Below are 72,089 nucleotides of genomic sequence, written 5' to 3' on the forward strand. Positions count from 1 at the left end.
TGCACAGTTACAACAGGTGCAACAGGTGAAAGACAAGAACGGGACAACCCCCACCCTCCCAAATACCCCTGCTCATTGCAAGAGTTATCACCTGCACCCCATTCCAGCTCACCTGGGGTGGCACATCCATACATGCTGTTGTAAGGTTGACTATGGGACTCAGAGCCTTTAGTTGTTCTGCAGCGAGACTTTGGAATACACTTCCACCAGATCTCCGGACGACAAACTCTCTCTCCACTTTTAAATCCCGTCTTAAAACCCATCTATTCAAAATTGCATATCCTTCATCATGATTCCATCTTAGTCTATTTTGTCCTTGTTTAGCTTTTATACTTGCTTTTATACTTTTATACGTGTTTTTTATTTTTCATTTACCTTATGTTTTTATTTTTTTGTACTAATGTAAGGTGACCTTGAGGGTCTTTAAACGCGTCTATAAATAAAGTTTATTATTATTATTATTACTAAGGTTAGCCACCCTCACAGAGTCCAGCTCTGACAGTTTGTTAGGACGTGCCACCCTGGAGGAGCTGGACTTCCTGTGAAACCTGAATGGACAGAATGTGTCATAATAGTTTAACTGTCTTTGTGTTACACTGTGTTGATCAAGTGTTCCCTTAAATTTTCTGAGTGGTGTAATAATACAAAATCAGCAGTACTTTATGTAACTCTTTGTATGTCCTTGATTGAACACAAACACACACTGTGATAATAACGCTACCAAAACTCTATCTGGAGTCAGGTGTTTCAATCAAGGAGGCTATAAGTGCAGTGAAAAATAGCCTGACTTTTCTCAAAAGAGGTTGGCTGGTGTGATCCATGCTTTGATCGCAAACATCTTCAGGAGACCACAAAGACAAGAATCGTTATAGAGATGCCTGAAGCAGAAAATCACTATTAAAGCATTTCAAACAACCTTGGTGTTCAGAAATGCACAATAAGACAATTTTTTTACAAACTAAAGAACTGCTGATATTCTCTGTGGGTGTCCTGAACATTTTATTCAATCTTAAAGGAGGTGAAAGAGAGAGAACAAAACACCTGTAACTTGTTAAGACCTTGTCCACTAAGAACACTGAACAAGAATGGGGTTAATAGAAGGACAATATGGAGGAAAACATTATTCTAAACAGAGACAATCTCCTCTAGATGTGTGAAACAAAATCTGACTCCCAACAATCATTGAGGAAATTATTAGTTTAAATTTGGATCATGTCTGGGTAGCAGAGCACATGACATGAAGCTTAAAGTGAATGATTAATGCACCAAGACCATGACCCAAAGCACAGAAAGTAAATCAGCAATAAATTCATGTTTTGCTAAAGTCCTGACCTTAACCCCGCTGAACTGCTGTGGCATAATCAGAACATGGACATGCCACAACATCCCAGAAATACTAATGAATGCACTTGTAGAGAATAATGGTCGAGAACTGACCTACCTATTCCAACCTGCAATGATTACTTCCCATTAGAATGAAAAGTCCAAACGTACGTGTTACTAGTTTAATTGGGCTGGTTGTTTGAAATTGTCCCTTGGAAGGTGAGTAGACCAAGAATTAATGAAGTAATGAATGTTTTCTGTGTACAGTAACTTACTGGTTCTTTTGATATGAGTGTGATTGCAATTTTTGAAATGTTGGATGGAAAGATTGTACAGCATCCATTTTTAAAAGTACACATTTAAAAACTGAATTGGGTGCACAACTTTGAATTTACCATCAATTGTAGGAAACCCCAAGAGGGTCAACAGTATAAATACAGTGCTGAAGCTTCACGATGTCTTTTAATTTGACAAGGTCAAGGCCCATTATTCTTCTTGTTACTGATCATGATTGACTACACATGGTAGGTTCTAGTTGGATCTCTTGGAGCCATTTCTACTGCAGATACTGCAGATTCCAGGAAAATCGTTCAAACAATTGTACATAAGTAATAGTTCTGTTACCACTTTGCCAAGGTCTAGAACAGGGGTGGGCAATCTCAGTCCACGAGGGCCGGTGTCCCTGCAGGTTTTAGATCTCACCTTGGGTCAACACACCTGAATCACATGATTAGTTTGTTACCAGGCCTCTGGAGAACTTCAGGACATGTTGAGGAGCTAATTTAGCCATTTAAATCAGCTGTGTTGGTTCGAGGACACATCTAAAACCTGCAGAGACACCGGCCCTCATGGACTGAGATTGCCCACCCCTGGTCTAGAAGAAGACTGAAAATGTCACCCTTAGATGAGAGCAAATTGGTTAGATGTTCAGGAACAAGGCAGGAACCGCCAAGGATTAAGTGTCACTGTCCACAGTGAAGTGCTGATCAAGAAAGAAGTCGCTGCAAAATTAGCATGTCATTCACCTGCATGATGAGTGTATGTAAACTTCTGACCACAATATGAAAGTGGTTCCAATCTTTTTCCTTTTCTCTAAATGTATAATTATTACTTTCAGCAATCTGAAGGCGATATATTGATATTCAATATTTCCTTGACACATATTACCACATTAGAATTTTTTTATTATTCTTAAACTTAATGATGATCTAAACCTTTAAATCACTGGTGGGTTGAGATGATTTCCTTCCTCCCGTGTAAAGCTGGATCCCCCCGTTGTTCCCTCTAGTATGAACAAGCCTTACTTTCAAACCTACGCGAGGTCAAAAGCACAAAGACAGCATCGTTGTGACAGGGCCAGTCATCCTTGTCACTTTGCTTTGCATACAGGATCTAATATTCTCTGCTGACTTGTCAAGTTCAGACTCCTCCGATGGAGAAGTAAGTCTGAACCTGAAGAATTCAAAAAATATTATGCATAATGGAGATTCAGAAGATTCTGAATCCTGTCATGCTTTAATTTGAAAAAACGACACTTAGTGATTCATTACTATTATTATAACCACAATGTGATGTGTATGGCACAAGCATTCCAAGTTTATTTACACTGCACACTTGACTGTGCATCATTTTTTATAACTCTTCCCAAGTAAATGTAAACATTCAAGGAATGAGCTGCATATGGACATCTCCTCTTCAGAGCTGCTGTACTGCCCAACAGCCAGCAAAGACTAGACCGCAGAAGTCGGTTCAACACACATAACCCAGGCACTCGTCAGTGATCGACACAAAACCGCCACAGTGCCCTAAATAATGAAAAATATCTACCTAATCATAGGCTCAGAATCGCACACGCCAAGAGGGAAGGCTGTGTTGATAAAAGAAGGCAACCGGTCTCTCATGAGCATGATAGTGCAGAGAAGGGCATTTGTGCTCCAAACCCATCATTGTGAATCAGCATCACTTGGTCTGAAGCCTAATCTGTTTGGCATTTATGGAAATAAAGTTTCCTGCTCTGTAAGCCTGTCTTTTTTTCTGTCTTCCTACACAGCAAAGGGGGGGAAGTGTAGTATTATGCTTATTTTGGATACTCTAAAGTATGTTTTAAAGCAAATTTTCCAGCACTATTTACATTCAGCACTCAAACACACCCTCACAGTCCAGTTCTGGTATAGTACCTTTGTTAGCCTGTGATGCTGCTGTTAGAAAAATACATCACCTCAATTTCTTCCAAAGCTTTAGCACAAAACTTGACTATTTGGAGCTGCAGGAGCGCACAAGGCTCAGAGTTACACCAGCCCACTCACCTAAGCACACAGGATATTTAAAAAATAAGAGCTGTAGTGATATGACTTGAATTCACCTGTACAGGTGACCTGCGCAAAAATGACTCTCTCCGCAAACGCTTTGTTTGTTAAGCAATGTGCAACTTAGCTTCTCATTTAAATGTATTTTTTGGAACAGTTACAAACTGCTTCAAAGCTGATTATGGTCACATCGTGTCCTTATATCTCTTTTTCCAATCCTTTCATCACTTTCCATCTTCTGCACCACACACATGACCCAAGAGTACTTATGGTAAAGCTTATATATGCTGCGATGTTCTGCCTAATGTTTGGCATGAGAGCATTTTGTACAGCATTTTGTGTGTCTGTGTCACTGTGACTCAGATGCTAGACAAGTCATCGTGACAGGATAATGAAGCCCGGCGAGTTTTCGGGCTGCACCGTGTCAACATGGTGATCTGGGTGTTGAAGTTGTTGCTGCTGCCAATAGACGGGTGCTGGTATTTGGTGTCTGAGCCCATGTATCTCTGCAGGTGCCACCTCCTCCACTTCCTCTTGATCTCTCCTTGGACCTGAAACCGATTAGAGCAAAAGGGACAATTACATGTTTATTCAGTAAGTAGAGCTACATGTTCTTTACCAACATAAAACATTACTGGGAATTCACTGATAATGTTTTTGACACCTCTGACCAAAAACAGAGTTTATATGTTAACAAAAGGACAAAATGCTGCCAAATGCTTTCCAAAATACCCGTGTACATGTGGACAGGCCCTGCTGTTACTCCCTACACACCTCTGTCATTCTCCAAGTGTTTTACTTGAATTTATTTCATACAACAAATTTGGACAATTTAGAAGATTTTGAATAATCGACTATAAAAACTGCAGCTCTCTTAAAAGCGGGTGACCTGCATTTTAATTAAACAGAAAAACAAATTGGTTGGCGTGATTTTCAGCAGCAGACGAAGCTCAAGCTTTTTAAAGACAGTCCTGCCTCGCAATCGAGTCCAGCAGTTTTTTCTTTTGCATGAATTTTACGAGAGTATGACACTTTAAAAACTGTTTTGCATTATTTAGGCAAAAAGAAAATCAATATAGCTTTTTCTTCAGTCATTTTCTTCCACTTCTACCTTGTCAATATTTGTTTTCTTGCTATCGACATGTCTGCCATTCCTTAAGCACCGAGAATTCAACAACTAAACCTAACATATCTTACCAGCAGTGCACAAATCTTCCACACTTAGTAAAGGACACCTGGAAGTTGCATGAGATTAAAATTCAGGCAGCATAGTGTGAAGCCTCGCCATCTAGCCCAGATTCAATCTGGCCCAGCACTGAGAACATAAATAATCTGCCCACAGAGAGCCTGTGCAGACATCACTGAATAGCTCCCTGCCAAAAAGACTGTGTGCTTTTTACAGCCCTCCCACCCTGCAGGCAAAGTGCAGAAAATATGCTGTGGGGAGGTCCAAGAGAGGAGCTGGAACGACAAGCGCCGGTGACTCATACCCGCCGCTCCATCTACCTGTCAGGACTGTGTGTGAATGTAAATGGTGCGCACAGGGAGCGACGGAGAAACTACAGATAAACTACATTTTCTGAGAATGAGAGCACGACTGCAGGCTATCTCTGTGTGGAAGTACTGTGGTGTGTTTATATCAGCAGTGTTTACATCACCTACCTCTCCGTTCAGGAAGCAGTAAAGGACTGCGACCACAAAGCCCTAAAAGGAAAGAAAAACACTGATAAGAAAGCAGGAGCAGAGGATGTAATGGTTAAATTTCTTCTTTGATCATCTCGTCTTATCAATTATTTGTTATTTTTACAGTTTTTCTCAGTTCCAGAGGCATCCTTTTTAACCTTCCTGCCTTCTTGGGACCTTTTTGTGCCACTGCTATGTGTTAAATGGCTGCCATTTCCACTGTGTTCAGTGGAATATAACCAAACTTGCCACAGGATAGTTTTTACCTGTCAATGTTAATATTCCAGTGTGAATTCCTTAAATCAGCCTAAAATGGCTGAGCAGCAGAAATCCCCACACCCATCACCCTGGGGACCATTTTCTGCCCATTGACTTCCATTATAAACGCTATTTTTCATCCCCAAATTATCATTATATGATTTTATTTTTTCTTCTTTTCTTGGATGTCAATGAAGACTCAGGGCCTTGAAGTTTTAATTTTTAAATTGCAAAAAAAATGCAAAAAAATAATGGCAGGTCAAAATGTATGTTGGTGCCAATCTTTGGTCCATCTAAAGGCCTACTTATAATGACAATCACATATTACTTCAACTGGTTTTTTGTGGAAATATTTAGTTTCGTTTTTTGTTTTTTGGGGCTTATAACACAGGGCGCTCATATAATAACACTGGGATTTGAAGGGTTAAAACAACGAAAATATAATTAAAACTTTACATGAATATTTCAGGGAGAAGTAGTTTTACAAGGTTGGCTAATTTAAAGTGGAATAAAATATGGATATATGGTCTTTTTATAGCGTTTTTGGGCGTGGCTGAGAATGGTCCCTAGGGTAATGGGTGTGAGTTTTTTAAAGGATGGCAGGAGGGTTAAGATCTTAGCACTAAGGATGGTTTCCCCGTGTTTTTAGCAAATCTGAATACCTACTCTGTGGAACTGTTATTATTATCTGAGAGATTCAACAAGACATGATTTTAACTTGTATGATTCACTGGACTTCCCTCGCTCTCCCTATTCTCATGCACCTCACGGTTAATGCTCTCCCTTGCAGTGTAAGAAGCGAGAAACCCCTGTATAATCCACAAACTTTCACTACACTTTTTTTTTTACGTCATCTTTCCCTCCCACCTCCTTACTCCTTTCTCTCTTCAATGTCCAGTCCGATTCCTCGGTGTATCTGAGTGGGCTCTTCCTTGTTTTCAAACTGGTGACACGTTGGTGCGCTAAAGCTCAGTAAATGTGTTTTACAACACTCCTACTAATGGCCCTCAGCTGTTAGCTAACTGGACAGTATGTGACATTAGCTGATCCAAGTCCCGAGAAATTCCACACTCCTTTGTGATGTGCATGCAGTCTGACAATGTCACATTTTAGCACATGCTCGGATCGCTTGGAAACCCGGGCAAGCAGGTACTAAGAAAGTACCTGTACCAGGTACTATGACCTAATGGGAAATGGGTTTGATGATCTGACTACTAGTAGTAGGTACTAATGGAAAAGGGGCTTAAAGGTACAACACACTGAACCTTGTAACAGCTGGGCTTCAACAGCACAAGACCACATTATGTGCCACTCGTGTCAGCTAAGACAAGGAGGCAACAATTCTCACGGGCTCAGGGAAATTGGACAACAGAAGATTGGAAAAACGTGGTAGGCTGGTGTTACCAAAATGAAAGCATGAATCTGGATTACCTTGTATCGAGAGACCAGACTGCTGGTGATGGTGGTGTAATGGTGTTTGGGGATATTTTATTAGCCAAATTCACTGTACCCAAATGGCCGCCACAGTCACCCCATCTCAATTTGGGTTGTAGTGGAACTGGAGATTCACATCATGGATGTGCAGCCAACAAATCTGCAGCAACTGTTTGATGCTGTCATGTCAATATTGCCCAAAATCTCTGAGGAACTCTGTGCCACGGAGAATCAAGTCAGTTCCGAATGCAAAAGGGGGATCAGTCCAGTATTAGCAACGAGTACCTAACAAAGTAGTTGGTGAGCACAACTATTTAACTCATGAAGAAGACTTAATCTCTCTTGGTTATAAAGATTGTAGACACTTGTGTTTGTTTTCCAAATACCTTCTTACAGCTTTAACTGTCTTAATTAAGCCAAAGCAACAGAGGAAAAGCTGTAAAAAATAACATGTGGCAGTCATGACAGTCATAAATGTATTACACAGACAAAACAAATGGGAGTCGAGTTGTAATAAGAAGGGGGAATAAAAGGAGTAAGGAGAGGATTGTGTTGGAAAGGTTTCCATATCTTCCAAGCTGTTGTAATGCAGCTGTGCTGTCTGGCTGCATTCTCCATCATTCCTCATTAAATGATGAACTGAAATAACATCAGAGCTTTAAACAGTGACAGTGCCACTGAGCCAGCCAGCAAAGTGCTTGGAGACCTGATGCAGTTTTCTTTAATAGTAGCATTCGCTAGTTCAGGGCTGAAAGCATACCAAATCACTATTTTTGGACTTTTTAAAAGTTTAAGTGACCACACTTCTAGAAGACTACATTTATTTTAAGGCACTGGATTTTAGGAATCTACAGGTATTTTTTTAACAATCACTTTTTCCTCAAAAACATTTGATCTCATACCTGAAATGATCCCAGAATCAAGTCAAAAACCAGCCGCAGCTCAGTCTTCACTTGCTCGGGGATAAATGCAAACACTATATAATTGATCCCAAACAGCGGAATCAAAAGCAGCGTTGACTTTGCCAGTCGCCTGAAATGATAAGGCAAAAACAAATTCAAATCCCTCCCTCCAGTCAAACCAGCATCCAATCTGTCTCTGTATACCCCAATAATGAAATGCAGCTCAGGAGTACTTTTCATTTTAAATTTCAGCTCAGCAGACCAGAGACGGAGGGGGGGGGGGGGGGGGGGGGGGGAAACACCATGAAAAGTGTCAGTTGGAAAATAGCTCATGCATTATGACTGGCTTATGAGATGCTCTCCATCATATGAAAAACCACTTAAATACATATAGCACTACATCTCTGTGTAAAGCAGCTGCTGGATGGTGGAAAACCACAGTGTGCTGTGCATGCTAAGATTTTCTTTTCTGAAATCCAAAAGGACTAGTTATCCCTGCATCGCTCTGAGCGTAAAAAAAGTTACATTTGCAGCAATAGTTACAGGAAGAATACTCAGGAGTGCGTGCTACTCTGCTGCTCTGCAAGTTTATTCAAACGAATCTTTGTTTATCCTTACAAAAGCAGCTAATGTTCACAGAATGTCCACCGAGACAGAAGTGGCGGAGCTCTTTCCAAACACCCTCGTTCGTATCAGTGACATTTCATCCTTTATTAGCTGATACACAAAACAAACTTCCAGCATGAAAAAGAAATTTAATTACACTCACGAGTACTGGTTGGAGTCGTTTCTTCCAATATCGGGGCAGTTTATCTTCTGGCGAAGTATCCGAATGATGCAGATGAAAAGAATAAAGTTCATCTGTGGAGAATACATTACAAAAGTCATGTGAGAAAAGCACTGAGGCATTTCACACTGCATCTAATGCATATGGGGAGATGTTTGTGAGATTCAACTCATAAACAGAAGCGTTGGATTGTGGCGCTGGCCTGTGGGAAAATGAGCATTTCTAAACTGATGATTTGGGCTGTGAGTGTGAACTTGCAACACATCAGTCATCATGATGCACTCCCAGCTATCAGTCACTGGCTAAGTACAGAAAAACAGAGTGTACTAACAGTAAGGCCGCTGACACTCATGTTAAATAATGAAGCTGACCCTCCTCTGGGAACAACTGCTAGCAAATAACTAAACAGACCCATTTGGACACTAGTAGGCGTCTGCTATGACACTTTGTCCAGAGCAAGCTTTTAATAGCTGGAAATTATATTAAAAGCTTCTTTTTTTTTCCGCCTTCCATGAGAAGATCAGTACCACTCATGATTTAGCTAACCACAAATATTTAAACACAGAAAACAGCTGGTTCTTTGCAAAAGGTTCAAAAAGCATCCGCTAGATTTTCTATAAATGTGACGCAGAACACAAAAAGACGTAGGCTGTGGACCCCAGCTGCACAAAAATGGCCAAGAAATGACGTAATCAGGAGCAACCGGACAATATTTCCAGTGTTTGTTACTATAGCGATTACTTCCATTAAGAAAGCTGATAAGATGCTAAGTTCACTTCAGGTCACTTCACGAGTGACCAAATAGGTAATGTGACAACACACATATGTTATGCCAGTTACTAGAAATCTCATAACCATGGCGACAACATCATTACTAAACAACAACAACTTAAAGATTAGACGACCTTCAAGTTAAAAAATCATAGAAAATAAATCTGTTTTCTTAATTTAAAAGTGAAAAATGTACATTTTTGGACTTTGGCCTGGTTTTTGCATGCTGTTAGCCAGAGTCTGTTCTTCTTTTCAACTTTTATAATGCTTCTGGTATCGTTAAATTAGCTTAATGCTCGAGTAAAGCTATAGGCAGGCTTCTAAAAAGTGGGCCACTTTTGAGTATTAGCATACTATAGACCAAAACAAGTGTTCAAGTAGTAAAGTTAAACCATTTAAATGAAATTCAAGCACAAAGTTTGTATTAGCAAAAAGAAAAACCTGAGTACTAGCATGTGTTGGGTTGTGTAAATGCTAACTAACACTGTGTGAAGCTACCAGTGTTCACTAACATGCAGCTTTAATTTTATTGTGTTCAAATGGACACATGAGCTTGGCAACGTTTCTCTATTGCATATGTCTCTAAGCATTTATTTTTACTGCAACTGCAACTGCTCATCGCCACAGATCATCGGTCTCTATTTCACTCAACACTCTTTATGGTCTTACTATTTCCCTCCTGCCTGGCAGCTCCATAGTCAACATCCTTTGTCCAGTATATCCACTATCCCTCCTCTGCACATGTCCAGACCTAAGCTGTCTCTCTGATGTACTCATTTCCAATCCTGTCCCTCCTGGTCACTCCTAATAAAAATCTCAAGATCTGCCACCTCCAGCTCAGCCTCCTGTCTTTTTGTCATTGCCACATCTCCAAACCATACATCATAGCAGGTCTCACTACCATCTTGTTCCCCACTCTCTGCTTCCCTTTCACTGTTGCTGCTATCCTTCTGTCACAAATCACCCTTGACACAAGTCTTTTCACCCTGCCTGCACTCTCTTCTTCACCTCTCTTGTGCACTGTTGTAAACTTTTATTTGAACAAAAAAATGGTTAGGAAATTACAGACCTGCAAAATAAAACATCAATGAGGGTGCACATTAGTACATTTAAGAGAAGGAAGGAAGAAGTATTTCAATGGGATCCGCTGAACGCTTTGCACTCCTCTGAAATAGTCTCACTCACGCAGAGATTAGAGTCTGTTTTTCTTACTAGAGATGCGGTTCAATCTGCATCTGAGCTGTCACACTTTAGCATTTTTATCTTTTGGGGTTTTGATCCGTGCACTGGAGAAAAACTCATTTTTTAAATTACCTTTCTGCTTTCAAATTTGCATGCTAAATATTAAACTTTTTTCCAGCAGCCTGTTATCTTGACTTTGAAACTGTGACTTAAAAATGAGGCAAGCAGCTGCTTTTAACAGCTTATTTCTGTCTGAATTTCATCAAAGACTTGAATACGAGCACAGAACCACAGTGTAAAAGTCCATATCTGTGGTTTTACTGAGTATGATGGATTAAATTATTGGTTTGACTGGACACTATTTCCTTCTGGAGTCCTTTTGTCGCATAATACTATAACTTGTTTCTACACTATACTGCCAAATATATTCGCTTGTCTGCCTTCACAAGGACATGAACTTAAGTGACATCCCATTCTTAATTCATTGGGTTTAATATGATGTCATCCCACCCTTTTCAGCTATTACAGCTTCCACTCTTCTTGGAAGGCTTTATGTGTTGATGGGAATTTTTGACCATTCTTCCACAAGTGCATCTGTGAGGTCAGACACTGATGTTGGACGAGAAGGCCTGGCTTGTAGTCTCCAGTCTAATTCATCACAAAAGTGTTCTGCTAGGTTGTTATCAGGACTCTATGCAGGCCAGTCAAGATCTTCCACACCAAACTCTCTCATCCGTGTCTTTATGGAGCTTACTTTGGGCACTGGTGCACAGTCATGTTGGAACAGGAAGTGGCATACTGCTATACTGTTCCCACAAAGTTGGGAGCTGTAAATTGTCCAAAATGTCTTGGTATGCTGAAACATTAAGAGTTCCTTTCATTGGAACTAAGGGGCAGATCCAGCTCCTGATTAAACATCCCACACCATAATCCCCCCTCCATCAAATTTTACACTTGGCACAGTGTATAGGACAAGTACCGTTATCCTGTCAACTGCCAAACCCATATTCATCTATCAGATTGCCCAAACAGAGAAGCCTGATTTGTCACTCCAGAGAACACATCTCCACTGCTCTAGAGTTTAGTGGCAGCGTGCTTTACACTACTGCATACAACACTGTTTTGCACTGTGTGATGTAAGGCTTGGATGCAGCAGCTCTGTCATGGAAACCCATTCCATCAAGCTCTTTATGCACTGTTCCTGAGATAATCGGAAGGTCACATGAAGTTTGGATATCTGTAGTTGGCGAGTTCTGTGAACTGAGGTGCACAGTTCACCGCTCTGTGATTTGTACGTGGCCTACCACTTCATGGCTTTGTTATAGTACCACTAACAGTTGACTGTGGAATATTTAGTAATGAGGGGATTTCACAACTGGACTTGTTGCACAGGTGGCATCCTATTACAGTACCACGCTGGAATTCACAAAGCTCCTGAGAGCATCCCATTCTTTCCTAAATGTTTGTACAAGCAGTCTGCATGACTAGATCTTTTATACACTTGTGGCCATGGAAGTGATTGGAACATCTGAATTCAATGATTTGGATAGCAAGAGAATACTTTTACCAGTACATCTGTATATATCTTGGATTGCGTGCAGCTTAACTAGAGATAGGTTTTTGTTGTTTTCTAGTGCTTTTTTCAGTCTTTGTGTCACTCAGAATAGACGAATGAAGACAACTTTTCCACTCTTAGTGCCATTTACTTTGAAAGAGCTAGCTCAAGCTGGCTAGTGCTGATATAAACCATGAAAATGTTTTTAAAGCTCATGAACTTACCAGAATTGATGCCAAAATAGGAGTTTTAATGATCCACCAGAACACATCGGTGTTTTCTATTATATCCCAGCACCTGGTAAGACGTGAAAGAGTTTTAATGTATAAGATGTAGCAAAACAAAGCAACCCCCCCCCCCCAAAAAAAACAAACAAAACAAAACAACACAAAAGAGTATTTTCTGCTCGATTCTGGTCTAGCAGTTCCCTAGTCTCTCACCCCACATCATTATAGTTGGCTTTAGCGATGCTCCAAGCTGTGATGAAAATTGCTGGACCGCCTGGGGGCAAAAAAAAGTATACAACCAAATGTTACTGTGGATTCCAGCTGTAAGGTTCTCGACATGTAGTTCATGTACTGCTGACACTCTATAAGGTCTCGCTAATAGAACAAGAAACAAGACTTTCTCACCCCAGCCGATCAGAATATAAGCCCAGAAGTACTTCCTCTCGGAGAAGAAGGAAACGGCCAACAATGCATGCAGATAAAGGCCTTCCACCAGCAGCCAGAAGAAACTGGCCATTATACAGTACTGGAAAAACACAATCACTGCTTTGCAGCCAACCTGGCAATGGACACAAAAGCATGAATCATACAATGATCTAGTTAACAGGGACAACCTTATGTTGAAGATGATACGGTGAAATTTATTCCCAGTTGTGGCCAAAAACTGCATTTAGAAAATGAAAGAATAAATTGGAGTTGTTTGTTTCCTGTTGGTGAAAGCAGGTATATATCTGTGTTCTTTTATATCAATATGAATCCTATGACTGCAGTAGAATGACAATTAGTTTTTCTTGTGCCCTTATTAATAACTTGGAAGCAGAGATTCACTCAAATGCTTCTTTTATTATCAATAAATTCCTTGGACATATTGCACTAAAAAAGCGAGTTACTACTTATGAAACTTTTGTAAATAATGGCTTTAAAGGTAGTGCAAATCTGTGTCCTATTCAGCCTGCACTTTATAAGCTCTCTGCCTCATTCAGTGAAAGAAAAGCTGCCAAAGTGCAGAAATGTTCCGAAATATAATGCAGGAAGTGAGCAGGATTAACACTGAAGCACTCATGAAGCATTTACGAAAGATTGGATTTAAAGAATGTTTTCCCAAAGAACAAAATGACCCATAGCTTCTGAGATTAGCCGAAGCTGAGTGTGACTGAAGTGGCAAGTGTGCTGAATTAGTAGATTTATGAGTAGTAGTAGTAGATGCCCTGATAGGGAATAAGCTTCTTCGCTGGGAAACAATACACCTTCACAGCCTGTTTGGGCGTGCTCATTCTGCTTGATATTATGATAGCTGAATAAAATGTTTCTGCGTAAGACATCTGAGTCTGCATTCACAAGATTTCCATAGCACAGGAAAACACAATAAGCTCTCTTCTGGTTGGCTGAACAACGTTTGCGTGAGGGTGGATGAGTTCATTCAAAATTGAGCTTGCCGATGCTGAATGCTGGGGAGGCAGGCTGCTATTGACATTGTTACACAATGACATGTATAAAAAGGCTGATTTTGTCTGCAGTGTTTCTAAATTCACTCTGCTGGTCAGATCTACAAGCCTGTACAAGCAGCTTTAGAGTGAGCAACGCGGAGATCCTACGCAGAAGACATCCCACGGATAAGAAAAATCAATAAACTGTGCTCCTTTAAAAAGACTCCGTAAGAGTGAATACATTGAGCACTTTAGCAGCTGGAGTACAGCAACACAATAGGAAGGGCTGGGCTGAAGGGCATTATGGGTAGAGAAAAGTGGACAGTAAAGAAGACAATAAAGTCACAATAAAGAAAAGAAAATCAGAAAAAGCTGTCAGGTCTTTGTCACGACAATAGAGTTGAAAGAAGAACAAACAAATAATGATGTGTAGTTGGACAGAACCTACCTCTTAAAAATCTAAAATGCAAAATGCAATCACGACATGCTTTCTGTTATAGCCACTTTCTACTGTAGTACATTTTAGATGGAGATATTGTTTAGATGTTGAATTTAAAAAAAAATTTTTTCGATGGGAAATAGGTTTTGAAAGCTAAATAAACATGATAATCTATGGCTATCTGATAATATCTGAATCTGGCTTGAACGTGAGGATTTTTAATGACTAGGAGACTTAAAGAAACTAGCATTCGAGGCTGACATTGTGCTGGTGGCTCTCTGCTAGTCATCAACTCAGTTAATTTAAATCCAAGAACTGGGTCTCTTGACTTTGTTTGCAGCACTTTTAATACCAAAATGTTGCAGCCTGTCTAAAAAGTCTCCAGTATGGGTGAGTGATTTCTTTTTTTCTGTTTTCAGTGGCCTTGGCAATCTTTTGTATGCAGTCTATGTTCTACACAGGCAGAATATAGACAAAACGAGCAACCCGTCTGAGTAGACAGAAGTCTTTATGTATGAAATGTCTTGCTTCTAGCTTCTCCAAAAACATGCGCTGTATTGAAAATATTCACATAATCCAGAAATGTCTTGTTCTGTTTTAGTCCTTGTGCATGGAGTTAAAGTTTGGGACAGCTCATTGAAGCAGCTGTTACTGGGCTGACAGGAATTTTGTAACCCATATAAATTGATTCCCACTTGGCATGTTGAGGGGGAAGAAAACGGACCCAGATGGGCTGCCTAAGCCTTGCTGCTTAGTTTAATATGTGCAAATCAGTACAAATTGATTGCTGGAGCTGAGTTTTAAAAAGCCTGCCGTTAGTCGCTAAAGGAGGATAAATTGTGAGATATTATGCCACTGGAAAAACAGGGAATAACAGGAAGCTCAGACACGGATCTATGCTCGTACCTTAAAAAAATGCATTTTTTAAATATGCTTTGAATTAATCGGGTGTTTAACTATGGCAAACATCCAGCTGTATGAGAAGAGATAATGAATGGAGCATGCAGAACACCTGCACACATACAGATAAACACAGCAGAAGCAATGCTAACAGCTGTAATGGAACTAATGTTGGGGTCACGATGAGCACCGCAGCACCAGACCCGTCTCTATAATGTCTCTTTCAAATGTGCCATGATAGCAGCTGGCTCCCGTCAACCCAGCGAGTCCATTAACGTAGTGCAGCCGACCACAAAGCTCACTAACAAATAGAGTGAGCCTCTGCTCATTGTGTGGCTAAATTCTGTAACATGAACCTCATGTTTATTGGCCACACACCTGACGGGGCTTTGGACTGTGGCTCATTGTGAAGGGGTGATGGTTGAAAGCCAAAGGACAACAATCAAAGACTGTGGGCTGTAAGTCCATGTTTTTATTACTATTTTAATATTAACATACTTGGCTAATATGTGGCTTTTGTTGTGAGATTGAAACTGAAAATTGACACAAGCCGTTTTCAAAACTTTTAAGTTATTTATCAGCTATGATATGAGAACTTAAAATGTCAGTAATTATCAATAATGATCAGTGATGCTACAATACTGTACTAATACTGTACTGAATGTACTGTAATACTGACTGTATTGAAGTCTTGCTGAGTTATCTGAAGTTCTAGAAGAGCAGTCATTAACAAGCAGCATTAACTCACAGAGCCCGAGGAGCAGTTGTCCACCTCCCCGACCTCGTAGAGAACCACATCTTTGATGAAGACAGCGATGGCCTTCAGGATAAATGAAACAAATAGATGCATGTGGATGTAGTTCCTTGTGCAGTGGAGTTTCCTAGGACACACAGAATGAGAGATACAAGAAAACAGATCAAGACAAAGCGACAAGACACGCGGAGAATTCAATAAAGAGGCCCTGCATGCTAATTACACAATGTCCTCAGAGTTAATAGCTTAAAATGACAGCAATTCACAGACAGTTAAATCATAATTAAGTTTCTTAGTTCCCTTTCACTGTGTGGGTGGATCAGTTTTAGAGCACAATAAATGGTTTTTATGGTTCTTCACACACCTTTGAAAATAGGCAGGAGAGGTGGATTTCCAAGAAGTTACAGTAGTAGAAACAAGTAGTCCTAAAACATCAGTTCTTTTAACACTTCTTCTGCTGACTACATTATCAATACTTTAGAGGTAATTGGGGAAAACAGGTTCCTAATAGCTTCGATCACTTTTTTAAGTCAGAAATGGTTGTTGTCTGGGCAGGTAAATATTCGCCTGGAGTACAGCACGTGCCCAGTCAGTTAATGTTCCCTTGGACATCATAACAGTTTCATTTAACCGTACCTCATTCCCAGGAGAGTAAATTGCCATGATACCAATGTTATCCAGATTTTATACTCACATCAAACAGCAACTGCTATTTCATTTAAATCCCTATTTTTCTTCTACTTCTACTTTCTTCTAGTTCTTCTTTATTCAGTTTCGGTCAGCCTTTAGTGTCAGACAGATGGTCTCACATCTGACTCTAGAAACTGTAAACCTGACTTTTAATGTCTGTATGAGCTCAACAACTGTTCATCCAATCTACTTTTAATGTGTTGGGGTTCCTCCATATGTTGCCTTTTAGAAATGCGTGTAGTGAACCATATAGCACTAATACTGCTCATAATACCCGACGGTCATAACGCTCTTTCTGGCTCAAATCTGTGGGTTGTTTTGATTTCACACCTTTTATCTCCCTGACCATGGCCGGCCTTGTGACTTTGGGTGCGTGACGGTGAGCAAAACTCTCAGGTGGACACACTTTGACACCTATTGCTTGTCTTTGCAGAAAGCATGAAAAGTGCCTCTTATCAGCAACTAATTCAATAAGGCACTTTCCGGTGACATGATCGGCAAAAGACTCAAAAAGAAAAATGTGACCAAAAATAAAATTCAGAATAAATGTTACTCCACCACTGCGGCCATGAAGAGAAATGGATGGCAGTACACTGAGAGAAAGCAGCTTCCATGTAAGAAATGAAAATCAGCACACATCATTTCACAGCTCATGCACTTAGGTGTGAATTTTTGCAGCTGCACAGTATATAGAGTATAGAGTTTTTACAGTGTTTGGAGGGGGTGTAGCACACAGGAAGAAGAAGTGCTCGAATGTGGCCCACCCATTTACACATACAGTCTTTGTACACAAAAGTTATTTCTTTGCAGCATTCAGCGAGAAAAGTTCACTTTGCGTCTTACTCAGGCAGACAAATTGCATACAGCAGTTTTTCCAAAAAAAGTAATGTGCGGTATTATGCGAGTCACTCTTGAAATGTCCATTCATTATCTTTTAGGGTGAAGATGTTGCAATTTAAAGCTGGCTTCTTATTCTTCCTCAGAACTGTAATTGCACTTGAGGAGGTTACAATCGTTCCCTGGCTTATCAAGCAAAAATGCCGGTCCTTTTTTTATCCCGCAATACTTCAAACGTCTAACCTTCAAAGTGCTGCATGCGCCATCAAAAGATAGCAGAGTTTGAGTGACAGTTTATTTCATTTGGAAGCTATTTGTATCTTTCATCTTGGTTTAAGCCTGCTATTATACTCGGGTGTGATGCTGCAGTGATCAGAGACGATCAAATTCCAGTGAAAAGTGTTTGACGCGTGACACAGAAATGTGCAATTTGTCACAATGTTCATGTCACATCAGCCGGCAGGGATAATGCCACTGTCAGCGTGCTTTGTAGATAATAGCACGTACTGATGTTCTTCACAAAAGTCTCACTTTTTGTTCCGGTCATCGTTTTTCTAAACAGCTGACCACATAAAAATAAGTTAATCCAGATGGAATGAAATTCACAGTGAGTGCAATTAAATAGCACATAAGTACTTAATATAAAACAGCTGAGCTATTGTGCATCTACATACCTGAAGATGCAGAGGATCACAATAGCGGTAGAAAGCGAGACGAGCGAGACGCTGTGGCCGATGGTGTAGCCGATCTTCACTTGCCAAAAAAACTTTCCCTGCACAAAGAAACATAAAAACAGAGAACAAATCAAAGAAAAGGAAAGAGCCGGTGCGTGTTTACACACTCAAACAGTGACATCACTTGTGTTAGTTGATTTAACCATTCAAAACATTGATTTGTTTCAATTTTTGGCTTAGAGATGTCTTTTATTATTGTTGTTAAGCATTTAGGCTCCACTCCTGTCATTTTTAAGTGTTGTAACTGAAGAGCTCTTGAACCACGGATTTGTGTCTCTCTCTTACCAAATACTGGATCAGTCCAGTCATGCGATATACTGTAACAGCATCCTGAATTTCTGGATCCTTTCAGAGAAGCTTCGCTATGTTACTGCCATGCCACTGTATGTTGTGCGCTTGATGGAAATTAAATTAAGATCTCCTGCATCCTCTGGCACACTCACACATATCATGTTTGCAGTAAGATGGACATCAAATTCCTTTTAGAGTACTTCACCGGGCCAGGTCCCTCCTGACTTCCTATGTGGCATACTAATGAGGCCGCCTCTTTGACTCAGAGAGCAAAGTGCCCACCAAGAAAGCTTTTACCACCCTGCAGTGCACATCCACTCTTCACTCTGCTCCACCTTCGTCAACACGGACAAGATTAGCTCTGGCTGCAGTAAAACTGAACTAAATAAGAGCAGCATTTGATTTATTTATTCTGGTCCTACTCCTGGAAGGATTCTGAATAACTTCTAATGACTCATAATGCCTGATAACGGAGGCGGGAGTTATTACTGACTTGTCTGTGTCAATTATGTCAAGTGTGTTTCAAAGACATTCGTATTTTAATTACAATACGAATGTTTTTGTTACAGCATCAAACCAAATTACCTTATAACCATAGATTTACTTTCTAATCCCATCTTTCTCCCAATGTATGACTAGCACAGGGTACAGCTACTCTGGTTATCTTTACAGTTAAAATATACATTTATCAGAACACATTGTTACTCTTTGTTGAATCTGTACACAAACATGTATTCCTCTTAAATAGCACAGGTCTGCAACCAAAAAACTGCTTAGGATTTTTACTGAAACCGGGAAAAACGTTTTAAAAATTCCATCACATCAGGTTTTCTTGCAAAACTCATGTTTTTAGTTTCATTTCCCCTTTTAAACTGAAATCTGGTATCCTATACTTGAGTCAAAAAATCGTATCCACTAATGATTTCTCACATGAATTGAATGTTTCTAAGAGCGAGACTCAAGAGAAATACAAATAGAAAATGCGAGGGATTGAGGGGGTCAGTAGGAGGGGGAGTGTACGGTGGGTTTGGCAGTGTGAGGAGCTCAGATGATCATGTCCCAACAGGTTTATTTTGTTCATAGCAAAAGGTAAGGAATCTCCGAAAAATTATGCATAGTTAATTGTAATAAAATATTTATTTTTTCATTGCTGTTGTGCTTTTTTTTTTAAAATGTAAACTCCTCCTGTTTTGTAAAAAAGAAAAACTGTGAGGGAAATGGAGATCATTTTTAGATTCAGTACCTAAAAAACATCAAATTTACCCAAAATTATCCCATGCAGCTGGAAAACTTTTTTTGCAGAACTGCGTAACCTGCATGCATCAGATTACAATTTTAAGTTAGCGACTATGTAAATACAGTATGTAGAAATAAGTACGCTTTAGCAATGCAGTAATGCTAAGTAATGCTATCTTTAGCGTTGTAAAGACTAGCAGGTTATCTACTTCCACACTTTATATTGAACTAGTCAAAGTATCTCGGGTTCTAACTCAGCACTTCACAGTTATGAATCAGGGAATTTAATGCACCTTCCTCTGTATATTGACAAGCTACTGGTATACTAAGGAACATACTGCATTAAGCTGTTAAGTTAGTTGGGCATGTTGCTGTGTTCCTGCTAACTTTTGCTTTATAAGAAAATTTCTTAAAATGCAGTCTAACAAACAGCTGTTCATTAATTTCCTCATCTTGCTGTTTCCTGACATTTCTGTACATTTCTATATTATATTAACATTTAGTCCAACAATAATAAAAAGCCTGTACATGAAAATATAAACAGTATTCTTTGACAGCTTCATTCTATATATTCTGTAGACTCAGTCACTTGAGACAACTCAATACATAGGAGTGAACAAAAGCGTATATGAGGTACACAGTGGCAACCAATCAATACAGTAATTTCCCCAATACAGCCAATAACACCCACCCACAGAGCAAAGAAAAGAGCTTCTCATTCAATTCTTCCTGACCGCTGGCTCTGGACACCATTTCCCGCTGTGCAGCTCTGGTCATTCACTATGAGACTGTGTCAGTCTACTCACATCATCGCTAGTGCTGTTGAGATTGTATCCACAGCTCACAGCAATGTCAATAGGATGCATCTCGGTCCAGCCATCTTCTGTGCAGGTTTTCGAAAGGTTACCTGGAGACGGAGAAGAACCAAAGAGGTCACAGCCACCCAAGCGTTACATTTCCTCTGCCTGCCACCCATTAGGTTCAAATTGGACACGTTGTGACATTGTCAGTGACCCAACAGGTCACTGCAAACAGCAAACAACGGCAAAAAAACCAAACTCTGCAAAGTGCCACAAAAAGTCTTTCCTGCTAATGTGAGCCGCTATTGACTTGTACTTTACCTGAGCCTGCAGAAAGGCACTCTGCTGTTACAGATATTGACTGATCCGTATCTTGCCATTCATCTAACCCCACATAATGATCCAGGCAAGAATGCATGCACCAGATAATACTACCATGCCCACAACATACTGCTTAAAATTTACTCTAACAGCCTATTGTTTAACATCTGATGATAATATGAATAAAAATAATTAGAGCGTTGACTGGATGGTGTGAGACTTTCTTTCAAAACTGGTATAAATCACTCCTAGAAAAAACACAATTTCTTGAGAAATCCCAGCTACCATAGAGCGAAAAGCAGGGTACACACTGGCCAGGTCGCAGTCTGTCACAGGGTGATATTTTGAGTTTTCTGTTCTTTTCTATTTCTTCTTTTTTCATTATAGCTTTTCTTTTGTTTTTTAAACCTCCTGACTTTGAAATGAAGTATGCAATAAAAGAGAATCACACAAATCTGTGACCGATATTATCTGCTTTCCATAACCTGATTTCTATTGATTTGTATGGAACTGAACTTTCACTTCTAATATTTCTGATTGAGTTTATTTTTTCTTCTTTTTTGTGGATTTCCTATAGAGACTTCTTTAGATGGTCACAAAAAATATTGAGCCACGTTATTTTAAGGATGTTTAGTTACTATTTCTCTCACTCTGCAGCAGAAACTCTGTCATTTGGTTTATTTGTGAAATTTGTTCATGGTTTATTCATTCATGGGGCATCAACAGCTTAACCACTAAAAGACCTTAATTTTAATGTGACCGACAGACAAGCTGCTCTGTGCATATAAACAAAGCCGCTTATAACCAAATGATATCAGGCAGTGAGCTGCTAATGAAAGAATGTGCAGCAGGAGGTTGTTTCTACAGCATAAGAGCGGTCATGTGACTGAATACCTCTTCTGTGACTGCATTTACGCATCATGCTCAGATGCTCGAGTCTTATTTTACCATAAATCAATTTCCCAATTTGCCAAACACACCTTCATGGATGCGTAAGTAAACACACACACACAACATCAGGCTCATTAAATCAACATCTTCCACATTCCTCATCTGTCACCACACAACTTTTCAGACAATTTTTGAAGCGAACGGCACGAGCTAAATCCTCCAGAGAATCCTGAATGAATACACTGACTAAAGCTGACTTGAAGTAATCGTATAGGCACATGGACTCATGTTCATTTATAGTCTGGGTGGAAGGGATTCGGTCTTTCCACAAGATTTACTCCAGGGTATTGCTGAACGGCAAAGCAGAAAATCGCCAAGAAGCAGCGTGACCTGACCTATACTCGAGACCATTTCACAAATAAAACTTTGAAGCATAGAGCCGTTGAACAAATGTTGTGTTTATATGGATCGCTTAGATTACAGAAAGAAATCTATATACCAATGTCCCAAAAGAGTTGGAAAATAGGCTGTCTGTCATCATCATCATCATCATCATCATCGTTTATTTGTATAGCACTTTAAAAACACACCAGGCAGACCAAAGTGCTGAACAACACAGATCAAAACAACAACCAAATTAAAAATACCATAAAATCATTACAAACAATAAAATAAATAAGAAGGTGTCAGTTTCCTACAGAGTTAAAAGCCAGGGAATAAAAATAGGTTTTCAATCTGGACTTAAAGACCTGCACTGATGACGCTTGTCTAATTTGGAGGGGAAGGTTATTCCAGAGCATCGGAGCCGCAATTGAAAAGGCACGGTCTCCTCTGCATTTCAGCCGCGACTTAGGGACCGACAGCAGCAGCTGCTCAGCTGAACGGAGCGAGCGAGGAGGAACATGTGACTTCAGCAAGTCAGTTAAGTACACAGGAGCCAGACCATTTAAAGATTTAAAAACCAATAAAAGGACCTTAAAACGAACCCTAAAATCAATGGGAAGCCAATGCAAGGAAGCCAGAACCGGAGTGATGTGATCGAATTTCCTACTACCGGTTAAAAATCGCGCCGCCGCGTTTTGCACTAACTGCAGGCGTGACAAGGTGCCCGACCCGACCCCTATTAAAAGGGAATTACAATAGTCCAGACGTGAGGTGATAAAAGCATGAATAAGAGTTTCCAAATTGGGTTTGGAAAGGAAAGGCTTAACCTTCGACAGGCGTCTGAGGTGATAAAAAGCTGATTTTACCACCCCACTCACATGACCTTCAAAAGTAAGCGCAGAATCAAGTTTAACACCAAGATTAGTGACTGAACTTTTCAGATGAGAGGTCAAATCACCAAAATCAACATCTGGAGAATCAGTAGAACGATGCGGGCCATATAAAATTGCTTCCGTTTTGCGACCATTAAAATTCAAAAAATTATTTGCCATCCATAATTTAATATCGCTAAGACAGTCAAGCAGTGATTGACATGGGGAGGTATCCAAATGACTAAAAGGTAAGTAAAGCTGACAGTCATCGGCATACAAATGAAATGACACTCCGTGTTTACGAAAAATCGCACCAAGGGGGAGTAAATACAGCGAGAAAAGTAATGGCCCAAGGATAGATCCCTGGGGCACACCCCAAAGCAGAGGGGCCACAGAGGAAGCGGCCAACCCCAGCTTGACACAAAAACTCCTTTCGGAAAGATATGATTTTATCCATGACAATGCCAGATCAGAAATTCCCACACAGTGATGTAAGCGGGAGATCAGCAGGTCGTGGTCCACTGTGTCAAATGCAGCTGTCATATCCAATAAGACAAGCACAGCATATTTACCACGATCAGTAGCAACAAGAATGTCATTCATAACTTTAACAAGAGCTGTCTCCGTACTGTGAAAGGGCTTAAAACCAGATTGGAAAATTTCAGACAATTGCAGCACCCACTACTTGATAAGAGATGTTTTCGAATATGGTTTAACAAAAAGTGCTAAATATGGTAAAAGAAATTGACAATAATCCAAACAAATCCCACTATAAAAGAAAAGAGGGGGAGAAAAAGCAAAATTTAAATTCAACCACCTTCAAGTACAGAAACAAAAGCTAGAAAATTGATTTCAAAGGACTCTTCACTTTATTTAGCATGTTAACAGTTTCAGCAGAAACACACCAGTAAAGTCACCCATGATTGCTGTTTGTTTTTTCATTGCATGGACACAATTCACAATAATAATAAGAGGCGATACCGGCGGACTCTGAGAGTCCCATTACGCTGACTAACAGCTTAATCTGTGAATTCTCATGCAGGACTAATGTTTTGTCAGGATGCTGTCAGGCTGCATAAGTGGAGATCTGCTGTCTGGTCACATGGTTGAGCCATTTGCAGAGAAACGGAGAGCCCTCTGAGAGCTGGAGCATAGTCACCACAATGGTCATGTCTCTATGAGGAGCATCTTCAAATGCCATTTATGAATGAACTTATCTCACTCGTCCCTCAAGTATGAAGGATAATATCGAATTTATCATCATTTCTGATGCTAATTTGTTTAATTTCCTTTTTGTCCTCTGTCATTTCCATAAAAAAAAAAAAAAGAGTACATTTACATGAGCGTATTTAATAAAGCTCACACAAAGGCTACAGATGCCCTCGAATCAATTATGACTCAAGTAAGGGCAAAGATTTATTAGATTATTTTCGTCTCTTTGATATTGATTTTTCTTTATTGGGTATTTGTCTTTGCCAAACTGCAAACTCAATAAGCGCTGGGACACAAAGAAATCTCCTACTCATTTGATCTCTAATAGCCACAGTCTAGTAGCTCGCAATTTTCTCTAATCGAATTTTTGACGAGCCAGTAGATTGTTACAAATTTAAGTGCTGGGATATTTCGGACTGCTTCTCAGCACTAATTGATGCATTTTGGCATTTGGTGTTGCTTTTGACGTCAGATTGATATTTAGATGGAAAATGATGCGGCTCAGTCGTGGTTGTCTTTTTTGGTTAAAGTCACGCTAGCTAATCATGATGCCCAGCATGACGCAGCACATCCAGATGCTGACATGCGCAACATCTATAATATTTACCGTATGTAATATGTGACTATTGTAAATAATATTTACAATACGCTTAGAGTTTGAAGATTAAAGAGATTTATTCCAGACATGCAGTTGCGGTCTTTGTATCCCTCGAGAGGACTTTACCTCAAACTATTTCCCTCTCTCTTTATTTGCCTATTTGCATTCACTCTTTGTCGTTGTTATCAGCGGGTAATACCATCAAGCTTTCTATTTCATGTACACATTTTTTCTCTCTAGCTGTTTGTCTTTGTAATAGGTTTCCAGATATTCATATATTCAATGACTGCAGCCACCGACCTCCCTGCCTGTTACATATATACTTTTTACCTAACTCAGAACTTCGGACTTTAAATAAATTCCACAGCTTTTCTGACAAAGCGCTAACGCTGCCACTCAAATGTCAGCTGCAGCTCAGGTGTAAAGCTGTGAGAGCACAAGAAGCTCACAACAAGCAAAGCTTGTGATTTCTCCACCAGGCATGTCAGTAAACAAGCTTTTTTATCACAAGCGCTCAGGGAAATCCCCCCACCATGACAGCAAAGGTAACGTAATTTTTCCATGGTTGCCTTTAGTTTGTGTCCCTGGTATCGCTGCCACAAAAGAACACAACACAATTTAGCAAAAAAACATGAACTGGAAAAAAAACTTGCTTTTTGGAAGGAAGGAGGTGGGTTTAAATCCACAACAACAACAAAAAAAACCCACTTTTTCTGGTGGGAGCAGTTTCAATCTGTTCTACTTGAAGCTAGATAATTTTTATTAGTGAACTCCAATACAGAAAAGCTGATTTGGGAAAGAAACGTTTAAAAACTGTCAGCAGAATATTGTCTTTTTTGGGTCTCCCTCCTACTTTTGATGTTGTGGTATCAAAAATGTACTAGAGGTGAGATGAGTTTCCTCCAACTGTCCAAAGAAATGCCTGTTAGGTTAGGTGGTGACTCGGCCATAGATATGAATGACAGTGTGAATTGAAGTCGACCTGTCTGTGTTAGCACTGCAATGGATTTCACTTCGAAAGATATTTATTCCCAAAATGATGACTGAAATCCTGAAATCCCAAAAGGAAATCCTGCAAAATTCACTGCAAAAACTCAGGGAGGCTTGCTAATATAAGAGACTGATGAAATCAAAATAATAAAAAAAATAGTTTAGTTACAGTTTTATGATGTTATTTGAATGAGAAACTAATAGGTAATATTCTCACTTTAATCCAGTGTGTGTTGGTGAGTGGTGGGAACAAAAACAGCAGAGACCCAGATCTCTAAATGTAACACATGACATAAGTGTAATGCTGAATCCTTGTGTTTTAAGGCTGATAAGAGGAGTACGCTTTGGGTTTAATAAGCTCCCAGAAATTTTACTGAAACACAAAAGTCTGTTACTAAATATGGACAGCGGCTGCGTTTGTCAGTGTGGGCTTTTTGATAAACATGGCTCCTTAATGCACTGACCGAAGATTAAAGAATAGAAAAGACAGCTTTTTAACACAAAATGAGAGAGAGATGAGTTGGATTCGGGTAAAAGCCATTTCTCTTTACTTATGCCTCTTATTACAGGTGAAGCAATCACAAAAGAGTGGCTGTAGCTAAAAGTCAATCGTGGTTTTAATCTGAGAGACAGATAAGACGGTGGGCAAGCAAAAAGAGCGAATTCAAGTGAATAACAGAAAATTGAGGGATGAAACAAAGATTTCCATTAAGAAAACTATATTTGTCACAACACATTGTATAGTACGAAAAACTGATTTTAAAGTAAAGTTTACCCCATTAACTGGTGCACAGCAAATCCAGCATGTCCAAATTAACACTGTCGGATTTGATTTCAACACTATTAAAGTGTCTATATGGGTCCACACCAGAGAGTGTTAATTTAACTCTTTTTGGAGAGTTGGTACGTTAACTCTGATTTAGTGTTAAACACCAAATCTGTCTGGAGTTGATAATTTAACACTTGGTGTTAAGAGTTTATATATTAACTCTCAAAGAGTATTTTAGTTTAACTACGTAAGAGTTATCTTCTAATTCATTCTAAAAAGCGGGAATTTTACTGTTCTGAACTTCTAGAAATTTCTTTTGGAAATAAACATTTACTAAAAAGACGCAATGGTTTTTGAAAAACATTTATTCTGAACTGTGCACCACAATTTCAAAACATTATCTGAAAGATGTAACAGTGTACATGTTCTCACTTTCATTAGAATTGTGTTTATCAAAAGGTCTGACATGGTAAATGCAAATAACAGCATTCTCATCACTTATTTCTTCAATACAATATGCATGTCCTTCATTCATCCCTTTGTGGAACTTCAGCGCACTTCTGCTCTCCCCCATATTCCATCTTCACAAGCATATCCTGTGCGGAGATTGAATAAAAATTAGTTGACACTAATTAATGGCACAAATAATCCAGTAAACAATTGCAGCACAGTAAAAAAAAAAAAGGAATCCTCTTTGAGCCATTACTTGTGTAGAGTATTTTCCCAAAAGACAAGGACACAGGCAACAGGTAATACTGAACTAAATGTAAAACCGTAACCTTTTTCATTTTTACCTAAACCGTGTGCACAAAACTCTGGAGGGATCTATGCTAACGTAGAACCCAGTCAGGACATCTGCTACTGCTTTTTGCTCGTTTGTTTGTTTGTTTTTATGGGCGATCGTTTTCAGGCTTCAAGTAGCACCATTATACCAACATTTCACATTCTAGACATTGTTTTAGGTGTATTTGACCAAAAGTTTGACTGAAAATTCACATGCAAGCTTTTTTTCAAGGCTGTGGTATTTGCCCGCAAACGATACCTTTCAGCTAGCTAAAACAGAATATTATGCTATCAGCGAGCAACATGGCTAATGCCTTTCACACAGCTTTGTCTCAACTCCAAAAAGCCACAGAAGTAAAAGCTAATAATAATAATTGAAACAATCTTTGGAAAAAATGACTTACCAAGCATGGCAAACAACTCAAATATGTAGAGCAAAATGTTCTGAAACGGCTTCACTTCAGCTTTGATTGGAGCTGTGCTGGGGGCGGAGTCTGTAAAAGAATGTGACTCTGCTTAGAGTAAAATTAACTCTACTTTTGCAAGAAGACTATTAACACCAAAACATTTAACACTTTTGAATTTGCTGTGTGGGTGAGATTTTTCAGAAGTACTAAACTACAAACACCCAGCACGCCCCTGCGGGCGGTTTATCCTTCAAGCTCGGGTCCTCTACCAGAGGCCTGGGAGCTTGAGGGTCCTGCGCAGTATCTTAGCTGTTCCCAGGACTGCGCTCTTCTGGACAGAGATCTCCGATGTTATTCCCGGGATCTGCTGGAGCCACTCGCCTAGCTTGGGAGTCACCGCACCTAGTGCTCCGATTACCACGGGGACCACCGTTACCTTCACCCTCCACATCCTCTCGAGCTCTTCTCTGAGCCCTTGGTATTTCTCCAGCTTCTCGTGTTCCTTCTTCCTGATATTGCTGTCATTAGGAACCGCTACATCGATCACTACGGCCGTCTTCTTCTGTTTGTCTACCACCACTATGTCCGGTTGGTTAGCCACCACCATTTTGTCCGTCTGTATCTGGAAGTCCCACAGGATCTTAGCTCGGTCATTCTCCACCACCCTTGGGGGCATCTCCCATTTTGACCTCGGGACTTCCAGATTATACTCGGCACATACTCGGCACAAATATATATATATATATATATATATATATATATGTATATATATATATATATATATATATATATATATATATATATATACATTATTACTGATGCTAATATTAGGGCTGGGCGATATGGCCTAAAATTCATATCGCGATATAATTTGAAGCATGTGCGGTAACGATATATATCACGATATATTCTTTTCTTCTGTATAATGTATTTTCCACACTATAAAGCACACTTAAAATCCTTTCATTTTCTCAAAAATCGAGAGTGCGCCTTATGTATGAATTCTGGTTGTGCTTACTGACCTTGAACCGATTTGGGCGTGCAGAAATCTGTTAAAAAATGTTTTAGTACTACTTTGGTAAGCCGCACTGCTTGATGGATTGTCAGAGCATCACGGCTGCTGTAGTGAGGAGCTTCGCGGAGTAATCTGGGTCCAAAACTCCGTCCGCTTCAGGTACCAAAGTCAAACGAACACTAAGAGTTAAAAACGGTCTAAATTCTTTCATCTTTAATTAAATCATCAGCGATGCTGCTTTACCAGGTGTAACAATTAAGTTTAACATCCATGCATCCATGAAAACAGAAGTTATTAAATTTAACGGAGTTAGAAGTTAACAGGAAGTTAGCTCGCTAGTTTACACCTAAACATTTCATACCAGATAAGAGATAAGATAAGATAGAACTTTATTAATCCCTCGGGTGGGTTCCTCTGGGAAATTCTGGGAAATACCATGTTCTGACTAAGAGATTTTTGAAACGAATTAAAACGTACAGCTCTGCTACCACTACCAACATAAATGAAGACCGAAAACTAAACAGCAGTGGCGTTTGTAGGGTTACTGAAGTTGGACTACCTGGTATATAATGTTGTGCTACGTGATTGCTTGCGACACAGCTATGTTAGCATAACATAAACAGTGAAGCTGGAGGATGAACGCCAACTTTTTTCCACTTGATAAAAGTTAACGTGAGGGATTCTGGTGGTCAGGGACAAATGCAATCGCATAGCAGGATGCTATACACGGGCCAAACTTCAGTCAGGAGAACAACTGAGATTATTCATCCACAATACAAGGTTAGTCATTAATATACTGCAACAACATGGGAATAGAGCAGCTGCGAGAGAATTCAACATTAATGAATCAATGTTACGGAAGTGGAGGAAGCGCAGTTTTTGGCTTTCCCCATATTTCAAAAGTGCTTCATCTCTTTGCTATGACTGTCGCCCGCCATAATTTGCAGATGATAATGGTTTTAGCCGCCGCAATGCTTTCGACCAAAACAGGCGCAGCTTGATAACATCATCAACATGCGCTATCGCGATAGAGCGATATAGTTTTGTTTTTGTTTTTTTTTGTTTTTTTTAGCGATATAGTCAAAATCTCTATCGTTGGCCAAATTTATATCGTTTCTATCGATATATCGCCCACCCCTAGCTAATATATTACATATTTAAGGAAAACACTATTTAAATTAAAAAAAACAAAACAAAAAGAATACATATATATTAAGGTAAAAAATGAATAAACTGGATTTTTTTACTGGTTGTTCTTTTGCCAACATTTGGCCAACATGCAATACTGCCTGTGGTGATTTTAAACTCACAGGTCCATTTAAACCAATCCAAGATTTTTAGCTTTGAATTCACTCTCTTTCACGTAGGCATCTGTACATGTAGTGCTGAAAATCCATCTACCATCTATGAAGTGTTAAATTTCCCCAGGACTCTAATTTGCTGTTTGACTCTCTGAGGGGCTAATGCAGGTATGAGTGCATCTTCACTTCCAGAGGGGGGAAAAAAAAGAAGAGATCAGCTTGCAGAAAAAGCTCAGGGGAATTTTGACTGGCTTTTTAAAAGGTGATGGATTGGCTTTCATCACACCCAAAAAATATGCAGCGTTGAAAAAGCCACATCTGCTTTTTGGATACAAGCCGGGAAAATATACAGAGAGGTGCTAAGTTTGGAAACTTTGTGAAAAAGTTTAAGCGTAAGAAAAGTAAGAAAAGGCACAGTTTGTGGAGTGAAGTGTTTTCCAGAAATAAATAACACACAAGTTCAACACAATTTAAAGGAGTGATAAATTTTTTTTAAGATGCTGATTCACTTTCCAATAGTTAGGTGCTAAATACAAAGCCTGTCAACTTAGCTTAGCCTTAAAACTGGAAAAGACAAATCAGCTGTTGGGCTAAGTCAAAAAAAACAAGCGTCTCTAAATCCCTGACAAACAGAAGCTGGTGTTTTTCCATTTTGCTTTTGCTACAGGTTAAATAAAGGAATTTTAACCTTTTAATTACTCACCTTTAGAGGTTTTAAATTACATTTTTTAACCACTGCACAAAGCTCAAGTCTCTCTTTGCTTAGCTGTGACGCTCAGGAGTGGGTGTAGATGAAACATAAAGATATTTCGAGGTCACATTTTACTACACAGAGTGCAAAATCTGACAAGAAAAGTGGAGAAGATAAAATAATTCCCGTGTTTTTAATAATTTGTTACCATATTTTGATTCATTTGTGTAGATAAAACAGGTGTACATTATACAAATAATCAGAACAACAGGCCAGGTTTTAACCTAAAGCCAAACCACAGGCGAGTTTAAAAACATCTTAATAAGACAGAAGCAGCCCTCAAAGAACAACGGTGACATTTTGAGATGTTTACAGTCTTCCCTGAGCTATTTTGTCACGCTATTTATATCCTAAAAACAAAATTTTAAAAAACTGTTTAAAGTCTGCTTTACATCCTTTTTGTCTCTAATAATTAACCAATTATTTTATAACCAGATGATGTAGGTTTAAGGCCTCAAACCCAGAAGCTACATCCTTATACATACCATTTTATGACTCTATGTTATGTTAATGGTTAAATCAAATCTGTCTATCTCTCTGTCTGTCTGTCTGTGAGGAACATCAGTTAGTGTAAATGGATTTGTAACAGTAAAAGCCCCATCAGCCATATTTTGCTCCAGTGGAGCTGACAGTGATTGGATATTAGCACATATCAGTCAGGGTAACATTAACTTGCTGGGTCACAGAGCCAGGAGCAGGGAGAAAGCCTGGAGGTGTTGCAAAGAAGTAATGGCTATCTATCAGCACCAATTTAAAAATGGCTCTCAGCGAGGAATGGAAACGACTGAGAGGTTTGTGTCAGGAAATGTTATTTGATCCCGTGCTTCACTGTTCACCTGCCATGCTTAATTTAATATCCAAACATTTCATTAGAGGCAGATAAAAAAGAACTGTAAAGAATGTCAGTGAATTAATATACTTCTCAAACTATTAAAAGCTGCATGTCCAATAACTGAAGCCAGAGAGGTTACACAGAGGAGGAACACGTCTGAATATGAGATGGTAAAAATGGGTCTAAAGATTTTAAGGGCACAGTTAAATGTAATCAGAAGCAATTGGGAATATGAATCCATGTGTTACGAGATTATAGCAAAAACTATCTTTATAGTGAACCAGTGTGTCCCCGCAGCTTGACAAAACAGTATTATATTACACCTTTAGTGCTACAATAAAGTTGATTAAAATAAATAAATTAAATAAACTCTTTTCATTTACCGAAACTACTCTAAGATCCTTTTTCATGTTTTGTGCCAAATGCATGCGCGAGCACATGAAACTGACTGTGTTCAAGCTGCACATTGTGTTTGTTTCTGAGTGATAAAAGTTGCATATCTATTTAAGATGTAGATACAAACGTGGTGCAGGGACTCTGCTAGACATCCCAGGTGATGAAACGTCACCGTTAGGCTGTAGAGCCATCGTGTGGCTTCCTGTTTCCTGTTGGGGTAAACATTTATTAGCACTCACAAGTAGAGCAGGGCGATATGGCCAAAAATATTTATCACGATATATATTTGAAAATTTGCGATAACGATATAACCGACGATATAATTGATGCGAGACAAAATACAACTCCACAACATTACTAGTGCAAAAAGACAACCTTCCATTTATTTTCACTTAAACAAGAAGCTGGTTTTTATGTACATTAAAGCTTTATAAAAATGTAACAGTGCAAATGCAAATTCCTTGCTGAAAGTTTAACCAAAAGGCATTTCCAGTAGAAATGGGCTGACATATCCTGAGCATAACCATGTATAATATCCACTGAAGTTAAAAAGAGGTGCTTTGCAACATTAAACTGCAGTGTGCAGTACGTATTTTTCGGACCATAAGGTGCACGGGATTATAAGGCACATTAAGCGAAACAAAGCAGTCAGATAAATCAAACTTTATTAAACTCATTCTTCTTGCTTCCTCCACTTCTGTACCATTGATTCATTAATGTTGAATTCTCTGGCAGCTGCTCTATTCCCATGTTGTTGCAGTATATTAATGACTAACCTGGTATTGTGGATGGATTATCTCAGTTGTTCTCCTGACTGAAGTTTGGTCCGTTTACAGCATCCTGCCATGCGATTGCATTTGTCTCTAACCATGAAGAACCTTCACGTTAACTTTTATAAGTGGAAAAGTGTTAGTGTTGGTCCTCCAGCTTCACTGTTTATGTTATGCTAACATAGCTGTGTCGCTAGCGATCACGTAGCACATCATTATATACCAGCTAGCCCAACTTCAGTAACCCTACAAACGTCACTGCTGTTTAGTTTCCTGTCTTCATTTATGTTGGAAGTGATAGCAGAGCTGTACGTGTGATTTTTTTTCAGAAATCTCTCAGTCAGAACATGCAATATCATGCTTAGGTAACTAGCGAAACTAGCGAGCTAACTTCCGCTAGCTTCCTGCTAACTTCTAACTCCGTTAAATGTAATAACTTTTGTTTTCATGGATGCCTGGAAGTTAAACTTTATAGTTACACCTGGTAAAGCAGCAATGCTGATCGTTTTATTAAAGATGAAATAATTTAGACAGTTTTTAACTCTAAGTGATGCTGCAGTGTTGTTTGACCTGAAGCATACGGAGTTTAGGACCCAGATTACTCCCAGATTTAAGAGCATCTTAGTCCGACAAATATGACAATAACAACGGCCGCTTGCATGTTCTGCAAAAAAATGTGCTTTGTTGTGTATCTGACGGACAAACACCAAACCAGTTCCACATCACGGAAGTTGCACCATTTTTACAAACCAATTCTGGTTCATCTGTTTTACTCAACAATCGGCCATGTGTGTATGAAAACAAAGGCAGTGCGCATGCGCGTTTTACTCCCATTCTATCGCGATATTTCATTTTCCTATCGTTGCCTAACAATATAATATGGCCCAGCCCTACTCACAAGTCAATTTTTTGCAGAACTTTATAATAATAGCACACTATTGAGCAAGATTAAGGTATTAGTAAGGTATTATATATCATTTATACAGCATTACTCCTCCTTAGTAGGCCATTTATAAATACAGATATGTTATTAGGACTATGATTATTACAAGCAGTGATGTAGCAACATTGACAGCTGTATATGGTATAATAGTAACAGATGGATAAGCATATCTGTATTTATAAATGGCATGATAAGGAGGAGTAATGATATCTAAATGATGAAGTGCTTGCTATTACCTTACTAGTCTTATACCTAATAATGATACCTATATCTAACACACAGATTATTATAAAGTGCTGCCCAACTTTTCTATTCATGTTTCTAGCTTGTTTACTGTACATGCAAATGCAATGAAAACAGAAAAATGCAGTCACCTGCTGCAGGTTTTTCACAACCTAAACAGCTTGAATGCCAGTAATAATGCTTGAATTGACAAACTAGAGTTTAACGATCCGTCTCAATACAGCCCAGGGTCACAGTCAAACGCATCAGTCCAACACGCTGACACTAACCTTCAACAGCACAAGATTAACGCAAGCAAATTCACAGTAGCAGGTCCCCGATCCCTGTCAGTAGGCTGTGCAACATAATATCGCCTAATATTTACAATCTATGTTGATCTGAGAAAGGTGGGAGTCACGGAAAATTTTCACTGAAGACTTCAGTAAAGTTTCAAGTTAATCATCTTTTGGGAAGATGATCAGTGTCGTTCAATCGTATTTTCCTCATCACCTAAGTATGAAGTGTAACCACCACATTCTGCCTAACCCACAAAAACCAAGAGAAATCATTTTATTTACATGCACCATGCATCCACATCTATCACCTTAATAACTACTCTTTAAGCTGGTGCTAACACCTGATTAATCATCACGTTCCCTCTACATTCGAAGACTCTCACAGCACGTGAGACAAATGAATGGTTTAAACTCAAGTGAGAGATAATGCTTTGCTTGATTTCACTCATTACTGCAAAACGAATCAAAACAATCACAGCAAGATTAATTTATTGCATTACCTGTTAATCACAGCATGCTTTTGAAGACTATATGACGTCTGAGTGACTGACACCCAACTCGCCAGGAGCAGGGAAAGGAGGACGACTCTCCTCCTTTTTTAAACTTCTCTCTCCATTTTCATGAAATATTACTTCCTGTTCACTGACAGTTTATTTTACACTCCCATGAAATACTGAGTTAATTTCATGACTTCATAACTGCTGTAGTCATTACTGTTGATGGTTGGGAAACTACATCCTTTTATATTTTTTCATATAATAATATTAAAACCATTATTTAGTAATAAAAGAGAACCAATATGAGCATCAGCAGGATAAGGAGTACTGTGCCATGGTTCTGGTTTCTTATTGAATATTTCCTTTTTTGGGATTTAACTGATTTCCTTTCTTGTGTTGTTAAAAGTCTCATCTTTTTCCTCCTCTTCACCTTTTGTCAGTGTGTTAGTTCCTTCATTTTCCTTCGTTAATACCTCTTTGGGAATTGCTTTGATGATGCAGAAATACAATCTCATGTCTGTCAGGAAAGCTGGACTGGACTGAAAATGAGTGAAAAATCAGCCAAAGAAAAACTTTGAAACCACTTTAAACCACTTTATAAAATTACAAGAAAGTCTGACCCATTGGAAACAAATGATAAAGAAATGAGCCTTGAGACTATCGTGCAGTTAGGTCAATTGGGTCATTTTAATTCATTGCTAGGTGTTTGCTAGGTAACATGAAAACATCATTATATCTGATATACTACTGACAATGTATGAGTTCACACACACACACACACACACACACACACACACACACACACACACACACACACACACACACACACAGATTTTGTGTATTACAGTAACATTTACAGCATAGTAGATATACTGTAACGACACACCACTACAACCTCAGCACCTAAGGCCCCCAGAAACTCAAAGATCATTTGTTCATTCCTCACAAGTCATATGGTAATTAAAATGAGTCATTTTACTAATATCATAAAGGTATACAATTTAACAGGCAATTCTCTTAGTTTAAACTTCAAACGTATTACCAACCTGTTGTAATGCCCATTCTTTCTAGCTTACAGGCACCCCAGAAAATATTTAGTGAATTAGTACAACACCTGAGCTTGTAAAGCTCAACCAGGGTCACATCCAGACCCTTGATGATAACTTTAGCCAACAAATGCATTGGTTGAAAAGGTTAATTAGAGATGATAGTTTATAATACTGCACATATGTTGACTACCAAGTCACTGCTCTACATTTACCCACAAGTCCTGGCAGTACATACAAATAAAAAGTATACAAGATGCCTTTTTTTTAAAAATAGGAAACAAATAAAAACATTGTCAACAATATTTTATATACTCCTGGTACTTTAATTAAAAACATTTTTTGTATTTTGTTATTCGAAATAACATCTGGAAAGCATAAATGTACTTGGTGTAGCAAAAATGAAAACCGTCAGAGGCAGTCCATCCATCCAACGTTTGTTAACGTGAAATACTGATTTCTGTTTATCAATTATCTAGCAATAGCATGCATATAACCAGGGGTTAAAGTGGACTGGCACTTCCATTGATGAGTGATTAAATCCAGTAGGCAGATTAATGCATATTACTATTAAACGAGTTGATTTTTCATGTGCCTGGTGTTACATCCAGTGACAGCATGGAGACGTTTGCTCAGTGATGAGAAAATAATGTTGTCGCTGCTTTCACCATTTTCTGGTGGTACTTTAGCGGACAGCTAGTGGTACTGAAGAGAAGCGTGCATAAACGGAATAACGTTTTTTTTTAAGTGGCAGAAAATGTCAAATGCAACTTTTCAAACAGCACAACAAATACCAGCAAACACACAAATTGTTTGTGTGCTACTTGTTACAAAATGAGCTAAATTACAGCTGCTATATTTCACAGGGAGAAGAAAGAAAAATGTTAATGTGCGGCATTGATAGATGGAGAAAGATGTAAGAAAGACAGGAAAACAGAGGAAGATGAGAGATTATTTTCAAAGGTAAGGACTTCCCTGCAAGTTATGAACTGGAAATTTAAGGATATTTGCAAGTAATATCCTTAATCATTTTAGAGTTTTTAACTCAGATATTGGATCTACGTGATGTATTGCTGGATTACATTTTTGTGAAATATCTTGGGAAACCAACTGAATCAGTGTTATTCAAAGGTGGGTTAGTTTGGAGTACTGCATCAAAGTTTACAGCAATGCACTATGTTAGACTGGCTGCATCTAGGGTATTGTTACTAGGGTACATCAAGGTAGCGGACATTAACACTGTGTAATTATGTCTTCCAACAAACTGCCACATTGAAATGAACTTCTAATTAATTGCCTTGAGACAACTGCTGTTGTGATTTGGTATTATATATATATAAAACTGGATTGAACTGAATTAATCAAGCCATTAAAAGTGCATAAGGTACCAGTTTGATGCCACCATGTTGCCCCGCTATCTTGAGTTCTGCCTAACCTAGTTATGTATGTAGCTAAAGACCGGCTCAATATGTAGCATCTCAAAGGCGGAGGAAAAGAGAACTTGTGTTTTTATACATCTTAAATAGGGTCCTCCACAGTACAACGACGTTAGATCCACTTCAAAAACAGTTTCACTAATGTTAACTAACAGCAGCTAACATAGGCTAACAGCAGCTAACATAGGCTAACAGCAGCTAACAGCAGCACTTACTGACAGTAAAAGTTCAGCTCAACAACTCACTTCAGTTTTGCTGTTATCGAACAGAAGAGAGCTTCACTGACTCATATATGACTTCTTTCACAAAGTTTTCAGCCTCTTGCAGAGTAAACAGACGTTGACTGACAGCTTTGAACTTAGTTCATGTGAACTTAGCTGTGAACTTAGCTAGGATTATGCACTTGAACTGGGAGGCTTACAAAACAAAACTCACTCGACTGCAATCTGCAATCTACTTATATCTAGTATTGAGATTTTACACATTGCAGCTTTAAGGTGTTTATGCCATTGTTTATGTTTTATACTAGCTTTATATGGTCTATGAGTTAGAATACAGCTCATAAAACAACAACGTATAAGGAGTGAAAAGAAAAGATTTCTGCTCAAACTGATGACTTTATTTAGTTTAGTTACATGTAAATTTCCACCTAATTTTGTTACACAACTACAGTGTAAAATGTTGATTTGTACACGTTCAGTTTATACCAAGCACATTTTCCTTACAGATTAGGTATTCAAATAAATAAACCTTTGCTTTTATACATTTCTGTTTCATTTTACTCTGAATTATTGCTTTTTGTATATTGAGAGTGAAAATTTCATTTATTTTTTTCAGAGTGTATCTTTTTGAATTTAGTTAAATCCACAAAGAGCAGTAAATAGTAAAATAGTAGTGAATAGTGAGGAGCAGCACAGGTCAGCTGATCACAGCCTTACCCGGCCTTGACGTAATTCTTTTCTCCGGTCTGTCAAATCCTACTTTAACCCCTAAAACACACAAAACAAAACATCCGTTTCTCTTTCGAAAACAAAGACATCAATGCAGCACAGACGCTGAAGTGATTCACTATAGTCTGTCCATTCAAGCAGACCATCTGTGACAATATCTATCTTCTTTCTCTTTTCCTCAACTGAAAGAAGAAAGAGAGTAAGAAATGAGATTTCTTTGTTTAGTCACAGATGTGAAGCTTCGGCTGTAAAGGCATTGAGAGTAAATCTGAAGGACACGAGTTTAAAAAGAAAGTAAAGCTAACAAAAAAAAAAAAAAAATCCAAGACAGGCAATATGTAATTGCAAAAAGATAAATGACCGTTCAGCTTTTTTTCTTATGTAGAGCCATTGACAAGATCAAACATTCTTGGTGAAGTAAAAAGTGTTAATTTACTGTAAGAAGGGAGCTGGGGTGGAAAGAAACTTGGCTCAATTGCAAAAGTGTGATTTATATATAACCTTTTTGGACTTTGTAGATGATATTAAAAAAGTTTTATTGCTTATTTTTCTTGTCTTAGTTCATTGAAACAGCAGCAGCCCCTTCCTCTCCTTTGTGTTAGGATGCCTGGGTTTTTGAGTTTATTATATTATTTATCATTTCTAGTCTTTGGGTTTTTGTTAGAGTCATGTCTTATGGTTTGTCTCTGTGAAATCCTTAGTTGCTGTCTCCCCTGTCCGCTATATCCCCGTGTCCAGTCAGTGTCTGTGTCTGCCCTGGTCACACGTCTCTGTTCCCTCTGCCTGCATGTGAGTGTGTGTCTTTTGTTCAGTCTGTGTTATGTGTTTCCTGTTTTACTTTGAAGGTCTCTGTCTTATCTCAGTGTGTTCAGATTACGCTTCTTTGTCTCGTTAGTCCTGATTTGCCCCAACTGTGTTTCCCTCCTGTTGTCCATTCCCTGATTGCTCCCTCTGTGTATTTAAGCCCTGTGTTTCAGTTTGTCATTGTTGCGATCTGCCTTTATCTTGCTGTGTGTTTAGTCTGTGTAGGTGTATTTTGTATTCTTAGTTTTTGTTACCCTTTTGAGTTCAGCATTAAAGCTGTTTTGAGTTACTTTCTGTCTCCGGAGTCTGCACACAGCTGTCACATAACACTTTGTGTCTGTACGTCGTCCAGAATAAAGGTTAAGCAGGGGTCTGAGCAGTTTTCTTCCAGACTGTGATCGAGTCTGTCCAGACTTTACATCTAGTCCTCGGCTTTGTCCATTCATTACATCTACAGTAACCTCAGTGAAGTTTTAACGTTAACATCAAGCGCTTTTTCAAATTCTATATGCACCATACATACACATTGCAGGTTCAACACAGAACACTAGTATTATGTGGAGACACTTCAATCAGAACAATGTCCTTCCACACAGCACGATGACGTAGTTGTTTAACAGTGCAGTTCACTGTGCAGCAAGCTCAGCATAGCTATAGGCTTTCTGTGCATTAGGTTGACAACACATTAGCTTAAAACCTCAATCAGACATGACGGGTATTATGACAGTGCTTATCAGCTCTCTCTGCTTCAGGCTGTGTGCACGCTCACATAAAAGGTGTCATTTGGCTCTCCTTCTGCACAAAATGGACCAATTGAAGGCTGCCTATTTTTGTCAAAGACACTATCAGAAAAAACGGTGATAGGGACAGATAAAGAATGGGATGTGAAAATATAATCGCAAAAGGCAACACAGATCCTGCAAATGAGTCAAGAGAGGTAATATATTTAGAGATGTAATATATTTATTTTAACCCTCGTGTGCTTGACATTTATTTCTTAACCGTCACTCTTTGACAGCTGCTACCTTATAGTTCTGACAACATATTTATATTTATACATGAGTGCATATCCTCGTGAGAGAGAGAGATGTTGAAAGCAATGTAATTTGTGGTCACATCCAAGTTAAATTTAATTATTCTTTAATTTAGTTTTCTCATCTTTACTCTTTTACCTGCAGTTCCAGCAGCATAAAATAGACTTGGTGGTAAATTACAATCAAATGTAAAAGAATTTATGCATTTATACATCTGCATAACCAACTGAATGCAGGTAAATTCTGTACAGTAAAACTTCACTCCACGACTTCCTTTGAGGTATTAAGCACAACTTAATAAGTTGCAAAATCGATTCCTTCAGAAAACCCTCACAGCACGTGATCAGGAATCAGGGAAAATGTGGTAGAAAAAGACAAATTTGAACAGAGTCTGAAATGAGATTTGCAGATTAGATTTTTTTAAGCTTTTCTCAGTGAAAGCCAAAATGAGACCTTTTATTTTTTTAATAACTTTCAGAATGTGATCCGTGATTTTACCACAGCCACACTCGATTACTGCAGTTCTTTATATGCCAGAGCGTGCCAGGCACGTTTATGACGATTGCAGTTAGTCCAAAATGCTGATACTCGTAAATGAAAAGATGAACCTATTAAACTTACCTTGGTATCGTTAAACTGGCTACCTGTACAGCTTAGGATTCATTTTAAAACCCTTGTAATTGCTTGCATCGGCTTGCCCCTGAGATGTTTGATATTTATGGTTTTATTCCGCTTATCAGAAGCTTGAGTCAGCTGAACACTTCCAAGCACCAAACCTCTACAGCTAATCGGTAAGCTTCACTAACAGTAGTCAACTTTTAAAATCTGTGCTAGTGGGCATCAGTTTAGCTCAGTGGGTGAGCAGACGACAGTATGCCGCATGTCTAGAGGCCTGGCTTTGATTCAACCTGTATGTCCTCCCGTTCTCTCTCTCTCTCTCCCCACTATCCTGTCTGTGTTCCCCGCTCCACTATTACATAAATAGGACTGTTTTAACATTAAAGTTGATAATCATGTGCTTTGGTTGATTTTAGGCTGACACGGTTAAATTCTTTTTGCATTTTAATAAAATGGATACATGCAAAACCTTTTGATATTTTATGGATTTGTCGTGTCAAAAATGATGAAATGAAGCTTTTTATGGGCCTCATGAATCAATATCCAATCCAATCTCCCCTGAGATGTTTGCTGCAGGCTTTCTGTTGGGCATCCAGTGACTGTCCTTGATATTTTAAAAGTCCATTTGTATGCAAGGAGAAAATTTTATCTTCAGTGTCTACCCAAAGGCTCAACTGTATGCAAATAACCTTTTAAATATGAAAATACTCACAGTTATAAAAGAATAAATAAATGTGTTAGCCCGTGACAGCACTGCTGAGCGAAGTCCTGCTATGGCATCTTTAGGCTTTTTGGCCACAAAGCAGTTATTTCCTTCATAAAGAAAATTACATACATTTAAATGACGGTTAGTTTTCTTCTTCTTGAGCTTGTTATTTTACGGAAGAGCACATAGAGAACATCTGTTATTCCTTCTTTTGTGCACTTGCACTGAATGTAATCGATTTACCTTTCTGATGGTCACTGAAGTAGCTGAAATAAGGCGGGCAGGTTATTGTAACCACCTCTCCGACCCGAGCTGAAGGCCAGCAGGCGATGATGTCCCACATGCCTTGGCACCCTGCCAGGTGAACATAATAACATCAACATGGCATCGCTCATATTGTAAGAGACACACGTGCAAGCACCAACACCACGATGACAAAATGAAATCATGTCCAACACTAAAGCCAAATTGAATAAGTAATTAATGGCAAGCAGCAGCTGCGTGTTATCACTCAGATGAATTTTTATTTTTAAACATACTGATTTGTCACAATCAATATTTAATCAGCTTGACATTTATCTGAGATAATGGACTGCCTGAGAGTCTCAGTGGAAAGTTTATCAGAGACACTAATATGGAGTTAGGCCCCTACCTTAATAATAATTATTCTACAGATGAAACAATTTTGGGGGGAAAGATGGAGATTTTCATCCACAGTTGCTGCAGGTTTGCTGAGATCTGGTGACTGTGGATGCCGTTTGAGTCCAGTGAACTCACTGTCATATATAAGAAATGATACTGAGTTTAAGATGATTCGAGCTTTGTGAGATGGTGATACGTGGTAAAATGGACCCATGCTTTCATGTTGTTTACATCAAATTCTGACTCTACAGGGTGGGCCATTTATATGGATACACCGCAATAAAATGGGAATGGTTGGTGATATTAAAGTCCTGTTTGTGGCACATTAGTATATGTGAGGGGGCAAACTCCTCAAGATGGGTGGTGACCATGGTGGCCATTTAGAAGTCGGCCATCTTGGATACAACTTTTGTTTTTTCAATAGGAAGAGGGCCATGTGACACACCAAACTTATTGGTAATGTCACAAGAAAAACAATGGTGACCCCCTTAGACTTTTATCTTTGGGGTCATCTGAAGGCAATTGTCTATGATGTGAAGATACGAGATGTGCAGCACCTGAAACTACGGATACTGGATGCCTGTGCTGGCATTTCTCCTGCGGTGTTGCTGTCAGTGTGTGAAGAGTGAGAGAAGAGGGTTGCATTGACAATCCAACACAATGGGCAGCACATTGAACACATTTTATAAGTGGTCAGAAACTTGTAAATAACTCATGAAAGAATAAAGTTACGTTGAAACCAAGCACACCATTGTTTTTCTTTGATCTATTATTATTTTGAACATATTTTTAATTGTTTTTATTTTAAGTATTTTAAATTCTTAATTCATTTTTATTATTTTATTTATAATTAGTTATTATTTTTTTATTAATCTAATCTAATACATATTTCTAAATAATAATTTTGAAAAACAAAAGTGAAAACCTAGCAGTCTGAAAGTGTTATTCAGCTGCACCTTTCAAATACATGACTTACTTGACAACACCCAAGTTAACCCCAGGAAATGATGACGTGAGCAATGCAAAGCAAACAAACAGCTTCATTATGACATATTGTGCAATCACCATATTGTCCTTTAATAAAATGTTTATACTTGATTAATGCTACAAGCTAAAATCTACTTTCGATCAAAATGTTTTAATGTCCAAAATATTATAAGAAAACCAAGGAACTGCTGAAGGATCCCTTGATGTATTATGTTGCACCGCCATAGTCTGTAAGCTTATGGTTCCCCACAAACACTCATGTTAACTCAGTTACTCAGGATGTGACCCCTGACTGCCACTTCAACTATGTTCTGGTTGAGGAAGTAGATAAGAAAGTAGAAAAATAAGGGCCATTACAGCAATAAAGAACGCTGTTTCCACTGTTACCTTAACGCAGCATGCCGTATGTACAGCACGTGTAGTGATTTTTTATTAAAATGAAAGGAAATGGAGATAGTGCCAACAACGTTTAACATCAATATTTCACTGCGTTCCTAAAGTCACAGGAAGGACGGCCAAGCAGATATCTCAGTGGGCCAAAAAGAGAAGCATACATTACATTTTGAATCTAAATTGGTGTCTGAGTTAAAAGGCATTGGTGTAGTTTTAGCTACTTTAACAGGATAAAAGTGTACTACTGTTATGCATGTGGCTTACTGCTGTGCCTCCTTGTTTGTGTCTCCTGCTGTTTGTCTGTCATTGTGTTACATGTTTCTATTTCAGTCTCTTCCTGTTTTATTTTGAAAGTTATTTTCCCTCTCGTGTCTGAATGTGGCTGTTATGTCCTGAAGAAATGTATTTCTGAAATATACATTCACACACTGTCTGACCTCACCTTACTATATATTTACCAACTATGCCTCCCTTTTTCTTTAAGTAGCCTTTTGCACAACCTAAAGAGCTGGAGAGACTACATATGTTTTCCATAATGACCTGAAGTGACGTTCCCAGAGGTGCTATTTTCACAGCGCTCTTTCTCCAGCTGGATCTCGTTCACCACGTCGCACATCTGCACTGACAGCACCTACGGATGAAACAGAAAGCACATTTAAGTTTCAGGAGTGAAAAAATGCCTCTATTGTCCTGCAACAGAAAGAACTTCTATTTAGCAAGGCGCACACAAGAACACCAGAAAATATGAGTTTGCAGTTATATTAGTAAACATTTTCTCGTCACCGTCACCAGCTTTTCATGCTATATTTTATTAGACTGAACTAATGACTAATAATACGCTAAGTAGAAAGAAATGTTCTCAAACTGAGCCTTTTTTCCAGGGAAATAGATTTTCTTGTGCAAATAAATTAGGGAGAGGAGAAGGGAGCCACTGAGTAATCTGCTGTGACTGTTCATCTGTGTCAACACACGCTGAAAAATGCAGGATGACGGCTGCTAGTGGAGAGCCGGTGGGTCAATGAAAATGTGTAAGACGAGCAGTGAGGAGCTTGAGAAGGTCACTGGAGATGAGGAGAGAAAAGTCGGCGTGAAGCAGAGCGTATTCATGAACTCCTAGTGAAGAGCTTCAGTGTGCACCTTGCTAACCAAGCGGCAACGCTCAAAGCAGCAAAGGTCACAGTGAGGAGGGCTAAAGCACAAAGATGCATTTACGCTTGTTCGACTCATCCTCTCTATAAGTGGTTCTTCATGAGTCCCGGCCACCTTTGAGCTGTCAAACATCAAATGATCCTCATCAATCATCCAGAAATGTCCTACTTAGTGCAGGGTTGAGTTCCCAAATGATATTACGCTGCTGTAAACAGCAGTCAGCGATGCAATGCGCACCCCGGGCGAGAGAAACACCTCAAACCATCACAAATTAAAAAGGACACGTCTCATGTTAGTAGTTTAATGAGGCATGGGATAGTCAGAGGTTCATATGTTAAACAAGGGATCCTCTCGCAGCACGAACACTGATATATCAGTGTTACATTATCATACGCTGATATGAGCCCAATATTCGTCTTAACTGCCACAGGTCAAACACCAAATGAGGTGACATTTACACATGCTATTAATGTCCCGCTTTATCAGCTGTCATAAAACAGTGATGAGAGGACCTACAAGCAGAACACAGAGGCAGGTGGGAGACACAAAACAAAAACAGAAGCACAAAAGCACAGTCACACTAGATTAAAAATAGAACACTAACCCGCGTGATTAGTGAAAATTGACGGCTTTCCAGTGACCTAATTGAACTACAAGGAGATGGGGTGATTAACTGGTCGCTCATAGGTTAAGCATGCAATACCCTCAACCTCTAGATGATCACTTTCGATGTCAAGGTGATTGCTCAAGACACCTGGTGGGAAGCAACCTGTCTCCAAACAATCATCGTCTGACTTGGACTGACTGCAATCACTCTTCATTAGTGAAGCTTTGCAAACAATTGCCATCTAATTTATAAACATAGATTTCTATGACATTACAATCAGTCTGAGTGTGTCTGCTGTGATCAGTGCAACTTGTCTGCAACGTGTTTCTTTGCGATAGGAGACTTGACCTAACTGGTTGCCAGTGTTATATTCCTGTTTAAAACTGAGGTTACTCAGTAAGCAGTATCAAAAACAAGCAGTATCACATGCACTCAGGACCATAACATCAACAGGGAGCCCCCCAGTGCTACCCCTGTGTCCTAGTAGACACGCCTACAGTTATTGCATTCACAAAATGTTCAGAAAACCTGACCTCTCACCTTGACCTTGAGGTCGAGGTCACTGAGATTCGAGTTCGGCTGAGATTTTTAGCAGGTATATCTATGAAATCGAGTTGTCCAGCTGCCCGACAGGGTAACAACAATACCCCATCAGCCTTTTTTAGTAGTAAAAATCTATTCAAGTTTAACGTTTAAGCGACACCTACTTTTACTTTTAGTTAAAGTTCAAATAGTAGAATCCAAGTGGGATCCAGCTTTGGGAACAACAAATTAGTGCAGCCTCAATGCTTCTGGCAGCAACAGAGTTAGTTCAAAAACAACTCCCCACTCATTATATTAGACTTAGATTAAAATATTATGAAGAGCAGTAAATTATTCTTGAATGAGATCAGGAAGGCTGGAGTGCTTTACTTCACAACTCTGTTTTTATTCATGCATAAATAACGCTTACAGGAGCACTTACAGGATTTTTTTTTTTAGATTCGGGTGGCACAGGGGGATCCAGCAATGAGTAAGGGGGTGGGGGGTTGTTTCTACCAGATGTTGACCAGCTGACCATTCGCTGAGTTACAATGATGGTAACGAGCACAGACCTCCTGCCTCCATACATTAGGAGAGCAGTAATTAATAGCAGGTGCCCTGATGCACAAGATCTAACAGCGATTTAACCGGATAAGAAATAATCTGTTTTCAACAGTAAATATATTAAATTTTAACAGAGTGGTAGGACTAGCGAGACCTCTTTATCCCCTGTGTAGCTTCCACCCATTGTTGCATTTTGTTCCAGGGGCCTCCCTTCGGCCCCACCTTTGACACTTTGATGAAAACTATATATAACTGATGAGGATGTCTGTGAATCTAGGAACCCACCTTTGTTGTCACAGCTTTGCTAACCTAACATAAAGATAATTAAAAGATGCCTCCAGTGACTGACCTGCAAACAATGATTGATCAAACACAAGAAAAGCTGTCAGAAGAAGCTACTTCTGGTTGCTCCCATATGCTGTGGAATCACCACAGTGGGTTTGATTTTGTTTGACATGGTAGTTTGTACACCAGTTACCCTTCCAGTCATTCCCCAAGATCAAACTGTTTAACGGTCGGCAATCAGAAGAATGACATTTAAAAAATTACTTGGGATTGCTTTTTGTTCTGCCAGGGCTATGGTTCCAGACTGAGTCCTTCCTTCTTGGATATTGATAATTCAAACATTGTAAAGTATAATAAGATGGCTTTCCTTTAAAAAGTTAGCAAAATAAACAATTTTAATGATGAAGTTCAGTGCACGGTACGAACCATGTAAAATCTCGCTGTAATTTGCCTGTCTACACTGCACTGCCTTCCCTGAGTGTTACTCATTGCCTCGCTTGCTCTCTTGAAGGTCATCCTGACACTCTCATAATCCACACAGCTTTGGGATGAGAGTCTTTGCCTGTGACTGATTACAGCAGAAAGTCCAACATATCCTCAGGAAATGGTAGCAGCACTGCTTGAAAAGAAAGAAAACTGCTAACTCTCATGTTGGGCAGACCTTTCAGTAACCCTGTTTTTCATTAGAATGATGTTGATTGTAAGACAATGTAAAAATGAAGCACTTTAGAGATGATCTGGGTCCAGAAACCTCTCTGAGTGGAAAATGCTATCCTCATAGTGAGTTTACATTGCAGACTACAAGTTCCTCCAGTCCGTGACAGAAAGTTTTATTATGTGCACGAGTGATTTAACATCTCCACTGCAATTATAATGTCAAGTACAGTGACGGTTACATTAGTCACTAAAAGCTCCTTTAAAAAAAATCATTACACCATTGAGAATATTTGTTTGCTATCAGTATAGTGTTATTAAATGTGTGCAAAATGGTGTAGTAATGATATCACTGTAATAGGGTTCACCAATGCACTAAATGTACTGATAAAAACATTATATTTACTTTGGCAGATGCAGATTAAAGCTGATTTGCATCTGTAGTCGCCAAATGTTGGACAACCCCACAGCAGTCTGATTACCCAGCGTCAAATATTCACTCACTGGCCACTTTAGTTATACCTTACTTGTATTGTGTTGGGCTACTTCATGGCTGACTGAATATGTGACAGAAACATCAGAGATTAGGTTCACAGTGACATGATAGTGTCATGCAGTTGCTGCAGATTTGAGCAATTTTAGCACCACGAACTAACCGTTTGAGCCACTGTTTTGAGTTTGTAGCTGACAGGAGTAGACCTTGGTGTGGTCTTCTGTTCCCAGAGCCCATCTGCTTCAAGGTTTACCATGTTGTGCATTCAGATATGCTCTTCTGCATACCTTAGTTTTAACATGTGATAATTTAAGTTACTGTTGCCTTCCTATCAGCTCAAATTCTCCTCAACTTGGCATTTTCACCCATAGAACTGGGTGTTTGATGTTTGATAGTTGTACAGATCTCTGTAAACCCTAGAGATGGTTGTGTGAGAGAATTCGAGTAGATCAGCAGTTTCTGCAATACTCAGACCGACACCAACAACCATGCCAAAGTGACTTAAATCACCTTTCTTGCACATTCTGATACTCAGCTTGAACCTCAGCAGGTCATTCTGAGCATCCCTACAAGCCTAAATGGTTTGAGTTGCTGCCTTGTGATTGGTTATTTAGTGTGTTAAGCAGCTAACCTACTGCAGAATTTAGCAGCCAAACAAATAGTAAATTGTCTGGTACTTATAGAGTGCCTTTCTACTCTGAGTCTGCAGAAGATGTTTTTACCAAAAGATTCATTCACCCATTCATACAGCACTGTATTCTATGCCTTTAAGCACTTCAGTCACATGGATCTCACACTGTCTAATGGATCCATCAAGAGTCAAGTGAAATTCAGTGTCTTGCCCAAGGGCACTTTGAAATTTTGGAGGACCTGAAGATCAAGCCACCAACCTTCTGTATAGAAAGTGACCAGCTCTACCTCCGGAGTCCCAGCTGTCCTATCAGGTACTTCATCGTGGGGACCAAAAATAGAGAGCAAAAAGCAGTTTTATGTCCTAATGTCTTAGAAAAATCCCTCCGAGTAATTAACTATGTGTGAAAATCTAAATTTCTTTGACTTGTAATCTACTGTCAGGTGTTTTCTGATTACTTGGCGTCTGGTGTCTTTTGTATGGCCACTGTTTCAGGACTTCGGGTCGATGTCTGTCAACTGTGATTGGTCAATAGAAATCAGACTACGAAATAAAATGTAAAAAAACAGGACAATAAATTGTGTCCCTTTCATACAGACTCTATTAACATGCAAATATTTGCTTATAGAGATTAATGTACTTATATTTTGTATTTCACGTTTGTTCTGCTGCCCCCTACTGGCAGGGTTTAACCAAAGGACTTAAAGCAAGAGACTCAATAAGTTTAAATAATTAAACTTTATCTGTTTGTGTTTTCAACTCTAGTGATTATGCATGCTGACTCCCCACAGTATAACAGGGCCATCCTGAATCTCATTAACACTCTCATTATCTTTACAATGACAAATCTGCATTTAAATTCTTTTTTTTATGTTTATTTGAATAAATTGCATTTTCTAAAAACAATAATAATAATAATAAAAAGATCTGGGTAACAGCCAACAATTTTAAAAATGTCAATGATAATTAAAGTTGCTTCGTGTCTTGCAGCTTTTGCAAAATGTAACTCATTTTGAATGTGACGTTTCCCAAAAGCCACTAATGCTGCATAAACAGAAGAAAAACTGAAACAAAGTCCCTCATCAGGGAAGAAAACAGACATAGCAGTGGAATGTGAGCATGGCTTTCTACTGTAGGCTGCTGGGATCAAGCTTTTTCTATTGCATGGAGGTAGTTTATTAGTTCACATAATCCTGTATATTGTGAATAGAGCCAGAGCACACAAAGAGGTAGACCAATGATAAAACAGTCATCAGAGTTCACAGCAAGGGATTCATACAGCTGGAGTGATACAGGAGGGGAGGAGATGCGACAGTGATCTATAACTGGGCTCAAAAAGGAGGTGACAAAAACTAAGTGCTTGCCGCTTGAGATACTGGAAACCTACTAATACCAAGCACTTAGACAGCCACCTATGGAGATGACTGTATTGAGGAATGAATCAAAATGTCAGCGCCAAACTACGCAAAATTGTACAGATGATAAGTGGACCTCATCAAAGACTTAGCTACAAGCACATATACACACAGAACACGTATGCACGTTGTCTCAGGGTGGAAAACGTTGAATAAATACCTGCAGGATTTAAAGTTTTGGTTGCGTAGACCTCATCGTGAGCAGTGCAAGGAAGTATTTAGTGATTGTTGTTATTCAAAGTGGCTCCCAGTCTGGCATTGTTTGAGATAACAATCAAATTCTAAAAAGGAGGAAGAGCTGACAGAAGAATGAAAGGTGAAACTCGTGTCTGACATTGTGGACTAATATGTTTTTCCCAATTCTACACTTCACTGAACAAAACAAAAACGAGCAGCATCTACATAATGGTTGCCTGTTGTTAAAAATCTGACAAAAAACGAAGGCTTGAACACCGTGCAAGCCAAACAAACAAAAGCACAGGACACGTCTGACACGACTTGAGCAGTATTTTGAATTGCTCTCAGTTACTGAGAACAATGTGCTTATGCATGGTCTTCAAAGAGCTTGAGTGATTATCATGTTGTTTCTGAATGATCAAACATCAGGCTGTGGATTTATGTGGTTCCAATTATGCAGTGCCGTTTCCAGTTGCCAGTACAAGTGCCAAAATTAGCTGACGGAGTAGCTGCTGCCACATATCTGTAACCAATAACCCAAAGCAGCTCTGCTTTAACACAACTTGTTGCTCTATGATCAGTTCAGAGTGAGCTTTCATCAATTGTGCGGTATTTGTGAAATACAATCTTTGATAAATAAAGCTAAAATTTTGGAATATTTCACATCAGTCTTTCACAGCGCAGTTTTCTCCATGTACATCCTAATGGGCCAAACGTCTGTTTGTCTGTTTGTTTGTTTGTTGGTCCACAAACTCCTCCAACACAATCAGGAGCTGAACAACCAAACTTGACACACAGGTACCTCTCCGGCCACAGAAGGTTCTTATCAATATTACATATATGATGTAATCCTGTTGCCTAGCAACCACCTACCAATGGGCTCAAATGAATAACTTTTAATGTCCGTGCACCTATAACATCCCGAAAAATCATTGTTTTATTTTACATCCAGCACAGCAACATCTAATTTATATGCACAAAACTATGACATGACATATTATGATGCCACTGTGTTGCCATAAGAGGCTACATAATGGACAACACAATAGTAGACTACAGCCAGATTTATATAATAGAGCAGGCTTTGAGTGTTGCAGGGATTAATTTTTATACAATAGGCCTCATATTTATCTTTTACTTATTTATATAAATAAGATTTACAACCCCTGTTTTTTCAATGTGATTAAGTATTACAGTTTGCCAACAGCATGAAGAGACCAAACAATACCGTAATATCTGCACGTGCTAGTATTTAAAAAAGATCATATTACATGCACGTTTAGAAATATAGGCCTGCTTTGAACTGCATTCTTGTGGCCTTCTGCTTCCTTAGACAACTGTTTTTGTTTGCACACCGTTATTTCTGAAGCATTCTTTATGCTTATCCTTTGAAAGTAATCCTATAATGCTACAGATATTTTCATTTCTATTTTTACGCAGTCAAAGTTTGGAAATGCTGACTTACTGTGTGACTGCAGAGAGAGTGGAAACATCTCTAAACTTTAAGAGCCCGTGGTGGAAGAAGTATTCAGTGCCTTCACTTGCTTACTTTAAGAAGCAATATGATACTACTGTTGAAATACTCCACGAGTAAAAGTGTTTTACTATCTTCCATGATGTTTTAGGGGTAATATAACTGATTCATTAATGCGTTTGCTGAATTTTACTGCTGCAGAAATTTAAGGTTGAGCTATTTTGAACTTCATAAACTGTCGGACGGTTTAATCTGCACCATGTGTTTGTAGGATCAGAGCCCTGTGAGAACTATGCATCTCAAAGTCCTGTTTTCTGCATTTTCTAGCTTTATTTTACATTTATAACCTGCTAATATTTAAAAAGAATTGTCAGCCAACAAAGGAACACTATATCCTTCAGCCTGATTTAATTTTAAAATCTCCAAATTTGGCGATTTGCGGTTTGCCTCGACGTGAGAGGAGGAATATGATAGTTTTAATATGCCACTAAAGCTTATGGACAAATACATAATATTAATATTTGTCTCTGAGATGGAGTAGAGATTTAAATTATCATAAAATTCAAAACAGCACCTGAGTAAATGTACTTAGTTACATTCAGCCACTGGTACAGACACATAAGGATATTAAGGCAGAGAATATATTTGCTTTTTTTTTACACACTTGAACCAAAACAGAAAAGTCATTTTCACGCATCGGAACGGAAACTGTTTGAAGAAATAAAATACGTTTGTGCTGCACCTCCCACACCACCCCACAGCGTAAATGGGTTTCTGTGATTATTTGGAAGAAAAGTTCCTTAAGGTTTTTCTCGACTGGTTTCATATTCAGAGAGAGACGAGGAAGAGAAATCATTATTGCCCCCATCCTCACCTCCCACCACCACCTCTCATCCCTGTCCCTGCTCTTCTCCTTCTCCCATCTGCATTCGGTTAAATCAATAACAGCAACATCCAGCCACTAACATACCCTTTTTAACCACTTTCTTCACTTCACTCAGCACCACAACTCCTTATTGGACATATTCATATTGATGAAACATGTCACGGTGTGTTATTATAAAGCAGCCATCTAAGGACTTAGGGGGAAAAAAAGAGACAAATATACGGCATATGAGCCAATAAAGTATGTCAACTAATCACACATCTGGCTAAGCTAAAACGTCAGGCGGAGCCTGATATCAAAGAGTCATGAGAGGTGAGCGGGGAGAAATTCTCACACAGGCAAATACAGTAGATGTTCACAGTGTAGTCTGCCTGATAAGAGCTTCTGTGGAAAGCATTGAGGAAGCCGTGCTTCAGGGACAGATGACTCAGATCAGCACAAAATTATAACTATTAGTAGATATTTGTCTATTTCTTTTGTCTCCCACATGTCTGAAAATTGTAACAAAAAGCCTCTTCAGTTCGCTGAAACTACAGGTTCCTGACAGAGATTAGATGAATAACGAGCAAACCTCTGCCCTCAGTTACTGAAATGCAGTGAGAGCCCTCTTCACATTCCAAATATTCTCAAATATTGACTGTTGTGAACCGGTGCTATTGTGTAGTAAAAAAAATAAAACTGAAGTGAAATTGACATAACATTTCTGAAAAATGAGGCAAAACCTGACGGCGCTTTGGTTTGTTGCTCACAAAAGGACCGAAAGGTACAACCGAGCAGACCAGCAGAGACTCATGCCTCACTCCTGCTTACGTCTACAGTGAGTGTAATTTTAAGGAGATGCGGGAAAGCCTATGCATCCATCACTCACAGTGCAGGCTTAGAAAAACTCCCTGCAGAAACACTGAGTGCCACTAAAAGGTGACTTATTGCCAGGTGGCAATGCTCAAAGGCTTTCTATGTAATTATATAAACCTAGAGAGACTACAACTATTTACTAGAGTAGTAAAAATAGAGCCTAGGTAAATTACTGCACTCATCCACCTGGGAGAATGGATGAAAATAGTGGGGAGCCCTGTATGAGGTGTCCACTTGTATACAATAAATCAAACAGGCGGAGGAACAAAGTAAAAAGCAGCCAGGCTGGTGGATTTCACACACAAAGGTTTCTGATCTGAACCACTATCATGTGCGATCTTTAAGAATTTAGAGGACTTTTTATTTTACTACACTCACGGTTTTTTTTTGTTTTTTTTTAAAGCCAACTGTTCACGTTGCCAGCTACTGAAATTACCCAACCACACATATATTGCTGGGTGAAAGCAGCCTAGTTTATCTTTCTAAAGCCAGATGTCTTACGAGGAGATGAACAGGAAATATCATAGAGCAGGAAAAGTAAAATAGAAGTAAAAGGGTTTTTGTTTTATTACATTAAACACACTCGAAAATGTTTTTTAAGAGTCCAACAGCGGATTTAATCTAATATGCCTGTAGTAAAAGTATAAATTAATGGTTTCAGTATGAAGAGAGACAGAGACTTACTTTTGGCAGGTATCCGCACAACACCAGAAGGAGCAGCTGTGCAGAATCCATCCTGTCCTTAGATTTTTTTTATTCTCTTTGGGTAAAAAAAACAACCTCCTTTGGAGACTGGTTTAGGTGTTTGAGGAGAAGTGAGTGCGTATGTTTACGCGTGTTTAGGTGTGTGAGGTAAACCGCCTACGCTCCATCGGATTGCGCTTTTCTGTGTGCGCTCCTCCGGCAGGAGAGCTGCGTCTGCTTCCCTGTACCCGCCCCCTCTCCCATTCACAACTCCACGCCGCCTGTCACGTCCCTGAAGACTGCTGACAAGTCTGTCAGGCTGGTTAATTGTGAACACAATGCATGCTTTTGTAGACAAACACGCCGATTCTCCACAGCGGGGCTAGTGGCAACACACACTGCGGAATAAACCCTGCAAGTGTGGGTTGGTGTTTTCCTGCAGATTTTCTGAAGTATTGTGTTGCATGTGTTAGAACCATAGATGATTGCATTATTCAAAGAGTCAAAACATTGATTATGGAGAGACTGAGAATATTACAATCCGAAATAAACATGACATACAATTTTATATGTTTCTCCCAGAAACATGAAATATTTACCAAGCTGACTCACTAAATATTTGTCGTGCGTATTGTTTTCGTGCTTAGTGTTTTCTTCTTCGAGTGCGTCACTACTTTGCATTTCACTACCATCAAATGTATATCAAGAGGGGGCTGTGAAACTAACTGCAAGGAAGCATGGATGGATGGATGCTTGTATACAGTACGACACAGAGAAAGTCACGGCGAAGACATCCATTGGTTTGTAGATTAGAGGTTCTGACGCCTGGTTTAAGCACTTTCATCTTTTGCAGCTGGATGTTTGGACAGGAGCAGTGAAGTGTTGAGTTATAAGCTAAGAAAAGCTAGCTTGGTTATCAGAGCCCATCCATCTGTATTGCTGTAGCATTCAGACAACACCTGCTAACTCTGCTAACTTTTAAATAAAATATTGCTAGACTTTCACTTTGTGTAGCTAGCACTGTTGATTTACAGCAATAAGGTCCTGGGCTGGAACCGCTATGCATGTTGGGTAAGTTTGTGAGTTTGATTTTTAAGGTAATTAGCATTTAGCTTTTAAATATAGAAATAACATGTGCTTACTTGTCTATTAACTGTCTGTTGGTGTGAATGGTTTGCTGTCCCTGTCATGGTAGTTATGAAATTATTTTATAACTCAGTAAAGAAATATTAAGAGCATCAATTTGTCCTTCACTTTATGAGAAACATAAAATGGTCACATCTTGTTAGTTCTTTTTCTAACTTTTGCTAAAATTACGGGATACTGCGCTTAAATGTAAACCAGGAGGAATTTGTTTCGGTGTCACAGTGTAATAAAATAGTGACACAGAAATAAAATATAGAATAGTATATGCAATACATACATAGCCATATAAATATTAGTATAAGTGCACACAATAGGAATATATACCAACTGCCTACAGATATTATTAGGATACAAATCAGAATTTGAAAAATATGTAAATGTTATGAGCAAGAAGGGAGCAAATGCAATATGTAGGTGGATCATGATGTGCAAAATGCTTATATTCAGTCCAGTGTGCAAAGCTATTATAGCCTGTATAGGTAAGTGCCTTATTGTAACACATTAATCGAGTAGTGATCGAAGTAAGGGGGCGTAGTAAAGTAGTCCGACAGCCTGGGGAAAGACAGAAGATATAAATAAGTAAAGCTTTCAGACAAATGTAGGTTGCGCTATATTAACAATATTTTTTATCGCTGAGATAGAGCAGTGATGATATTCAATGATATGAAATGGAAATGTATCTTAAACGTTTACTGAAGCTCAGTATGAGTCATCTGAGTTAAACTGCACCACTTGTCATTTTTGATTAAAAATATATATAACATTGTCAATGTAGGCCCGTTTATATTATTCAAATTATATTGTAATGACACCAGTCGCATAAATGACATTAGCTAGCTGTTGTTTACAAGCTAACGTTTTACATTTGGCTAACAGTCTTGTTTTTATGTGACTATAGTCTCTCAGCCTCAGACAGATCACAGACATCTTAATTTCCTCTAGTAAAAGTAAAAACAAATGAGGCAAAATGAAGATTTTCTCCTATATCTAAGTTGAGCAATGATAAGGTCTGTAGCTGCTAGGCAACAGAAGCGGCGCATCGTAGGCTAGACCATCCCATTTAACCGCTCACTTCGGCTCCTCGTGATAGGCCACGTCCTTCGAAGGATGCTTAGGGCACACTTAATGTGATAGCTCTGTGATGGATTGGACCTGTCCAGGGTGTACCCTGCAAGTAACTGCCAATGATAGTTGAGACAGGCTCCAGTCCGCCCTCCTGATTTAGATGAAAAAAAATGGATGGATGGAATTTCACTCACACAAAAATCAGTGCAGACTTCTTGAATGTACTCTGTTAACAATTAACTACAAGAAGACGTATCGTTTGCTGGGCAATTGCACTGAAAACGCTCCAAAAACAGAGATGAAATGCTTGAATTAGGTGATGTTAGACCTAGCAAATGTCTAGCAGCCTGTGTTAACATCAGCCTACCAAATAAAGTGACCATGTAACTTTAAGCCACTAAGCCTGGACATTTTAGCTGGGAGCTAGGAACAGGGAACCCAGCTTCCCTGTTCCCTGCGTGGGGATCGCACTTATATCTCTGAACTTAGGCAAGACTGAATCAAACTCCTGCAAAAAATTACTGACATCTGACACATAAAATAGCACAAAGGTAACTTGAATAATCACTCACAGTAATTTAATGTACCTGCAAATACAAAAAAAAAGCTGCCTGAAGGCATCTTTGTTTGGAAACCATTACTGTATATCCACTCTTACAACAGTATAAATGAATACAATAATCCTTGAAGGCATGATAATAAGATAAAGGTTTCTGAAAGTTTTCTGAAAACAAAAGTTATGAGGTTGAAGATGCACTCTGTGGTTGTGGCGGCAGGAAGGAGGAGACGCGTCTAGTGCAGGTGGCCAGCAGCTCGTTACCCTAATGTTGGGGTAAAAGCCTGATCTGACACAAGGGTAAGAAATCTATAAAGAGGGATGCACTGAACAGCTACTTCCTTCAATGACAAAAAGTCCATTACCCAAATTGAAGTGGGCAATCCCTTTGTAATTGCTAATTCACAAAGATGAGCACAATGTGATTAAAAATAACATGCCGCACCAAGTGAGAGACACAAAATTGCCTATAAGTTCTCGCAGAGCCTCTAAAATTGTCTCGTCCCCCTGCAGTCACACAAATACACTCATCATCCATCCTGGCTGCAGCATCGGGCGACCCCTCCATCTTCTTAAGTCACAGCGGTACCCACATGCCGTCTGTGTCACGGTGGCTCCACTCACAGCTGACTAGACCTCACAGCACAGTAAGGACTTCTCTGCCTGAGCTCTCCCATGAATATTGATAGATAGTGTGGTTGGCTCAGGCCATCGTAACACAACAGAACACATACCAACACATAGAGCGTTCTTGTTTTACTTAATCCTTGCTTTGTGTGACATCACAGGTTATTTCTATCTTATGGCATCACTCCCTGGTTTGTGTTTCATTTAAGCATGCTGCCTTGGTAGTTTTAAAGCACACTGCAGTATATTTGCCATATAACCACTAATGAATATGCAAATAAACGTAGGATCGTATGCAAAGATAAAATATAAATGCAGTTTTCATCGAGTTAAAACATTTTTAGCACCACTGTCAGGCAAATGTTTATGAATCAGGGCTTACATTTTGCTGCTACTGTACTGAAAAGCTGTGATCCCTGTCAGGTGGATAAATCTTTTTCTTATATACAGTAGGCATGGTTTTATAAAACTTATTTTTTGAGTTACTGAAAAGAGCTGATGCTGTTACAAAGTATATATGACTGCACAAACCTCTTTGCGTTCCCTTCAAATGGGTAACAAAGAGCAGCCTTTGTGCTGAAAGAGACAATTTTTTAAGTCATTAGGTTAAAATATAGTTTCTCTTATTTGGTTGGATTTGAATCACATCTGACCTTTAGATCCAGAGAGTGATATATTAGACCACCAGACCATGGAAAATTAACAGACTTCTCTGTGGGTAAAGTCAAGAGTCTTTCAGGCTACCGAATTCATCTTAGGCCACCTCCATGTGTAGGGATGGTTTCACAATGAACAGGCAAAGGATGGCAAAAAATAAATTCTCCAAATTATAGCTCAAGTAGGATAAATTGCTCCTTGAAGCCTCCGAAAATATTAAGGATTAGGTAGATAGACTCTAATTTTGACATTTCCTTTAATCATCTCAATGCTTCAGCACATTTTCAGTAAGATAAGATAAGATAAGATAAGATAAGATAAGATAAGATAACTCTTTATTGTCATTGCACAGTCATACATAGTACAGTAGTACAATGAAATTGGAAAAACTGTCCTACGTCCAGTAAGAAGTAAGGTGAATTCTGTTGGGTTCAATTTGCAGGTTTAAGTAAGTTACATTACCTGTGATTTTAGCAGCTTCTCTAGTTTTTCTATGCCTGATGGGCCATGCATATGCGAAGAGATTCACGGCGATGTGGCAACTACATCTGTGAATTGTCAATAAAATGTTGCAGTGACGGATAAAATAACAGGGTGTGTTGAACTGATTGTGAGAGGAGATTTTAACGGAGCTGTCAGTGGGAGCGAAGGCTACAGCCGACTGGTATACAGCAGGGGTAGGAAGTATACAAGAGGGTTACCAGAGCCGATAATACCCATTACTATCTGTCAGCTACAAAGCTAACAAGGGAAATGCTTTATAGGTAGGTGGTGCTTTACCCTGCATCCAAGGGTTACTCAGACTTAATGTGATTTTAAGTTAAACAAAATGAATGCGACATAAAATGGGTTTTATGTTATTATTCAAAGTCCCAGATTTACTAATAGTTGGTTCCAGACAATTCCCTCTTGTGCCTACAGCCGATATTTACTATCCAGTTAATTTTGCAGCTGGCCTTTCGCATTTATAGGAATTTACTATTCATACTGCAGAATCTCAGAAAGAGGTTTATTTAAGTTTGTGGCAGATATTGTACTGAGTCACATTTAACACAGAATAAGTCAGAGTGAGTGTGGTTGGGTTTTGTCAAAGCTGTGAGCTCAGTGTCAAAGCTTTTGCCTTTGTCCTCAACTAAATCCTGAGTTTCAGTAGCTTAGCGGACTTCTTGTTCCCTAATCATGATTCTTCGGTATCCTCCCTGCAGAACTTGTTTCTGTTCACTGAGTTAATGTGCTCACCAGGGAGGATACCAAAGAAAACAGGTTATCACTCCTGGACTGTGCTGTGTACTTTGGGGAGGACGATAGCCTGGACTTTGAAGTTTGCCAGAAACCCAAATACAGGCCAGCACCTGCTCTTTGACTCCCACCACTAACTTGAACACAGACTTGAGGTTATCAGGACCTTATGCCATTTGGCAGAAAACGTTCCCTGCAAGGCAGAACGGAAAGAAAATTAGCACAATCATTAAGAGAGTGCTCAAAGCATGCTATTATCCCAACTGGGTCTTTATTAAGCATGACAAAAATCTGAGACATTAACCAGAGGAAACAGAACAACAGGTAGAGTAATACTTTTTATTTAGCGGGTTTGTCAGAGAAACTCCATCCCAGTTCATCCCAGAGGACAAAAACACCTGAACACTAGATGGACAGTGTTGTGTAAGCTGCGCAATGCAGTGAGTAGAGTTTGGACATACAGAACATAGGAGAGGCCAAGTGCATGCACCACAAATGTAAGACACAAGTGAACAGGACTAAGCTGTGCATCCGCAATTAATGAAGAAAAGACGATTTTATGAGTGTGAATGTTCACATTTTTTGACCAAAATGGTTTGAGTGAGGAGTGAAAACAAAGGTGGTGCCCTCTTTTACAACATACGACACCAACTATCAGCCCCCTACAACTCAATCTGGAGAACCCTTCCAGTCAATTCAACCCCCACTCACATCTGTCTTATGAATTGTGGTTGACTGACATGGTAACAAGGTGGGGCCAATGACTCGTGGCACCACCTCCAAGGTGATAGTCTCACTAGGGGTTAAATCTTTAATCCATCAGTTTTTGACCTGAAAAAGGCTCTTGGATGAGAGGTGAAACGGTTTCTTTCAACTAAAGTGATTAAGACCACAATGATGTGGATGATTGAGGACCTACGCCAGGGGTGTTGAACTCCAGGCCTCAAGGGCCGGTGTCCTGCAGGTTTTAGATCTCACCCTGGGTCAGCACACCTAAATCAAATGATTAGTTCATTACCAGGCCTCTAGAGAACTTCAAGACATGTTGAGGAGGTAATTTAGCCTTTAAGAACACATCTAAAACCTGCAGGACACCGGCCCTCGAGGCCTGGAGTTCGACACCTGTGACCTACATAGACTTCCTGTTAAAAAGGAGTTCTCTCTCCCCACAGTTGCCAAGCACTCAATCACCGGAAATCATCAAATTTTGGGGGTTCTCTCTCTAAAACTGTAAAACTTAATAAATGGGATATATCTAGAATGCTTTTATGATAATCTCTTTCAGTTTTAATTAATGCTCAGTGAGCTTGTTTTTAAATATTAATGCAGAGTGTTTAGCAAGTCAGTCACGCTAATAAATGCATGTACAGTTTTGCCCCCAAGTCGGTCCACATTTCATTTGTTTGCATGGGAAACAATAAACACGGTAAATTCAAGCACCATCATTATAATCCCACACAGCATTTTTCCTATTCATTCTTCCATTGCTGCAGCTGCTGTTCATCAAAGCACCAAGCATTTCTTTCCTGCCTGCATTTTCTAAAAAAAGAGCCTTAACCCAAGGTGAAGGTGAGACCACTAGTGTCTGTGAGTGTCATTGTCAGGCTGTGATTCAAGCACACAGCATGCAGGACTTCAGCCAGCTGAGCCTGTTATGAGTGAATAGAACAAGAGGAAATTGGAAGATAGTTTGTATACCTGTGTTTTTGGGGGGTTGTTTTTTTTTTGTTAAACACAAAGACATTTTACAATTTGGAACATCTCTTTGTTAATTGTGGACACGGGAAAAATAATAAGTATGTCCTTGTTTATTCAAATCAAGTGCACAGCAATTAATTCTGAGTCTGAAGTATAATGGGTTCAAATGAGTTTCAATGATATAAAACAAAGTGGGAGGAAATCAGAAATATTCTCAATAACATGCTTGAGATAGGAGCTATATCTCAGGAATCTTTCATTGAGGTTTTTTTGTTCCATTATGTGCTGTCTCTGCATTGTGATAAATTGTAAATATTGCAGTCACATCCCTTTTCATCTGACTGACGTCCGATAGAGACTGCAGGCGTTGTCTCTTCCTGAGAAGCTAAAAGCTTCCTGTAGGCAAGGAAAATATTGAGGAAAAAGATTCATGTGGAGCTCACAGGCTATCAATTCAAACATCAGGAAAGTGTTGCTCACAGTTTCAGGCCAATTGTTATATCTATCAGGTTTTATACAGTTATGGTAAAAGCAAATACATCTTCTGTTAATTCTTTGGTTTTACCTATCAGAACATAATAAAAAAAAATCATCAGGTTTTAAAATTACATAAGCAACATGTCAGAAGAACAAAAACACATGTGATGTGACACAGTGTCATTATTTATTTTACAAAAACTGAGCCACAGTGTGGAAGCAGTGTGTGAAAAACTAAGTACACTCCATGATTCAAGTTTGTAGGATCACCTTTGGCAGCAATAATTCAAAGAAAATCCTTTTGGTATGAGCTTATCAGTCTCTCATTGGGGAGGCATTTCTGCTCAGTCCTCTTTACAATGAATATTGTTTCATCTCATTGAGGCATCTGACCATTTGTTTATGCACAGCTCTCTTAGGGTCTAATTACAGCATTGAGTCGGGTTGAGGTGCAGCCACCGCAACACCTTGATGTTTTTCCTTTGCAGTGATCCTGTTGCAGATCTGCTGCTGTGTTTGGACTCCTCGTCATGCTGCATCCCCCAGCTTGTGCCAACCTTTGGCTGTTGCACAGACGTCCTCACAGTTGACTCTGGAATACTTTGATACTCAGACGAGTACAAAGTTGCAAAACAAGCCCAAATCATCACCCCTGCTGTGGTACATGCTTGACAGTACCACAGCATGGTACTGTGGTGCTATAGATTATGGGCAGATATCTCCACTTTGGCTTCTTTGTCGTTGTTCCACAAGTCTTCGATTTGTTCAGATTCAGACTTTGCAAACCTAAACTATGTTGCTATGACCTTTTTTCAGTAAAAAAAAAAAAAACTGAGGAAACCATACTTATTCAGTGTTTTTCTAATTGTACTCTTATGAGCATTAACATTTAACATGCTAACTCAGGCCTGTACAGATATGCAGCTCTTAGATTTTTGCAGTTTTTCTGAGCATTTCACAGTCTCACCTCGGATTTAATTAACTTGTGTGTCGACTCCAGGGAGCATTGGCAGCTGTCTTTTACACTGTAGAATGATGGACTTCAGATTGTATGAAAATGGCCTTATAACCCGTCCCAGATTAATGGGCAGTCACAATTGATTTTTTTTTTATAATATCATTGTTTATATCTTTCCCCTTTGGTATTGTCTTAACACACCTGAATGCTTTAGACCCACAAACTGCCAAAATGTCTGTTTTAGTATAGAGGTGCTCACACTTGCAGATTATCAATTAATCAAGTGCATTTGTTAACAGCACCTGGCTGCTACTTACCCTCTTAATTCTAATGGGTGTAGTTAGTTTTTCACAGGACTGCATTCATACAGTCTCACGACTGTATATTGAACAGATCAGTGATAAAACTGTACTTTCTGTAATGTGACACAAATTAATCAATTGCTTAATTTGATTAACTTTAAAAGGTTCAAAGATAGATTTCCTTTCACTTGAACTAGCCTTTTGGTTAGAGCAGAAGGTTTTTCATGTCAGTAACGGAAGCATCTATTTATGGCTGTTTGTGCCAGACTTCAGTTACCAGTGTTCCCCATGGTCAGACGGTTTAAGAGCTCTTGTTGTTTAAAGGCTTCTCATGCCTCAAAAATGTAGAACAGAGGTGTGCTAAATGCTGCTGCTGGCAGAAGTGAAAGGTGAAAACGTGATACACATGGTGCATCATAATGGAGGTACATCGCAGTGACAGCAATCATACTGACAGCCAACTTGATTTTCTCTCTCTGGTGAGGTCGGCAAGAACAGCCTGCCACCTGCAGTGCCACTCAGCCGTCGTCTTTAATCCTCTGCAGCCGCACATTCACGTCAGCAAGCGCAACCAGGCCGGCTACATCAATGCCTGCTAAAGAAGCTTTCTGCAACTTGTATATTCCAAGATTATGTGAAGTCGGTTGCTTTACTGTCTTAACCTTGGAAGCTTATTATTTTTGCTGGATATACTTGGATTTTTATCTTTTATATTTTCTATACAACTACATGCTTCCACACAAACCTGCACAAGACAATGAACTAGGGCTGGGCCATATTATACCGTTCACGGTAATACCGGTATAATGTTAGGCAACGATAGGAAAATGAAATATCGCGATAGAATGGGAGTAAAACGCGCATGTGCAGTGCCTTTGTTTTCATACGCACATGGCCGATTGTTGAGTGAAACAGATGAACCAGAATTGGTTTGTAAAAATGGTGCAACTTCAGTGGTGTGGAACTGGTTTGGTGTTTGTCCGTCAGATACACAACAAAGCACATTTTTTTGCAGAACATGCAAGCAGCCGTTGTTATTGTCATATTTGTCGGACTAAGATGCTCTTAAATCTGGGAGTAATCTGGGTCCTAAACTCTGTATGCTTCAGGTCAAACAACACTGCAGCATCACTTGGAGTTAAAACCTGTCTAAATTCTTTCATCTTTAATAAAACGATCAGCATTGCTGCTTTACCAGGTGTAACTATAAAGTTTAACTTCCAGTCATCCATGAAAACAAAAGTTATTACATTTAACGGAGTTAGAAGTTAGCAGGAAGCTAGCGGAAGTTAGCTCGCTAGTTTCGCTAGTTACCTAAGCATGATATAGCATGTTCTGACTGAGAGGTTTCTGAAAAAATTCAAACGTACAGCTCTGTTATCACTTCCAACATAAATGAAGACAGGAAACTAAACAGCAGTGACGTTTGTAGGGTTACTTACGGAAGAGGATTAGGGCCACTGGAAAAAAAAAAAAAAGAATTCTGACTTTAATCTCAGAATTCTGACTTTATTCTCAGAATTCTGACTTTTTTCTCAGAATTCTGACTTTAATCTCAGAATTCTGACTTTTTTCTCAGAATTCTGACTTTAATCTCAGAATTCTGACTTTTTTCTCAGAATTCTGACTTTATTCTCAGAATTCTGAGATTAAAGTCAGAATTCTGACTTTAATCTCAGAATTCTGACTTTAATCTCAGAATTCTGACTTTTTTCTCAGAATTCTGACTTTATTCTCAGAATTCTGAGATTAAAGTCAGAATTCTGAGATTAAAGTCAGAATTCTGACTTTAATCTCAGAATTTTGAGGTGGGCACCTGCAGGCTTCCAGCTTCGGTGACAGCGATGTGTCCAGTTTGGCAGGTGGAGAACTAATTCACTAAATATGGTGGATATAAGTGACTTTTTGCGTGGCCGAGGGGTCCCCGAAGATGCTATTTTATTAATGGAAGAGCAGAAGGTGAGTAACAAAAAAGAGAAATAGTTTGGTGTCTCCTATTTTTACAGGAAAACAGTTACGGTACAGTTACGGTTAGCTGTTAGCATGCTTGTTAGCTTATAATGTTATATAGGAATGAACGTGTTTCACGATGTTACAGTATACTAGGTGAATTGACGTTTTAACTGTTGTTGATCGCAGGATCATCCCAGATGGGTTCGTTGCATTTTATTTTATTGTTCTACTATTTCAGAGTTTTTCAAGGCAGTTAAGCGGAGCTGTGTTACAGATGCTAGCCGCCTGCCAATATCACTGATATATTTGATGTGTACAAGTAAGTTACACTTAGTACAGCGGAGGAGAGAAGCTGTAATGAATGTTTATGCGGATATTTCACTCAGAAAAATGGGTGGCGTTCATACACAGCCACCGACACAGCCCCGGTTGTTGTTCTGACGGTGGCCGACTGACGATCCCCTCACAACATGTTAGCTAACACAAACTAATGTAGTGCATGTAACTGTGTATACGTTAGTGGTACAGTGTCGGAAGAAATGAGCAAACTGTTTATAATGTCAGAATGACATCATCTTTCTCCTATATATAAAAGTGCTGGCTGAGGAGCGCTGCCGGGTTGAACTTTGACCTCGGAGTGACGTGACGTTTGTTCGCACAACCAATAGAAGTGCAGAAAGTCGCAAATCAGGCATATTGTTCGCATAAACACAAAAATAAATAACGAAATAATCCCGATATTGTGCCAAAGACTGATTTACAATGTTACTTTGTGTTCTATGTGTAATACCTTTGCTTAAATGACTAAATGGACTGTGTATTTATGACTCTGCGTTATAGTCTTACATACATAAGTAACATTCATATGTACAGATAAAAATGTACAGAGCTATGTACACAAGCGTGTACACAAAAGTCTACTGCTGATCGAGCTGCTCAGTGGTCGTACAGTCTCATGCAGAGAGCGTGGAGGTGTTGTCCATGGTGGATGTTAGCTTAGACAACATCCTCTCCTCCCCAGTCTGCTCAGTGGACTTTAGCAGACCGCTAAAGCTGGCCCTCCCGACCAGTTTGTTAAGTTTCCCCCTGTCCCTCTCTGCCATTCCACCACTCCAGCAGACCACAACATAAAAGACAGCAGACGCCACCACAGTGTCGTAGAACATCCTTAGAAGACGTACTACCTACATCATAACCAATCAAGTCCCGCTTTTTTTTTAAATACAGAAGAGGATTTATTATTTACTGAAAGGCTATGCCTTAGTTTGCTTCTTTCATTATTGTGTTTCGCCCTGCATAAAATAGATAGCTTTTCTGATAACTACAGTCAATACTCTCCTACTGGCATTAGCGGTGACCTAAGAGGCTTAACTTTAATATTGCTTTGCAGTGTAAATGTTGCAGAAAATGACTGTCTTTTCTTTCTTCCTGTGTGCAGATTGACTGTGACGTCATAGCGCTGATGGATGACGCAACTTTGGCAAACTACATTCCCTCGTACGGAGACCGAATTGCCGTCTTCAATTTCTGCAAAAGCAAGCAACCACTGTCAAAAAGAAAACTAGGACTTCTGCAAAAAGTTCACCTCTCAAAGTGAGAGAAACAGTGGCTGACATGTCAGATTTGGATGACTTAATAAGACTGTATTTCAGACTTTCTTTCAGTAACAAAGAAATGCTTTCAATTTTAGCACATAGTCATCAGACAATTATAAGTGTTCGAACTCTAAAGAGAATTTGTAAAAGACTTGGGCTTTTTAGAAGGAAGAATCAATCAAACTTGGAGGAAGTGCTAGCCTTTGTCCAACAAGAGATCATGACAAATGGACAGATGCAAGGTTATCGTTGGCTACATCTACGTGCAATTCAACATGGATTTGTGGTGTCACAAGATACTGTAAGATGCATAATCAAATTGCTTGACCCTCAAGGTGTGGAACTGAGACGAGCTCGACGGTTGAGAAGACGACAGTACAGCTGCAGAGGGCCAAATGCTCTCTGGCACATGGATGGCTATGACAAGTTGAAACCATATGGTATTGCTATCAGTGGCTGCATAGATGGTTTTAGCCGCTATGTTTTATGGATGGAGGCTTATACTACAAACAGTGACCCTAAATTGATTGCAAGTTATTTTCTGAAAACAGTTTCATGCATCAGCGGATGTCCAGAAAGGTTACGTGCTGACCGAGGTACCGAAAATGGTTGTGTCGAACAAATGCAGATGTTTTTACGGAGAAACCACACAGACAGTTTTGCAGGTGAGAAAAGTTTCCTTTACGGAAGAAGTACGGCCAACCAACGTATAGAAGGATGGTGGGCTACCCTACGCAAACAGAGTGCACAATTTTGGATGAACTTATTTCAAACTTTTCAGGATGATGGCCACTTCACAGGGGATTTTTTGGACAAAAGTCTTATCCAATTCTGCTTTCTCAATCTTATTCAGGTAAAAGCATGTGCTCATGCTATGTAATGTCTTAGCTGCATAAATAGAAAATATAAATATGGTTAGAACATTTTTTTTCTTTAAATTAAATATGAATTTTATTTCCATTTTAATATGTCTTGATGCATGCTCAATCAGCCAGGTAAGGAATGTTTTTTGACAGAACATTTCTCACACTGAAAACGCTACATCCAGATGAACAGAATCAACTTTTTGGGATTCCATTTTAATACTTTGATGGAATTGTATTCATGTTATCAGTGGAAGTAACTGCACCTTTCTCAGCACAGGTTCATGGAGCATTTTTTTTTTTATTTATTGCCACATGGTTTAAATTACTATGGAGTCTGTTACCTAGTGGTCCTTTGGGCACGGTTTCAGAAAGCAATCCTATCATTTGGTTAATTCTCTATTGAAAATTTATTGTAGAATCATTGCACACTGAGTATAAAGTGTTGGGCTATCTATTCAACAGCAGAATCATGCAGCACCATTCTGTGTCCATGTGCTGTTTAGTGAAAGTGCTCTTTTGTTGTTGCTGCTTGGTTTTACATTAATTAGAGGTCAGTTTCTATGTCTGTTGATTAATGAGTTAATAAGCCTCAACTTTGGCTAAATCTACTGGTACATGGTCTGTTTCATATACCAGTACTTATATTGTGTTGTTTTTCATGTAGGATGAACTTGATGAAGTTGTGAACACATGGAACTCGCACAAAATCCGGCCAAGTGGTAGTGCAGCATCGGGTCGACCAGTAGTAATGTACTCGTTTCCAGAGCTGCACAGTGCTGAGGATAGACTGAAGCCTATTTCTATGGAGGATATCACTTTGTGTATGGAAGAGTGTAGCCCAAAAGGTCAACACCCCTGTGATGAAACAGTCTTTGAACTGTGTTGTCTGCTTATGGTAGAAAATGAATGGGATGCCCCAGGAGATCCACTTGGTGCTGCGGATCTGTACATTAGGTTAAGAGAAGAAATACTGCAAAGTATTTAAGGAACTTCAGTGTGTAAATGTACAAATAAATACAAAATATTTCTCTTTATCTTGATAACGTGATTTGATAGTAGGTGCCATGTCTTACAGGTACCTTTTATGCAGGTATTTCTGCACTGCATTAAATGAAAAATGTTTTTCTACATTCACACTACCATTAAACAGAAATGTTTATATATTACTTGAAAAAGCTGAATATTGTGATATTATCAATCAGTTATGAAACACATGTCAATCCTTTTAAAAGGCCATACATTAAACTGCATTTACAAATGTTATATTTTTGATTGAATCATAAGTGGTGTAAACCTGCCTACCAGTAAATTGCAATATAAATTTCTGTGTTTTGTTGCCAGACATGTGCATAGTATATAAAATATAAACTGACCAGCTCCCTGCTCATTGTTTTCTGTATCAACCTTTACTCTTAATATTCATGGCTGGAAACCCAGGCACCAGCATATGATATGCTAAGTGCCCGGGTTATCTGTGGTATGTTTCAGCAAACCATAGTAGCATTAACAATTCTAGGTCTTGACAACAGCATGTTTCTATAAACGTATCATTGTTAATATTTAAAGTCGTTATGCCTTTTGGGGAGCTTTTAGTGCAATTATATTAAAGCAAAGCTATTATAATCATTTACCCATATGAAGATCCATCACTTAATTATTAATGTATTTCACTTCTGTTAGTTGTAAGATATTTTAGCTGGTTTTTCATGTAAAATGACCACGAATCATTGCTATACTGATTCAGTGTTAGCTGTTGTATACAAGGCTCCTTCATGATATGAATCCTAAAATTATAAGAAACATACCAAAAATATTTTGACTTTTATTTGTAGTATCCCAGCAACAATGCAACAAAACAGTTCCTGCAAGTGGAACCAAGTTATTGTCCCATTAAGTGCAACATGTTTTACATTTATATTTGTGTATCTTTATGAAATATTTGAAATTAAAAATAAATGGTATTCTTCCATGTTACTGAGCTCATGTGTGGCAGTCTCTTGAATTCTGGCATGTTCAAATAGATATGGAGTTTGATGAACATATTCAAAACAACAATACAAATGTACTGTGTACAGTAACATTTTATTGGAAAAAGTTTACAAGAAACCTGTTCTTTCCAATGCCAATAACATGGCTAAAACTCATAACCGTATAAGCTGCCCTGTAACAAGAATGACTCAACTTTTAAAACAAACTTATAGATCTCATATAGTCTTGTTATGCATCAGTATACATCAGTGACTTACTGTAAAGACCATGAACACTGGCTATTGTGGTATCACATATTCCTTCAGTGTCATCTATGGTATAGAAATAAAAACAAGTGTGAATGACTGAGAACATACATGCATACAAATAAAAATGCATAATTTCTGGCAGTAACAAGACATTTTTTCAGGTGTTAAGATTAATACTATATCTGAGAACATGACAATTTGGCATTACAAAAGGATGCCTGAATAATCACAGTACTTGACCACTGCACTGAAGTGTACAGTGTTTATTTATGATCTCAGTAATCAATAACCATCTTCAAAACAGACTGAATCCTTTAAGCAGCTTGAATCAATTTGATGGATGAATAACAGGTATGCTTAGAAACAATATGACATTAAGAAAATACTGGAATTTAAAAAAATATTTTCACCAACTTTATATGGAACCTTTGTAATCAACAACAAATGCCAAACTTTGATACCTTAACCTACCTTAACTAAAAATTGCATATACTGTAAAGCAAAATGTTTTCAGACATGACAAATGCTAAAGTATAAAATTGTACTTATTCCTTTTACAATACAGTGTTGCATAACAGCATTACTTTTGCGTTATAACTATGTTCAGTTTTAGCCCTGACCTAATAAGAAAATACCATCTGAATGAATTAGTCTTTCTACTAATTACTTACAAAAGTATTTGACTGTGCTGAGCTCTCACACCACACATGGTGCATTAAAGAACGTTTAAGAGCAGTTTAATTATAGTTTATAGATCTTAAGTAATCTTTCTTCATGCTTTTGCTGAAGGTTTCTGTCTTACAGCTGGAAAGCTTGGATTTGGTGAAGACAGCTCTGGATATGGTAGTAAACAGTGTACCTGTTCGTTTTGTTTTGTGACTGTATTATGTAAAACTCAAAATGATAAAAGAAAATGAAATATTAGCCAAAACTAGACTTCTAACAGAGATGAGAAACTTCTCTCTAATTAAAAAAAGTATACTGTATAAGTTCAAAATACATAAAAATACATATTCCTAACATCTCTTTACAGTTATGCTCTAGTGTGCATGAGCAGTTCAAATGTAGCGCATTGCTGTGAGAGTCTAAACAATGTCCATCACCCAGACATTACTTTCAAGAACTGCATTAAATTCAGAACGAAAATCTGGGAAGTTTTCATAGCTGTTAGCTAGCTGCAGAACATTCCCACACGTGCGTCCGACTGGTCTTCTTGTAAACTCTGTCATATCTTGAAATTCCACATAAATACTGTTTGTTACTATAAGGTCAGATCCGGTGCAGAAACGCATAAATTTCTGAAGTTTAATGTTATCCAGCTCTCTGATGAATCTTTTGAGATGATTTTTCACTTCTTTTTGTTGTGGAGTCAAATCCACAGCAAATTTCAGCAGCTGGCACACTTTTTTTGAAGTTGGTTGCAGTTCAGAGAATAACTTGGTCAGTCCCTCCGGACTGAGGGAGATATGGGGGTCGATGATCTCCCGCCAGCAGTCAATAACAAACATTGGTTTTTGGACAAGCTCTTTGTGTGCTATTTCATCAAGGATTGTAGGTAGAGTCTCAGCAGTGATTCTTTTTCTACAGCCATAACTGTCAAGAATTTCCACAAGATCATCCAAGTCAACTGCAGAGAAATCTTTTACTGCTTCCATCAAAACATCACATTCTTGGCTGCTGACAAACTGTAGAAAGTGTGCTTTAAGATCACTGTAAACACCACTGAAAAGCACTTGTTCCATAAAAGGGATTGCAAGTTTATTTGGAAAATACTGACATTCTTGGTAACCTTTCAGGAGTATTCGCCCAACTGCCTTCCATTTTTCAGCAGGAAAATCATGGCGAATGAATGGCACTTTAATGGTTGCACCTAGGGTGCATCGCTCATAAAATTCATGCCAGAAGCATGTGAGTACATCTCTTAGTATTCCTGATCCAGTGCCTGGTTCTTCTGTGTTGTCTGGAAGTATGCGCTTCACATTCAGTGTTTTGGTCAAAATCTCCTCATCAGAGAAAGCAGTAATCATGTCATGTAAAGTGTCAGTATGACGTATGGTGATTGTTATTATGTTCTCTGAATTAGGTGGACTGAGGGGTACAAGAAAACCCTCATAGACTAATGTGTCTTCTGTATCTTCTTCAGCATCAAAAATTGGACCAAAAGTAATTTCTGGATCATCTAAAATTTCTGAACCAGCGATGACTTCATCAAAATTACCCCTGACTTCCCCCACTTGCAATGGATTAATATCACTGCCACTGCTTTCTGAGACAAACACCACTTCAGATGTCTCGCTGGCATCTTCTTCAGGATCTTTTGGTTTTGTTGCAATGTAGAAGCGTAACATTGTCAGTCTCGCTGCCTCATACATATTGCCAATAGACTGGCAGGTATCATCAGTAAGGTGGTTCTGTTTAAAGTCCCAAACCTCAAACTCAAAATCTGTTTCACATCCCTTAGGAGATATGCCATTAGGAAAAAAAAGTTTCTTTCCTTCCTGAAGAATATCTTTTAATCCAGCATCAGTGGCCATTTGAATTTTTCTAGTGCCACCTCCCTGCTTCGCTCTCACCTGTTTGGCTATTTTTCCATCACAATGTATCCATCCTATCTCAACATTGCGTGTTGCTTTTTGCTTCTTTGTCTGTCTTATTCCTGCATCTGTATGTGAAGTGTTCTCCTTTGGACTTTCTTTTCTGGTTTTCATTTTCTCACGAAGTTTTTGCAGAAGTCCTAGTTTTCTTTTTGACAGTGGTTGCTTGCTTTTGCAGAAATTGAAGACGGCAATTCGGTCTCCGTACGAGGGAATGTAGTTTGCCAAAGTTGCGTCATCCATCAGCGCTATGACGTCACAGTCAATCTGCACACAGGAAGAAAGAAAAGACAGTCATTTTCTGCAACATTTACACTGCAA

The 72,089-nt window shown here is 38.9% G+C and overlaps 2 protein-coding genes and 1 long non-coding RNA gene across 5 annotated transcripts in view; 1 reads left to right on the plus strand and 2 right to left on the minus strand.

Moving 5' to 3' along the window:
- Positions 1-2,022: 2,022 nt before the first annotated feature.
- Positions 2,023-54,003, minus strand: vipr1b (vasoactive intestinal peptide receptor 1b). Its single transcript, XM_085468343.1, has 13 exons — positions 53,799-54,003; positions 43,943-44,033; positions 41,624-41,734; positions 20,543-20,643; positions 18,150-18,247; positions 15,943-16,075; positions 12,834-12,987; positions 12,642-12,702; positions 12,426-12,498; positions 8,676-8,767; positions 7,907-8,036; positions 5,292-5,333; positions 2,023-4,180 (listed from the first exon to the last, which is right to left on the minus strand). The coding sequence occupies exons 1-13, from the start codon at positions 53,847-53,849 to the stop codon at positions 3,989-3,991; spliced, it is 1,329 nt and encodes a 442-aa protein (XP_085324469.1). The 5' UTR covers positions 53,850-54,003; the 3' UTR covers positions 2,023-3,988.
- Positions 54,004-64,292: 10,289 nt separating this feature from the next.
- Positions 64,293-68,916, plus strand: LOC146701922 (uncharacterized). Of its 2 annotated transcripts, XR_014922256.1 has the most exons (3): positions 64,293-64,482; positions 65,915-66,924; positions 67,602-68,916. It is a non-coding gene; the product is annotated as an uncharacterized LOC146701922 (long non-coding RNA). The 2 variants fall into 2 exon arrangements; XR_014922255.1 differs by having other exon boundaries at positions 65,915-68,916.
- Positions 68,917-69,000: 84 nt separating this feature from the next.
- Positions 69,001-72,089, minus strand: part of LOC146701923 (uncharacterized) — a 4,681-nt gene continuing 1,592 nt past the window's right edge. For both annotated transcript variants that reach the window (XM_085468344.1, XM_085468345.1), the window contains one exon: positions 69,001-72,035. In XM_085468344.1, coding sequence (XP_085324470.1) covers positions 70,260-72,035 — 1,776 coding nt within the window. In that variant the 3' untranslated portion in view covers positions 69,001-70,259. The remainder of the gene's footprint in view (positions 72,036-72,089) is intronic.

Source organism: Copadichromis virginalis, linkage group LG9, assembly GCF_057382275.1.
Source record: "Copadichromis virginalis isolate Kocher_CV1m ecotype Utaka linkage group LG9, C_Virginalis_male_GT1.1, whole genome shotgun sequence".
NCBI lineage: Eukaryota > Metazoa > Chordata > Actinopteri > Cichliformes > Cichlidae > Copadichromis > Copadichromis virginalis.

Bases quoted from the DNA above. Each gene is read 5' to 3' on its own strand.
- vipr1b (XM_085468343.1), bottom strand. From the start codon at position 53,849: ATGGATTCTGCACAGCTGCTCCTTCTGGTGTTGTGCGGATACCTGCCA. The intron at 20,644-41,623 runs GTAAATCGATTA...CTCCGTCTCCAG, and splicing joins CTTCAGTGACCATCAGAAAG to GTAACCTTTCGAAAACCTGC. The intron at 12,703-12,833 runs GTGAGAAAGTCT...TTTTGCCCCCAG, and splicing joins TTATATTCTGATCGGCTGGG to GCGGTCCAGCAATTTTCATC.